The 71,536-nt window shown below is 44.3% G+C and overlaps 3 protein-coding genes across 3 annotated transcripts; 2 read left to right on the top strand and 1 right to left on the bottom strand.

Annotated features, from left to right (window-relative positions):
- Positions 1 to 28,481: 28,481 nt before the first annotated feature.
- LOC306973378 (uncharacterized protein) lies at positions 28,482 to 38,083 on the top strand (the record flags this gene model as incomplete). Its single annotated transcript, XM_079570304.1, has 4 exons — positions 28,482 to 28,626; positions 33,502 to 33,968; positions 34,891 to 35,092; positions 37,756 to 38,083. The coding sequence occupies 4 exons, from the start codon at positions 28,482 to 28,484 to the stop codon at positions 38,073 to 38,075; spliced, it is 1,134 nt and encodes a 377-aa protein (XP_079426430.1). The 3' UTR covers positions 38,076 to 38,083.
- A 4,087-nt stretch (positions 38,084 to 42,170) lies between these two features.
- hepacam2 (HEPACAM family member 2) lies at positions 42,171 to 54,873 on the bottom strand (the record flags this gene model as incomplete). Its single annotated transcript, XM_079570303.1, has 10 exons — positions 54,828 to 54,873; positions 54,733 to 54,761; positions 54,539 to 54,670; positions 51,890 to 52,249; positions 49,475 to 49,762; positions 47,957 to 48,256; positions 44,672 to 44,794; positions 44,539 to 44,592; positions 42,375 to 42,436; positions 42,171 to 42,305 (listed from the first exon to the last, which is right to left on the bottom strand). The coding sequence occupies exons 3-10, from the start codon at positions 54,588 to 54,590 to the stop codon at positions 42,171 to 42,173; spliced, it is 1,374 nt and encodes a 457-aa protein (XP_079426429.1). The 5' UTR covers positions 54,591 to 54,670; positions 54,733 to 54,761; positions 54,828 to 54,873.
- Positions 54,874 to 57,676: 2,803 nt separating this feature from the next.
- fam133b (family with sequence similarity 133 member B) lies at positions 57,677 to 69,006 on the top strand. Its single transcript, XM_079570592.1, has 9 exons — positions 57,677 to 57,799; positions 62,370 to 62,467; positions 62,542 to 62,620; positions 62,692 to 62,796; positions 62,886 to 62,918; positions 64,865 to 64,933; positions 65,024 to 65,098; positions 65,956 to 66,003; positions 68,485 to 69,006. Exons 1-9 carry the CDS (start codon positions 57,776 to 57,778, stop codon positions 68,578 to 68,580), a joined length of 627 nt encoding a protein of 208 aa, XP_079426718.1. The 5' UTR covers positions 57,677 to 57,775; the 3' UTR covers positions 68,581 to 69,006.
- The last annotated feature ends 2,530 nt before the right edge of the window (positions 69,007 to 71,536 follow it).

The raw sequence follows: 71,536 nt of genomic DNA, 5'->3' as shown, positions 1-71,536 counted from the left end.
ACATGTGTGTTAGCTTGTGTGTTAGCGTGTGTGTTAACTTGTGTGTTAGCATGTGTGTTAGCGTGTGTGTTAGTGTGTGTGTTCGCGTGTGTGTTCGCGTGTGTGTTAGCGTGTGTGTTAACATGTGTGTTAGCTTGGGTGTTAGCGTGTGTGTTAGCATGTGTGTTAGCGTGTGTTAGCGTGTGTGTTAGCGTGTGTGTTAGCATTTGTTAGCGTGTGTGTTAGCTTGTGTGTTAGCGTGTGTGTTAGCATTTGTTAGCGTGTGTGTTAGCTTGTGTGTTTGCCATTGATGAAGCTGTGTTGCAGATGTCAACTCCTAATAACTGCATTGTGAAATAACTTAGTTTTTGCTGGGGTATTTTTATTTCTACAACGGTAAAGTTGTACGAGAGGAGAGAGGGGGCGGAGTTAACTGAATCCAAGTCTTTTGTCTTCTGGGTTGGAAGAATACCTCCAGAAAATACTTATATTTCTCACAAAAATAGTGCTCCATAGTGGTAGAGGTACAATATATCATATAAATGCCTAGTTTACTTTGGGATGATACAGATCCTTTCACAGACATATTGGGTAAAGCAAATGATTCCAAAGATGAGATACAAGAAATATAATGCAGGCTTTGTCACATATTTACTCACTATGGAGAGAGTACTGCAGGTACTTTTGGTCAGGGCTGATCATTTATGAGCCTCACCTGTACATGTGTCGGGGTTTAAATGTGCTCTAATCCTGGATTTAAAACCAGAAATGTGCTCTAATCCTGGATTTAAAACCAGATTTTGACACAGACTGAGCCTGAGTTACGGAGGATTTACAGATTGAGGTCACGGCGAGAACAACAGAAAATGCAGACTTTAGACGAAGTAGAACGTGAGATAGTTTTGTAATTATTGATTATGTATAATCCATTGTACATAGTAGTTTATGTCACAGTACTCAGCTTCACTCAGATATAGTCGACTGTACTAGGACTGTGTGCAGGTCACGGGGCAGTAGTGGGTGATCCTATGAGCAAACGGAACATGCTCAACAGTCCAGAAACAATAAGAACATCATGAAGGGTTTAAAAGAATGACAGGAGCTCATCTGCATGTGGTACAGGCGCTCGTCATATCATTAGAATATCATGAAAACTTCTGTTATTCAACTTCAACTGTGAAACTAATACATGATGCAGAGTGACATGTGTGGCCTTTATTTGTTATCATTTTGATTATTATGGCTCAGCTTGTAAAAACCCCACATAAAAAATCTCAGAAAATGTGAATATGTTCAAAATGGACTGTAAGCCATAAGCGTCAAAACTATAACAAACAAAGTCTTGATAACCATAACGTTCACTTATGGTTCACGGAAAACGTCAATGAGCCGCTTCACCTGATACACGACTCGCAGAGTGAAGCACTTCTCGAGAAATGTTGCACTTTAGTCACGTGACCAGTGGTTAGCGAAACCGGCTCTGGCGCGGTGCTTCGAAGGGGTGCGTACCTATGTTCCCCAGGTCCTATGTTCCCCAGGTCCTATGTTCCCCAGGTCCTATGTTCCCCAGGTCCTATGTTACTCCTATGTTCCCCAGGTCCTATGTTACTCCTATGTTCCCCAGGTCCTATGTTCCCCAGGTCCCATGTTCCCCAGGTCCCATGTTCCCCAGGTCCTATGTTCCCCAGGTCCTATGTTCCCCAGGTCCTATGTTCCCCAGGTCCTATGTTCCCCAGGTCCTATGTTCCCCAGGTCCTATGTTACTCCTATGTTCCCCAGGTCCTATGTTACTCCTATGTTCCCCAGATCCTATGTTCCCCAGGTCCCATGTTACTCCTATGTTCCCCAGGTCCTATGTTCCCCAGGTCCCATGTTCCCCAGGTCCCATGTTCCCCAGGTCCCATGTTCCCCAGGTCCTATGTTACTCCTATGTTCCCCAGGTCCTATGTTACTCCTATGTTCCCCAGGTCCTATGTTCCCCAGGTCCCATGTTCCCCAGGTCCCATGTTCCCCAGGTCCTATGTTCCCCAGGTCCTATGTTCCCCAGGTCCTATGTTCCCCAGGTCCTATGTTCCCCGGATTTTTTATTCGTAGGGGAGTTGGTACATCAACCGATCACAAGTCATGAGTAAAACGTCATCAATGTATCAGTCAGCTTAACCCTGCCCCTGCCCTAGCCGCTAACCTTAAGGATAGTGGGCTGGTGCCTAATCTTAATCAATAGTAGTGGGGGAACATAGGTACCGGGGAACATAGGGCTGACCCCCTTCGAAGCATCCAGTCATACAAGCTCCAGAGCACCCAGTTTTACGCCCATCACTGTTTAGTAGTTTCATTCTCATTTCTGATACGAGCCGTTAGCTCTTAGACAATAAAAATAGTTTCCCCTTAAGTATTGACGTCCCACCGGTGACTGTCCATCCGTACCTCGCTGTCCATCGTGTGTTCTACAAGGGGTTTTTGATCTGTGTGAGACAGCCCTGATCCCTGATGACGAGGAGGAAGAAGTTACGTGGAAGTGTCGCTCTCACGGAGCCCACTGACACGGCAACTGAGCCATGTTTTATTTATGAGGCTGAATTATTCAAATGTTTACTGCATCAGTCAGCGTAGGCCCTACTGTACTGTACAGAGACTTGGGTTAGAGCTCGTGTTAGTCTGGATTCAAAGCAGACTAAAGCAGGATGAGTTCAGGCTAAAGCGGGCCAGACCTGGACCAGGACTACCCCTCTGAGCCCGGCCCGTGTCAAACCCCAGCTGCATGAATATTTCATCTGGTGGAATTGTTTGACATGGGAAAGGCTCATATATAATGTATCCCCTGTAAACAGTGATCCACTCCTGGGCCAGGTCCTGGGTTAGTCCGGGTCCAGTCCAGGTTTGGTCCTGGCTCACAGATGGCCAATCCAAGGGGGTTATGTGAGTGTTGGGGGTTTCCGTATACTCCTGTGGACTGTCATTACTTTCTCACCAGGACTGGAGTAAATCCTTGGACCAGGCCCAGGCCGAGAGGGGCCAGGCCAGGCCAGGTGTCCCGGTGTACTGTGCCACTGCCCCAAGTACTCACAAAGTCGGCTCCATGCATGGACTTTTGACCGCAGCATCATGCTAACTGTGGCTAACTTTGTAACTTTGCTCACCTTGTTTTTGAAAGATAGCCACGTCCCATTGGATGATAAAACAAATAAAATATAACAGTATGTGCTGGGAAACAAGTCAGATAATCACTTACAATATGTTTAAAACTTTATGTAAATACTTTGTAAATGTTTTAGCCTTAAAGCAAAAGGCTAACGTTGAATTGATACCAATAAATCGGCTAGAGCTTTATTTACTTCCTTTGTTGTTTTGAATTCTTAACATTATAAAATGGGACAGAAAACAAGCAGACAGGAAGTTACACAACAGTCCATGAAGAGATGTTCTAGAAGCAGTCTGGACTCTCTGAGCCTGTTGTTAAAGGCACACTTCCCGGATTCTCCCTCCACATAAATGATGGTTCTCCTGCATTAACATAGGAGATGTATGGCTGATCCCACAAAATCTAGAAATTTCATATGGCTGCGATGACTTAATATAAATGCAGAACTTGAACTACTACAAGTTCTATTTCGAGATATGCACTGAGTCATGTGACCACAGACAGTCCCACAGAGCACCAGAGTCTACATAAGAAGAAGAAGATCTTTATTTATATAGCGTCTTTCACAGACATAGTCACAAAGCGCTTTACATGAGACAGTTGTACATTCACTCCACACTCGGTGGTGGTAAACTACGTCTGTAGCTTCAGTTTCCCCTGGGGGAGACTGTCAGAGGCGCTTTCGCAACTACACACGTCTGCGCCAACGGACCCTCTGACCACCATACATTCATTCACACATCATTCATCCTGGCCTATTGTGCATGTTTTTAGTGGTAGGGGAAACCGGAGTACCCAGAGGAAACCTACGCAGACACGGGGAGAAAATGCAAACTCCACACAGAAAGGCCCCTGTCCAGGTGGGAATCAAACCCGGACCTTCTAGCTGTGAAGCGAGAGCACTAACCGCTGCGCTACCGTGCCGCCCATAACAGAGATGAGTGGGTTCCATTCAGCCCATAATGATCCTAAGTGGTCTGTGAAATCAACATGGCTGCTCAATCTCCTTCTACAACGCCTGTTCCTTAAAAGGACAAAAAGGTGGAAAGCCACGCCCCCGCGGACCGGCCACGAGCTCCACCTGTCAATCATACACTTAGGATTCAGCTTTTTATTTCTAATATACAAAAACAAACAGTGTGGTTAAAATATGATGCACAGCCCAGCGTGGTCACATGGGCCATAGTGATTTTTAGACAGGCTTTTAAGCCGAACAAAACGACATAAATACATAAGAATCCTGTTTCCAAAGTGTCTTTTGGAGTCGCCCTTGGCCACCAGGGGGAGTGTTGCAGCAATGTCAGCTCCCCGCCATGAGGACCAAGGCGAAAGGCTTTCCTCGCCTGTTGTACAAGATGGACATTAAGAAGTGCGGAACTTTTGAGGATATAATAGAATATATCAGGGAATAGGGATGTTTTCCACGGGTCACGAACAGCACAACTAAAATGGTTGAACTGCTCCCTGAATGATTAAATGAGTAAATCCACATCACAGTCTGAGTTGTAATTGTCGCCTGCATATGGCGGTTTTAGCACATATAGCGCGTTTCCCAGCACTGTTTGGCCGCAGTCCACTCTTTAGCCCGGTCTCACTCGTCGATTATTTCTGGAGCTCCCACGGACAAGCAACACAGTTACATTTCACTGAAGGAACAACTGAACCACAGTTTAACTTTTGTGAGCCGTGATGAAAACGCTTTGGTAACCTGGCAACATAGGGCTAATGTTGTTAGCGCTATGAATCTGGGATCACTCCGGCTTGGATTGTTAGGGAGAGGACGCACTTTTAGAGTGGCATCTGCTGATTGGATCAAGCACATCCATTCACTATTTCATTTTGAAGATGTTCTGTGTGTAGAACATGTTTGCCGTTGCCGCAGCATTGTTGATTAGTATCTATTTGGCCCAAACCACTTTTGGTTTGGTTCTGCACGGTGAAGGCAGAGCAGTTCAAAATAGATTTTGTGTTTAGCTTGCAGGCAAGGTAAGCCATTGCTGGGTTGATTGAATTATTCAGAGGTGCCAAGGCAAACAATAGAGGAAAGGAGCCCCTAAAATACGAACTATTCTAACACCAGCTTTATTTGTGCTAACAGTGGCTAAATGCTATCATCAGCAGAATCTCCTTTTGTAACAGCGGTTTGATGTGAAATATTAAATCTTGTATGACCATTTATCGCAACGGCTGTCCTCTCTCCTCTGGCCAATCAGAGGCCTGCGTCTGTTGATGTCATACTAGCATATGTTCAGCATACTTTGGTCCCAAAACCTGTACCCGGACTGCCAGGTGGAAACAGTGGACTCTCCGGGTCAGCCCTGGCACTGGGCTGGGCAGGAAGTGCCAGTGGCAAAGCGCCATCAACGAACCCACCACCTTTGGATTTCTACGTAGTCCTGTTACCTCCAAACCAGAAGAAGAGCAATGCCACAGAGAGCCCTTTGTCTTTCGATCCACATATGGAGGTGCGATCAACATCAATCACCCGCACACGACTGAAGGGAGAAGAGACAAGACATCCACAACTGTCAAAACAAACAATCCCAATGTGGACTGAGGCTCATTTGTATTTCATTCCCACACTGTTGCATATCCTCCTTTCTCCTGGCGCTGAGCAGAGGAGGCCGGGCTGCACACACCGAGCCGGGGGACTCGGGGAGGAAGGGGGAGTTTCTGTGGGGGTGTCGGGGGGTGGGGGTGGGGGGTTGTTGCTGATGCTGCGGGATGAGGCTGGTTTCCTGGAGACGGTCGCCACGGCAGCAGCAGCAGCAGCAGCAGCAGCGGCGACCTCTGAGCGTCCTTCTGCCGCTGTGCTTCCTGCCACTGTCTCCCGTCAGAGTGTTCCACGCGGAGAACGGCCGGACGAGCCGGAGGCGGGGCCGGCTCTGGACATCAATCTGTGACAAAAGTGACAAACCTGGACAAGAATCACAGTTTAATTCATTCAAACCTTTCTTACATCTTTTTCTCAGGATTTCGTTGATCTTTGTGGCTCATTCTTTGGAAAAGAGCAAGAGCTTAAGTTAGTCTACAGTGTTGGGTAGTAACTGAGTACATGTATTTAGGATACTCATAACACGTTCATTTGAGAGTATTTAGAACACATTCATGAAAACAATGCACATGCGTGTCATATGACCTGATGCTCCTGTGCATTTGCTAAGAGTGTTTTAGAGTTCCTAGTTAGCGGTAAATAAGTTCAGAACAGGCGTACATGTTTCTAGTTATACACAGAATTTATACAAATTATGCAAATCAAAAGTAAAAATACACTGCGTTCCAAATTATTATGCAAATGACATTTTTCTCTGATTTTCTAAACTGTCAACTTAAATGAGAGTCAACATAATGTTCAAGTCTTTAACTGGTAGAGGATCATTTAAATGTGGTTGAAAAAATCTCCCAGTGATAACAGCATTTTTTTCAAAAATAAATATAGTAAAAAACAAATTATTATGCAACTCATCGTTTCAACACATTTTAAAGCTTGTATTTAACTGAAAATGGTCATTTGTTGAATTTGTAGCATTAGGAGGTCATATTTACTGAAATGAAAAGCTATTTTAATCAAAAACATCCTAACAGGTCAAATTATATTTTACTATAGGAGCCCTTGTGTGATAGCAGCTTCAAAATTCTTAAATCCATTAAACTTGTGAGTTTTTGGACAGTTTCTGCTTGGATTTCTTTTCAGGATGTTAGAATAGCCTCCAGGAGCTGCTGTTTGGATGAAAACTGCCTCCCACCCTCATAGATGTTTTTTTTGTTGAGGCTCCAAAGGTTCTCAATAGGGTTGAAGTCAGGAAAGGAGGGGGTCCACATCATGAGTTTCTCTCCTTTTATGCTCATAGCAGCCAGTGATGCAGAGGTTTTCTTTACAGCAGGACATGGTGCGTGGTCATGATGAAGATGATCTTGTTCGGCTCTTCTTTTTGTAGCATAGAAGACAGTGGTCAGTCAGAAACTCCACATATTTTTCAAAGGTCATTTTCACACCTTCAGGGATCCTAAAGGGGCCGACCAGCTCTCTCCCCATGATTCTGGCCCAAAACATGACTCCGCCCCCTCCTTACTGACGTCACAGCCTTGTTGGGACATTGTGGCCATTCACCAACTATCCACTACTCCTTTGATCTGACCATCCAGGGTCACACGGCCTCATCAGTGAACAAGACTGTTTGAAAATGAGTCTTCATGTATTTCTGAGCCGCTGCAGCCGTTTCTGTTCATCAGCTTCAATGAACAGTTTAGGTGAGGCCGGATAGAAGGTTTATGCACAACTGCAGCCTCTGGAGGGTCCTACACCTTGATGTTCGGGAGACTCCAGAGGCACCAGCAGCTTCAAATACCTGTTTGCTGCTTTGTAGCAGCTGTTCTATTCATCTGATGTATTTGTCTGGCAGAAACCGTCCTTATTTTGCTTTTATCTGCACAAACCTGTGTGTGCTCTGAACCAGCCACAAATCTCTTATCAGTATGATGATTATGCTTAATCTTTCATGAAATATAGAAGATTTTCATACCTAGACCAAGGCATTCAACTATTTCACGCTTTTCATCAACAGAAACCCTTTTTCTCTCCCATATTGCTTGAAAACGGGAAAATGTTTAATAATGTGGAACATCCTTTTTCAGTAGTTCTTTCCTTAACTGGGCTTAACCTGAAAACTAATCATCACAGGCGTCTGAGATTGATGTCAGTGATACAATACCATCCATGAGTTTCATTGAAATCTTTTTTTTTTTTTTTACTTTTTTGGCACTGAAATACAATTTGCATAATAATTTGGAACGCAGTGTACTTTGACTGGACAAAGTAATGGTATATGTTTTAAAACAAGTAATCAGCATTCAGTAACTAAATACAATTTAAAAGCACTCTCTACAACAGTGGGGGTTGCGGGACACTGAAGTGAGGGTCGCAAGATGATTTTGAGACGTCATTTCCTACATTTCTGACACTGAATTTGATGCACTTTTTATTGAGTGACATTCAGCTAAATCAAAATACAGTCTCTAAACTGACATCATGAACCCAGATTGTTTACATTTGCACCTTAAATGATTATAAATGCTCATTGCATTTTACAGAAGGGGGTCCCGAGTTAAGTGATTTTGGGGGTCGCGGCCTGGAAAGTTTGGGAACCCCTGCGCTACAACACTCTGTGTCTACTCCATATCTCCAGAGCAAACTGGCAGAGAGTGCATCTGAGTTTGGGATGCAAATAGAGATCCGACATTATGATCCAACAAAACTGAAGGCGCAAACATTTCAAAATGCCCTCTTTAGTCTGTAGATCAGGGCCGGTTTCACAGAATATTGTAACATATCGTTTGAATGGGACAGAGTCATTCATAATTGATAGCCTGATAAACCACACCCACCTTCTTTAAGTTGCTGATTGGCGGCTGAGGCCGAACCAATCACGACCGTCACAGAGAAATGTCAAGGTTACGTCACTCGCTGCACCACTGTGTTGGTAGTTCAGTTAACTTTAACATTAGCCAAAACTAATCATGGATGAAGTCGTCGAGCCGATTTTGCCTCGCGTTCTCCACATGAGTTTATATTCACTTCATATATTGTGACTTGGACTACAGCTAGTAATAACAGCCTAGCATTCATGTTGAAATGATTTTTATAAAGTATAACAATTTGCACATAGTAGTTTCATTTATTGCAAGTATTTTCTGACAGTGTGTTGAATTCTAGTGTGTATGGAGTGTGACGTGACATGCTCTGTCCAGATGGCTCTCCTTTGGGTCCCCATCAACCTAAAACATGCTCAATGGGCTATATGCACAGTGACCCCACGTGATGTCCGCCTGGACAGTAGCATCGCGCTGTCTTTCCTGTCCCTTTTGCAATCAAAATAACCCACACAGATGAAGAGAGAGCTAAAGATTTGGTAAAGGACAGCGAGCAGGTTCCCCAGGCAGAAGATACAAGGACCCAAAAATACTTACAAAAAACATTCATCCCATCTGCAATAATGACCATGAACAAGAGCAGCCTATATTTGTGTGTATTTGCAGTGTGTTTTTAAAAAAAAGATTGATGCCTTTTACACTATGTCAAAGTGAATTTCTGCCTCCATTGGGACGGACAATAAAGATCTCTTTTCTTCACTGGAGGAAACCTACGGTGGATGTTTTTGTCTTGAGGCAAAATTTCAAAAAAAACTAGGGCAAAGTTTTGAACGAGCCTTTACATTTTATATTATCATTATTTAACACTACTAGCCTTTAGCTCGCAAGATAAAAGCTCCTGCCTCACGAGCACTGGCGTTTCCTTCGGGGCAGGATTCACAGCGAACACGATATTTGTGACTGACCACCAGTAACTAACCTTTTGTCAGTCTACCTCTTCCTTTGTTTGGGACCCTGCTAATTTTTGATATACGGGACAGGAAGTACAGCCCCGATCTTACTGTCCTGTCAATGTGGGGACATTGTGCATGTAGCCCATAGGCTAGCCCTACAGTAGGATTGAGGTTCAGGTGTGGCCCACTCCACACAGGGTTATTAACATGGAATCCAAGGTTCAAGTCTCACTACTAGAACCTGAAACTGAAGCTGTGTCTAAAGCTCGACTATAGCCTTCAGTGCATGATGAAGAAACTATAACATTTCACATTTTCCTCCATGTTCGTAATAATCTATACAGTGGCGGTGTTTCAACCAGGGGAAGCACATGACCTAACCTAAACATTGTGCCCTACATGTTGCACACAGACATTGTGCAGACAGGATTTGTGTAGACTGTTGGCTCGCAGCTAAAATAACAATGTTACAATTTAACAATGGAATTAGGCCTAAGCTTTGGGGAAAATGTAGTATTTCTGCATTAGCGACTAAACCAAGTCCAAACAGTAGCTACAACGGGGTTTAATCTGGAACAAAACAACCTGGGACTAAACCAAGATACCTGAGACTAAACCAGAACTAAACCAGGTCCAAACTAGGACTAAACAAAGAACCCAGTCCACATTTGGGCAAACTCTGAGCTGTTTAGCCACTTTGCCCCTGGCAGACACTACACAGCTCAGTGCCTGGTCAACCCGGATGGGCGAGCATTTACACTGCCGAGGCCAGGGCCAAACCGGTCTGACCAGGTATAAGTTTAAGACCGACCTCTGGCTGTGGCCAAAGTGCTGAACCGAGACTAACATGAACGGATGCTGGCCTCTGATTGGCCAATGAGAGAGAGGCCCGCCCTCATTATAAACATGCAGGTCATAATAATAATAATAATAATAATGCATCGGTTTTATAAAGCGCTTTTCTGGACACTCAAAGACGCTTTACATTGCACTATTCATTCACTCCATACTCGGTGGTGGTAAGCCACTGTTGTAGCCACAGCTGCCCTGGGGTAGACTGACGGAAGCGAGGCAACCAGTCTGCGCCATCGGCCCCTCCGACCACCACCACTCACTCACTCACACATTACATTTGCTAGGCTTCCTGGTGTTACCAAACGGTCTCCCATCCAAGTACCGACCAGGCCCTTCCCTGCTTAGCTTCCAAGGTCTGACGGGATCGGGCAGAGCAAAGGTGATATGACCACAATACATATTTAATATTTCACAACATCATACCGCTGTCCTATTAGGGGATTTTGTCGATATTAGCATTTAGCATTAGCATGTTGCTTACCTTCATAGTTTCCTTTTAGCTGCTTCTTTCCTCTAGTATTAGTGTTTGCCTTGGCTCCTCTGAATGATTCCATAGCCCCCACCTGAAGGCAGCATTTGTCCACATTTGTTCTCATCGCAGCTTACAAAACTTTTAATGAGGCAATGTCCACAACAACTGCGGTCGTGTCGTGTAGCAGAACTTTGCCAGGCAAATCATTTCGTTCCCATCAATCATTTGACTACACCCACAAGATCTTGTGAAGGGAACGCATCGTCAGCACAACCGATGGATCTCACAGCTAGATTTGTGCTTGTGAAGCCAGGCATCAACACAATTGATAAAAACATTCAGAGTGATGCAACAAATACCCCTGAAGACCGATCACTCTTCCTCTTTGTATGGAAGAACCAAAATCAAACGACTCTATCCATAGGTCGGGGGAGCAGCTAGGATCCTGTCACATCCAAAAGGAAAACAAACCATTCCAGAAGAAAAGTATTCAGGCTCAGCACATAAATGTTTATCTATTTAAAGAAGAACCTGCCATCACCAGAACATCTTTGTTCCTCGGTTGAAGGCATGAGCATAAATGAACTGTGTCACACTGTCAGATATAGTTTATTCAGCAGCAACAAAATCACATAAACCACACGAAAGAAATCAGCCTGCACCTAAAACAAGAAATGCAATAGAAAGGTAGAAATGGCTGTTTGTTAATAAATCGAGTTGAGGAAAGAGGAAAGAGAGATGATGGAGGCATAAGCATTGTCCCAGCCCTGGCTAAAGTATATGACACTGTCCTGAAAAGAGATGTGGTACGAGCCCAAAGAAGAACAAGCCGGAGCACAAAGGGGTTGGGGTTGTGAAGATCAAATATTCACATTGAGACTCCGCAAAAACCAAACAACATCTGCATGCCGTGTTCATAGACTACCAAAAGGCGTACGATAATGTGAGTAGGAGAAAGCTGTTGGCACAACTGGAAAACCTGGGCTGTGGCAGTAGATTTCTGAGAGCTCTGTGACGGCTTCGTCAGGTGTAATCTCTTTTATTTGATGTTTTTTGTTTCTGTGTTCGCTGCAAATTACTTCAAGTACTTGTTTTCCGATGTACCTCTGTAGCTGTTTCCCCCCAACATCCCTTTACAGCTGTCTTGTCCCTCCATGTTGATTCACATTAGCTAACCCTCACGCCACCAAGCTCCCCATACTGTAAGAACTGCATTACCAAGGACCCCCAAATGTATGCAGAACCACACTACACACACCTCACCACACACTACACACTACACTTCCACACTGGTCTTATCAACATAAAGTTTGTCTTTGTCTAATGTCACGTATTGTATGTATGTAAATGCAAATAAAACATCGTGTCTGGCTGAGCGCTCTGAATGCAGCAGTCATGTTCTCCTCAGAAACATGGTTAACAACAAAGTTGAGAAAAAATTGTCCAGCTACACCACAACTCTCAAACAACGACGAGGAGTCAGACTGCAAACCTGTTATGACCTTAAACATGCAGAAAAACGATCTCCTCAAACTCCAACAGGAGAATGCACCAAATAGTACCATTCACACCATGTACGAAGCCACAAGACAAAAGACTCCAATGGAACGAGAAATAAAAGATCTCACCAACTCTAAGGCAAAAACGTTTACTCAGATCAATCCAGACCTGTCCCGAGTCCTGTCCTGTCTTTGAAGTTAAACAAGGACAGGACAGCTTTCATTCAAAGAAGACTCGGCTCCCACGACCGAATCATTTAAACAGGTACATGGTCAAGGACACTGGACCGAAGAACTTGTCCATGCGGTCTGGACATCCAGAGGGACATCCGTGTAATCTCTGCCCTCTCACAAACATTCAGTTCATCTCTGCTCTGTTCTGTACTCCTGAAGAAACCTGCACATGTTGCTCTGCACTGCAGACAAGTCCTAAAACTGTTGTGCTAATCTGGACTTCTGGACGTATCTACAGTTATTAGTCTATCGTTGTTTTAATGTTTTGTATATTTGAACTTGTTTTTTATGTCAATAAACTAAACTAACTACCTCGTGGAAACACAAGCGTGTCCTGGGTGGATACGCGGGAATGCCAGTACGTAGGTGTACGTACGTGTGCGCGGTAGAGCCGTGTTTAGTGCAAAGACAGCAGCTAAAGCAGGAGCAGCTAACACCACTCTCCACAGAAGTCTCTTATCCACTAAAAGACAATCTTTTAAAGGGACTAGATGGAAGTTGTCATTTTTAACTCACCACTGCCACCTCAGGTCTTAAGTGTAACTGCAGTCTCTATGTGAAGCTCGTGTCTGACGAAGGAAATGGTTGTTACTTTGGTCCAAAACATCAACATTTTGAGGGACAGCAGCAGTTGTGGTGGAAATGTCGGGCTCATTCTGCACATTAGGACAGTGCTAGAGCAAGTGGGGGTGGAAAATACATCATTTAAACATTTTTAAATTCTGTCTAGTCCTTTTAAAGCTCCATTAAACATATCATCCATGACTGAAATAAAGTCCATCCCTGTCATAGTGATCCCAGCAGCTTCAGTTTCCTCATGTAGCTTCACAGTGACAGCCGCTAATGCTAATGCTTATGCTAATGCTGCTCTGACACAGAGCAGGAGCATGAGAAGCTATCAGCCAATCCGTGTTCAGCTGGTGCTGTTACTATATGTGTTTAAGATGCCGTTGCGGCTCGCCTGGATGATCGGCGAGAGTACCCGGCGCAACGGGGGCGGAGAAAAAAGTCTGAAGCCCACCCGACCACTCCATATGCAAAACAATGAGAGCGGCCTCAGATCACGCAGAGTCTCGTTCAGATATCACGTTCATTTAAAGTTTATCCTAAATAAAAGTAATTCACCTCCTGCTCTGTTTCCTTTACTCCAGAGACATCATTCTTCATCAGAGGAAACTTTCCCATTTGTTTGTTTGTACAAGTTTGTGATAAAACACGTCCTTTTAAATCATGAGTTTGTTCTGAAAAGCATCAAACATGAGCTCTATTTTAGGGGGCGATGCATAACTTTAATAGTTTCAGTCATAGTTTATTTGTTCAGATCTAAAGAGGAGAGAGGAGGGGCCGAGGAGCACGTTTCTGATCACACAGACTCGTATCCAATCACCTGAGCGTGAGGACAGGTGGGCGTTTTCCCATCATGCACGGGGCCGTGGAGCCGCTGCAGTTGCCTCTGGAGAGATGCAGCGGCTGATCCAGTCGGCTGCTCTCGTTGGGGTCTCACGATCTTTCCGTGCCCCACGTGCCCGTGACGTCAGAGCCTCTGGAGCAAGTCGGACAGAAATCTAACCGGCACCGAGAGTCTGCAGTCGCTGTAAAACTGGTTCATCTCAAACACACCTAATATCACCCCCTGCTTTGATGCAGAGTTTCGTAGTTAGCACAGTTAGCCAATCAGAGGCTGCTTTCTAAAAGCAGAGCTTCAATGGGGTTTCCCTTGGAGCTTCAGCAGCTCTGACCACACTGAAACACCTGATTAACAATGGAATTTAATACCTACATTTGCTAATTGAACTTTATTTGCCAATTATTTGAGTGAATGTTTGTGGGAAGTTCAGCTTCACTTGTGGATGAGGAGCCATGTAGATGTCCTGACTCACTCACATGGCTTTGACTGAGGTTGTATTGACAGTGAACTTTGACCTGCGTCGAGGAGGATGTCACTTTCCCACCAACTCCGCGCCCTGGACTTCCTGTTTACTTCCTGTGGGAACACGCCCACTTCCTGTGAGAACCAGGACGACCCCTCACCTCTGGAGAACATCAGGGGGACGTGACACCAGCGGGGGTTGAACTGTCCACCTCTGGGTCACATGGCCAGTTCACGGGCTGGAGCTGCAATGAGATTAGGAACCAGTATTTGTTTCACATTTAAACTCTTTGCCTCCCAGCTCTTTTCTCAGACTCACCCCAGCCTGCCCCACACGCTTTATTATAGGGTTATCGGCTACGTTTTCATTTGCAAAGAAACAACAGGCAGAAAATAGAAAATCACACTTTTGTAAAACAGTTCTTTTCGGCGACATTTCAGACCGGTTTGTATTTAACACATCCCAAAAACAACTTCCCACTTCATAATGTATCTATATAAATAAATAAATCAATATACACACATATACTTGTATATTGTTTCTTTTGTTTCTGTTCGTCATGTAGTGCAGGGGTTCCCAAACCTTTTTGCCTGGAACCCCCAAAATTGACACGTAAACAACTCGGGACACCCATTGTATAAAGCAGTGGTTCTCAACCTGGGGGTCGGGACCCCCAAGGGGGTCGCGAGACAAATTTGGGGGGTCGCCAGATCATTTAGATAAAATATACACATTTTCATTGGCGTATAATGTAATGTTTTATTGTAGCATGTGTTTGCTATTTTACCACAGGAACTTGTTTGTAGTTTGATGAATTTTTTTTCAGCCATTTGTTTTTTTTCTTTGGTTTTTCAGAATTATGTATAGGCTAATGTTCCCATTTCTAAAGGTGTGACCCGGCCGGGGGGTCACGAATCCCTTTACCTGTTATAATGGGGGTCGCGGCTCCAAAAGGTTGAGAACCACTGGTATAAAGTTATTGCGTCTTATGCTACTTTAGGGCAGAAAAAACATTGTAAAATCAAGTTCATATGTATTTTAACAGTTTGTTTTAAGTATTTGAATGCATGAACTTCATAAATGATACACTGTTTTACACTTTAATGTCTTAAATCATCACTCAAGGCCTCATGGAGTCTTCGTTTGGCCTCTTCAGCTGTGTGTTTCAGGAGTCGTATTCTTCTTGGGTTTTGTTGGGGGGGGGGCTCTTCCCCCGTCGGGTGTGGAACAGAGTCCCGGCAACATCTTAGATTTACACGCCATATTAGTCGACTAAAACTAGACCAAAACTGAAGAGAATTATCTGACAAAACTAAAATCAAATGACATTTTTGTTGCAGGCTGATATGTTGTGTCCCTCAGCCCTGGTGCAGTGTGTGCTCACCGCCCCCTGCTGCTCACTGCCGGTACTGCAGAGCCTCCTTCACCCGGCAACACCTGAGCCACAGACCAACCCTGGCTCCACAACCATGTCCTTGTGTCCTTGTGCAAGACACCTGACCCTCTCCCAGTGCTGCGGTGCACAGGTGTGTGAGTGTGAGTGTGCTCGGAGCCCAGAGGAAGCAGGATAGTGCTGAATGTGAATGACATTTTTACAAAGGTATCATTAAAACAAAGCCTTTTGGTCAGGGAGAGAGGGATTTTGTATGAAAAAACATGTTTGTCACTTATATAACAACAATGATCACATTGTTTAGTATAAAAGTAAATAAACAGTTGCAGATTTCTTCTTAAACAAACACCGCTTGTTTTGTTCAAAGAAGAAGGATAGAAAGACTTATTGTTTCATTCAGTAAATATTTACAATTCTATAGTTTTTGCTTTGTTGGTGGTCCTGGGTCGAGACGAGCAAATGTACATTAAACATTTCATTTAATTATTTCCTTTTTTTTTTCTAGAGACAACACTGCATGATCTGCAGCTGGTGCGTATGAAAAAAGTAAATATCTTATCTCACTATTTTGTTTCTGTATAAAAATTGTTAATGGGAAACATTAAAGCAGAACTAAGTAACTTGTTTACCTTAATATATCCATAGTCCCTCTGGGACAATACAATACAAGTGTTAATGGGATGCTTGGGGGGGTCTTTCATCCCCCCTGATGCCTACAATTCTATTTAAGCCCCGGGGCCTATGGGTACATTAAGTTGAGTAAATGAGTAAAAAAAAACATGCTACGACACCTGCAGTTGCGCTTATGGCCTCTAGGGGCAAGAGTTACTTAGTACTGCTTAAAAATGTCAAAAATAAGATTTTATGAAACTTTCAAATACACAGGTTTGCCATTCATTCTCAGAACCAACATGATCCCATGGCCAGACATTATATTTTGGTTCATCACAGAAATGAAAGGACAGCTGAAACTGGGAAAACAAAATATTGTTAAAAAGGCCAGTGCATTCATTTCAACTTAAACTGTGAAACATAAATATGATACAGACTCATTTACATGCAAAGTGACAGTGTGTAGCCATTATTTGTTTTATTATTATTATGGCTCACAGCTTGTAAAAACCCCAAATTAAAAATCTCAGAAAATAAGAATATTTTATAAATGAGCTGAAATCCATAATCATCAAAATGATAACAAAGGCTTGACATGTGTGTCTTTGCATGTAATGAGTGTATATCATATATTAGTGTCACAGTTTAAGTTGAATTACAGGAATAAAGTCACTTTTGCATGATACTGTCACCTGTCCACACAGGCCTACAGGAACATCTGGACGTGTCTGTAATGTTTATGTGACTTGTCCTGATGTCTCTGACCTGTCCACACTAAATGTGTCCAAGAGAACTTAGACTTGTCTCTGTACACACCCTGACCAAGGCACAAGCTGACGCGGCCTTTTTCTATTAAACCCCCGACTAAACCAAGCACATTTTCTCCAATTCAGCTTTATCCAATGATGAAACAGGCTGTAAAAATATGACACACAGCAACAGCCCTGTATTAGTTTGAAAGATGTCACTGACACAAAGCCGTATGTGTTAAAGCATTTATTGACACATGTTGACACTGTGTGTCAGTGTTCTTTCTGTTGAAACAGCTTTGTTTGTGTTTTGAGATTCGTAACAGTTCTGTTCCTCTTGAAGACAAAGCAGCAAATCCAGTAATATAACCTGGAAAGTTCCAAAGTGTGGCTTTAAAAACATGCCTGAGGTTTCAACCTCTAAATGTGAGTTAAAGCTGCACTCTCACTTCTGTCCATCGCTCCGGCCCCTCTCTTACTTTTATGTTTACAAACTCTGGAGAAAAGTCATTCCTAAAAGTCTGTACGTGGATCATTTTCCCGCTGCAGAGCTGATGACGTCAGTGATGGTGACTGTATAAAACTGAAATAATGAGACTGAATACATCAAACCACAGGTTGATTCATTAGTCGTGGTCAGAGGAGTTGCTGTGAGCGAGTGAAAAATGACTGAAACGTACATGTATGACTCAGACATGAGGACCTGACTCTGCAGGAGGAGCTTCAGACAGGTCTGGGTGTGACCTTGGGGGGATATAGGTCTATGAGTGGGACAAGTCCAGGGAAAGATGAACCGTTATACTTTGGAAATAAAATGATTTTCATGTAAGAATTTAGATTTGATTTTTACATGATTTGAAACTGCCAGACAAACGCTGGTCAGAAATGAGCCCACTTTGTATGAAACACGAGTGTTTTTCACTGTTCAAAACAAAAAGACAAAGATAGATAAATAGCTCAGGAAGCTTCCCTTAAATAAACATATCTTGTTTTAAATAAACATAATTTGACCTGAGGTCGAGGTAAAGAGCCACAATAAATAACAAACTCCAGGTTCTGGGTCGAGACCATAGATATAATAATTAAAGACCAGTGGGTCCCATTCAGCTCATTCACAGTAATGTCCCGAGTCGTCTGTGAAGTGAACATGGCTGCTCGATCTCCTCCTACAGCCTGTTTCTTAACCGTGCAAAAGGCGGTAAGCCCCGCCCTCGCCCTCCACTGAGCTGATTGACAAGCTCTGGAGCCAATGCACTGAAAAGGCTTCCACTATTTCAGGCTGATGTACAAAAACCAGCGTGGTTAAAAATATGTGACCGACCCCAGCGCTGTCACATGGGTCATAGTGATTTTTAGAAAAAATAAACCTCTTTGGAGCCAGGCTTTAAGCAGTGTTAGGGAAGGTCAAAGTACTCACTGAAACACTGTCTACCAAGTGTCTTTTGGAATCGGACCTGGCCACCAGGGGGCGGTACTACAGCAACGTCAGCTCCATGAGGACCAAAAACAAACGCTTTCCTCGCACAGTGGTCGAGACGAGCAAATTCAAACTAGACATTACACTTAGGACAACATTGTATCGTCTGTGGATGGTGCGTATGAAAAGAAAAACATATTCAGTACTGTAAAAGTAAAAGAACAGCTGCTACAAAGCAGCAGACAGGTATTTGAAGTTGCTGGTGCCTCTGGAGTCTCCCGAACATCAATGTGTAGGACCCTCCAGAGGCTGCAGTTGTGCATAAACCTTCTATCCGGCCTCCCCTAAACTGTTCATTGAAGCTGAAGAACAGAAACGGCTGCAGTGGCTCAGAAATACATGAAGACTCATTTTCAAACAGTCTTGTTCACTGATGAGGCCGTGTAGCCCTGGATGGTCAGATGGATGGAGTAGTGGATGGTTGGTGAATGGCCACAATGTCCCAACAAGGCTGTGACGTCAGTAAAGAGGTGGCGGAGTCATGTTTTGGGCCAGAATCATGAGGAGAGAGCTGGTCGGCCCCTTTAGGCCCTTTGCGGATCACTGAAGGTGTGAAAATGACCTTTGAAAAATATGTGGACTTTCTGACTGACCACTGTCTTCTATGCTACAAAAAGAAGAGCCGTGTTTTCCCGAACAAGATCATCTTCATCATGACAACGCACCATGTCCTGCTGTAAAGAAAACCTCTGCATCACTGGCTGCTATGGGCATAAAAGGAGAGAAACTCATGATGTGGACCCCCTCCTCCCCTGACCTCAACCCTATTGAGAACCTTTGGAGCCTCAACAAAAAAAACATCTCAGGGTGGGAGGCAGTTTTCATCCAAACAGCAGCTCTGGTAGGCTATTCTGACATCCTGCAAAGAAATCCAAGCAGAAACTGTCCAAAAACTCACAAGTTTAATGGATTTAAGAATTTTGAAGCTGCTCAAAGAAGCTCCTATGGTAAAATATAGCTTGACCTCCTAATGCTACAAATTCAACAAATGACCATTTTCAGTTAATTACAAGCTTTAAAATGTATTGAAATGATGAGTTGCATAATAATTTGGAACAGTAGATTTTGAGGTTTTTACTATATATATATTTTTTTTAAATACTGTTATCACTGGGAGATGTTTTCAGTCACATGTAAATGATCCTCTAACAGGTAAAGACTTGAAAATGATGCTGACTCTCATTTGAGTTGACAGTTTAGAAAATCAGAGAAAAATGTCATTTGCATAATAATTTGGAACACGGTGTAATAATGTGTTTCACCTCTTAACCCCCACCGGAAACCAAAAGAATGAAAAGGTTTCGATCAGTTTTGTAGGTCTTAGCTTTCAAATGAAGCGTGACACTGGCCTGTAGGCTGTAAACTTGAGCCGAGAAGCTTTTAGATTTGGGTCAAGCTGAACTGGAGAAAATGTGCTCGGTTAAGATTAAGTAAGAGTTTAAATTGATCACATTTTGCATAAAGCCCTAAGATAACTCGAGCCGCCCCAAAGAACAGCCCCACATTCGGGCTGGGATGTGAGTCTGGGACGTCCTGGCCTTGAGCCTCTCTCTCAGACCTCGTGACCCTGGCTGATCCAAATGCTCTGTGTTTCCGTGACGACAGGACCAGTTCTGTTTCAGCCCAAAGAGAAGGTTCAGGACAAAAGAGTCTGAAAACAAGTGGGAAAAGGGAGTTCTGGTCCCCGTCCCCCCTCCTCTGGTTGGTCTCCTGAGGGCACCGGCGCTGCGCTGCGATTGGCCGGGCCCTCAGGCGGCCTGTCAGCTGACCCTGTAGTCCAGCGAGTGCTCCATGTGGTCCGTCCAGCTCCGAAACGGGTCCAGCAGGATCCGGAAGCATCGGACGATCAGCAGAGCCAGGACCAAGACCAGGACCAGGACCAGGACCAGGCCCGCCCTCTGCTCCAGACCCATGTCGGCTCCCGGACCCGCTCCCGGACCGGGGCCCAGGTCAGGGCCGGGACTCAGCGGAACGTGAGGCGCCGGGGACGAGAAGGTGGAGCTGAAGACCACGTCGGACATCTTGGATTCACCTGAGGAGGACAGGGACAGTCAGGGAACCAGGACTAAACCAGCAAAGAACTTAAAGGTCACTTGAACTGTTCTCCAGACTCTTCACACATCGCTCCTGTTCTGAAGCGCCGTGAGCTATTTTTAGTTGGAACATATTTATAGAAACCTTTTTGGAGCTTGTTCTATTTTCATGTGACTTTGAAGCCGTGGAGATCTTTACAAACATTTGAAGAGCGCTGACGGGGCGGGAAGTAAAAACAATGTCTGGGATGGTGCATCAGAGGTTCTCGACGGGTGGGTCACAAAAATACAGCTTGTGAAACAACGCTGAGGGTCGTATTATAGTCACCGCCAACGATGCAGATTTATTCAGCCTGTATTTGCTCTACATCAGAGACTTTCAATCAATCAGTCGTTTCTTATAGCCCAGTATCCCAACGGGAGCTCCCTCACAGGACTGTACATGTCATGGTCTGCTTTCTGCTCCCTGTTTGGGTTTGTTTTCTTGTGTTTATGTCCTTGGTGTTTTATTTTGACATGTTTTTTTGGTCTTTGTGATTTTCTGTTTGACTTCCCTCTTGTTAATTGCCTGCCCCGCCCTAATGTGTCTCACCTGTGCCCCGTTTCCTCATGTATTTCTGCCCCTGTGTTTCCATTGTTCTTCGTCGGTTCATTGTCTTCAACATGTTCCTGCATTTTGAGCCTTTCTTTCCTCATTTTACTTCAACTCGTGACAGAATGAACTGACCTAACCAGGCCCAAGCGACTGCATACCTCTCGGTTTGGCACCACACGGTCTGTCACCTGTTCCTGTCCCTGACCTGGACCCGCCACTGGACACATTCTCCGTCCCTGCACTTCCTCTTGGCCAGAGGAAGTCTCGACCGCCATCTGTCCCTGCTCCGCGTCAGACATGCTTGCGGCCTCCACTGCTGGATCTCCAGGACCTGCCTCTGCCATCCGTTTTGCCTCTCTGCCCCACGTTACTCGTCTGCTGACTGACGGGCCACGTGGGCGTCCCCCGTCCTGAGACTCTCCGACACGGCGAGGAAAAACTCCAAAACCCATGGAGAGAAAAAGGGAACCTCGGGAGAACCACAGAGACCCTGGGCCGATGGGAGTCCCTCAGCAGACGGGCCAAGATCGCAGAAGCTTGTGGACGAGGTTTGCAAAATGTATGGGAATTAACCGGAGTATATTGGAATTAATACTTCATAGACAGATATAGACTTATGGTTGTAGGCAAACACCAGCGTTTGAAGAGGACAGTGTTTTAGGTTTTTAATTCTTGAAAACTCCTCAAATTTCCGAGCTTGAGTTCCAGTTGAAATTTTGCAGCAAATTCCTGCCCCTTTGCAACCTAAGTCAGGGTTTACTATGGGTCCCAGCAAAATTAATTATTGCATAAAGTATAAAAACACTACACAAAGAGCACACTCCACCCGGACACTGACCTCTCCTCCCTCACTCGCTCCACCCGGACACTGACCTCTCCTCACTCACTCCACCCGGACACTGACCTCTCCTCACTCACTCGCTCCACCCGGACACTGACCTCTCCTCACTCACTCCACCCGGACACTGACCTCTCCTCACTCACTCCACCCGGACACTGACCTCTCCTCACTCCCTCCACCCGGACACTGACCTCTCCTCACTCACTCCACCCGGACACTGACCTCTCCACACTCACTCCACCCGGACACTGACCTCTCCTCACTCACTCACCCGGACACTGACCTCTCCTCACTCACTCACCCGGACACTGACCTCTCCACACTCACACCACCCGGACCCGGCTGCTGCAGCCCCTCCCTCTCAGCCCCTCCCTCTCAGCCCCTCCCTCTCTGCCCCTCCCTCTCTGCCCCTCCCTCTCAGCCCCTCCCTCTCAGCCCCTCCCTCTCAGCCCCTCCCTCTCTGCACTTCGCCTTCGGTGAAACCTACTCATTATCGCCTCATGTTTAGGGAAATCTCATTCATAAGTCACTTTGCATTGCCTTTTATGGTCAAATGGAGGCGGGCAGAGGGCGTGTCCAGAGGGCGTGTCCAGAGGGCGTGGCGTGAGGTCCGCAGCTTTCTGCTCCAGGTGGAATCAGCGAAAGAAAGATTGCGGTCAGGTGTGCGTACCAGCGCATACGCAGGGTTTTATAGATCGGAAACAAACGTTGCGTACAGAATTTTTCTTTCAGAGTCTCACGCACAGTTTGATAAATGAGGCCCCTGGCTGTGGCCCAGCATGCTAAGGACGACAAAATGGCTGTAGTGAATGTCTTGAAATAGGCCTCTGTCTCTTTAAGAACCTCTGAGCCTTTAGACACGCCCCCTCCACACGCTGTCTGTGGCATCAGTGGGGAGGGGGTTCTGCTGAGGAGCAGTGGTCGGTTACTCGGCTGGTGACGAAAGCTCGGAGGCGTCTCCAGGAGGTGGGGGCGTTCCTAGGAGGACTCAGGCAAACCTATCCCTAAAATGGCCGCCATCAGAGTTTTTACAGATTACTCAAAAATACGTGAATGTGCCAAGGCAACACTTCAGGCATGTTTTTAATGAGGGAATGACATAATAACATGATGGAAAGCTTGAAAAAGTCGATTTAGCATAATACTCCCCTTTAATGTTTGCAAATCCGTAGCTTTGTTAAATCAATGTTCCGATCTTTTCCTTGTCAGCCCCAGCTCGGACATGAACACTATGCTTTTAAAAAATCTGTTGAAAAAAGGGTCAATTTCCCAAATATGTAATGAACTGTCAGACATAGTGGGTTGAAAAAGCCCCCCTTTAACTTTTCATAATGTTGCCGTGCTATGGACCACAAACATAAATATAGTGAGTTGAAATTTTATGTGTACCCAGTTTATCTTTCTAACCTAACCCAGCTTTATACTTCTCAATAACTTGATCCCGGACCTGCCTGGTGTGTTCTTGGACTTCATGATGCTTCTGCTCCACAATAGAAGTTCAGAAATCATCAAAGCGAGCCTATACTTTTGAAATCTCACTTTTCAGGTTTTTATTCGTTCAAAATTTACAACATAACTAACATAACAGCTGACTGGACTGGAGTTTTCAAATTGTTGTCTGATGTTAGTGGAACACAGTTACACCCTGACCCTGTGCTCGCACTTTTTGGAGTACTCCCAGTAACGGCTAATCTTAGTAACACGCAGTTTCAGTGCTATCAAGAATACTTGTATTACAAATGTGAGTAAACCTACATTTGTACATGAGCTAATGAAACTAAATTCAATTGAATGAAAAGGGAAGGTCGATACTTTCCATTCAATATGGGATCCGTTTCTGGGGTTCAATGAGTTCAAGCAGGCAAGTGAATGAATATGGAAGAGAGACGACACTGTCCAAACATAAACAAACAGCTTCATCTGCACCGCTGATATAAAAGATCTAAGTAGAACTCACGCCGCGTTCTTATGTACTGCAGTATGTGCAGGTCTGTCAAAGGATGCTGCAGCTTCATGTTTTTTCAGCCTCGTCTGGAGCCGACCCAATTATCAGGTCTGAGTCACATGATCTGAGCTTCGTTAGGAGGTCACCTGACTTTTCTGCTGCACAATCCGAGCCTCGCTCTGAAGCAGACAAGCTGAGGCCACAAGAAATGACCGTCCACAGAGAAGGTCTGTCAGAGTCACAGACCTTTTTCACATTTACATATCCAGCATTTAGATCTGGTCTGGCCCTGGTCTGGCCCTGGTCTGGCCCTGGTCTGGACCTGGTCTGGCCCTGGTCTGCTCCTGGTCTGTCCCTGGTCTGCTCCTGGTCTGGCCCTGGTCTGGCCCTGGTCTGGTCCAGGTCTGGCCCTGGTCTGGTCCCGGCTCACACGGCTGGTACTCACCCAGAGGAGCGGTTTGGTCCTGGTCTGGTCCTGGTCTGGTCCTGGTCTGGCCCTGGTCTGGTCCTGGTCTGGCCCTGGTCTGGTCCAGGTCTGTTCTTGGTCTGGTCCAGGTCTGTTCTTGGTCTGGCCCTGGTCTGGTCCTGGTCTGGCCCTGGTCTGGTCCAGGTCTGTTCTTGGTCTGGCCCTGGTCTGGCCCTGGTCTGGCCCTGGTCTTGGCCCTGGTCTGGCCCTGGTCTGTTCTTGGTCTGGCCCTGGTCTGGCCCTGGTCTGGCCCTGGTCTTGGCCCTGGTCTGGCCCTGGTCTGTTCTTGGTCTGGCCCTGGTCTGGCCCTGGTCTGGCCCTGGTCTGGCCCTGGTCTGGCCCTGGTCTGGTCCTGGTCTGGCCCTGGTCTGGTCCAGGTCTGGTCCAGGTCTGGCCCTGTCCTGGTCTGGTCCTGGTCTGGTCCTGGTCTGGTCCTGGTTTGGTCCTGGTCTGGCCCTGGTCTGGCCCTGGTCTGGCCCTGGTCTGGCCCTGGTCTGCTCCTGGTTTGGCCCTGGTCTGGTCCTGGTCTGGCCCTGGTCTGGCCCTGGTCTGGCCCTGGTCTGGCCCTGGTCTGGCCCTGGTCTGGTCCCGGCTCACCGGGCTGGTACTCACCCAGAGGAGCGGTTTGGTCCTGAGGCTGAGCAGATGAAGGTCTGTGGAGAAGAGGAGTGTTGTGGTGCTGCTCGGTGCTGAAGCTGCGTCGCTGTGGAAACCCGTCTCCATGGCAACGTCCCGGGTTTCTGCTCTGATTGGTCCAGACTGAACAAACCTGTTTGTAAAAGGTGGATATTGATTTAACCCTTATAACACCCAAGCACATTCTGGTGCTTTTGGACTTTTGTTTTTTGCAGAACTCCTACATTTTTAAAGCCAGTTGGGTGAAACTTCCTCAGGGGGGGCATGTTTATGTTTTGGTGATCTAAAATATTTTGTCATTTGGATTTTTACCCCATTGTAAACACTCATGAATAAAATACTCACGTTAAGGGAGCTTCCACACAAACATGTGCTTGAAACCTTAGAGAGCTATAACTCCATGAAGGAACAATATTTCTTTTCACTTTTTTTTTTGTAAAGGTCTGACTCTCTTCTTTGCATACATATAAAATAACATAACATAATATAAAAACATTATAATAACTTTCATAATGTTTCATTGCCAACTTTCTGACCCAAAGTTGCTACAGCGCATGCTCCAAAAACAAACAAAATTATATATTTTTAACATTTCAAACCCAAAATGGGAAATTTCTGGTCTGGCTGATGTGGCCTGATGTCTGTGTGAAATGACCCGAAGGATTTGTTTCTAAGTTGAAATTTGTTTATGTAGCGGCAATTTTAGTATAACATGTTGCATTGTGGGAGCTTCCACACAAAAATGTGCTTTTCACTTTAGAGAGCTATAAAAAAATGAAGGAACAATATTTTTTTTAACTTTTTGGTTTTAATTTGGAGGTTGACCTCTCCTCTTGTCATACATATAAAAATAATCAAACTTTTAAAATATTAGAACCCTTTCATAGCCAACTTTCTGTCGCAAAGTCACTAAAATGGATTTCCATGGAGGTTGTCATGGTTGTAAACAGGTTCATGCAGATTCTATGGAGAAGAAAAAGATTTTGAGGTCTGAAAATCCATTTTTAATGCTTATAATATTGCACATAAAACCATAGGACTTATATTTGATTAAATTGTAGTTTCTCAGGGAAAATGTGATACACATTCCCCCTGCTAATTTCAAACCCTTATGGTAATACAGCTCACGAAACAATGGCTGTAACACAACTATCCCTTACATACAACGAATGACACTTTCTGGATTTTCATACTTTAACAGAATGTCTAGACAGTGGAAAAGAAAGACTGACAGAGGTGCCTTCAAATGCATGCACAAAGCATCTGATGAGGTCAGACAGACGGGCAAGTCAGATCAGTTGTGAAGGCACATAGATCTGCTATATAACACTGAGCAGATCCTTCAGAACACTGCAGAACACTGCAGAACACTGCAGAACACAGAACACAGCAGAAGCTGAGAGACCAGGTCCAGTATCATCCCAGTGTAGTCACTGAAGCATCAACAGATCAAGTTTTCTCTGAGATGCAGGAGGAAGTGTTGACTATTGACTCAGGCAGCAGGCCTGTATGATGGACTGACTGCACCTGAGGTAAGAATAACAGGTTGGAGAAAGAGAGACAATTGTTCTGCATTGTTCTTTTATTTTATTTTAATTTAATTTTGATTTCTCTTTTTGAAGCATATCACACGGAGTGCTTCTTTTGTTTAACTGTTACAAGTTAAACTTACTCCATAATGTGGTCCCACCTACCCTGTGATATTCTTGCATAGGTTTGAATTGGTGCCAACTGTGGTAAACAAATGTGGGTCCTTTGCATGAAAAATTGAAAACTCTAGCTCCAAAATTCTGTGAGTTACAGGTGCGTAACATTTGCTCTAAAGATGAGCCACTTTGTGATCTTGCCACTCCAGATCACAACTCCAGACCGCGGAGTCACTCCAGACCGACTCCGCGGTCAGGAGTGGGGGAGTGGGGGAGTGGGGGAGTGGGGGAGTGGGGGAGTGGGGGGTGAACATGTGCATTTGTTTTGTTTCGCGTTCACGCCACAGCGGATGCTGCAGCGCTTTCTCTCTCAAGACGTGAACATTGTTTAGCTCACGATGCTGTAATAAAGTTTTTAGTTTGACCTGGGAGAGCCTATCATGCTTAAAGCTACACCGCGTAGAATTTTACCCCAAAAATAAAATTGAAATACAAGCTTTATTTTATGACAGATATTTTCAGCATTGAAAAGTACCTCAAACAAACATATGATTTTGCTGTGAGCGGCTCAGCTTTTCTTAGGGGTGACATAACTTAACCGGGAGTGGGTACGTCTCCAGCTCATTTCCATGGAGATGTCGTCTAAAGTCAGCAGAATTTGAGATTTAAACAGGTTAGGTTCCCATCCAAATCCATTCTTTCATTTCTCACTGCAGTAATAGCATGTACTGTGTGGAGCTGGTCATTAGGAGCATGTTTTGTACTGATGGCAACAGTATAGTCCAAAATGTTACGTAGTGTACCTTTTAAGGAAGAACACAAGGCAGCACAATGTCAGCTAGGAAATGACTGTCAGCGGTGCAGTCACCTCCTCTTGTGACCCCCGCTCACAAGCACACAGCTCCGCCATTCGGAAAACAATTTGCCAGGAGCCTGCGCCCCTCCGTGCGCCACCACAAGATCTGGCCCCTGGTCCTCCCTACGTTCTAACCTCTTACCACCCCCGCCTAAACCGAGCGCATTTTCTCCAGTTCGGCTTTACCCAATTCTAAAAGCTTCCCAACTGAGAGCAACAGTGTAACGCCTCATTTGAAAGCTAAGACCTACAAAAGTAATTCTCACTTTTTTGTCACGTTGTCTCGTATTTTTTTCCTTGTGTTTTCGTCGACGTTTTGTCACTCTTTTTTTGTTTTTTGTCACCTTTTTGTGGCTTTTCCCGTTGCTTTTTCATAACATTTTTGTCACTTTAAAAAAAAAAAAAAAATTTCAAGAAGCTTTTTAGATTTGGGTAAAGCCAAACTGGAGAAATGACTCTGTTCGTGTGTTCTGTTTCTTTTTTCGACAGCGACCACAGACTGCCCTTCCCTTCCTGAACAGAAGATGGCGCCGCTGCTCCGCTCGAACCCGACTCACGCTCCGGAAGTGCGCTTACACTCCAGCACCGGAAACGCTCATTTTCTCCAACTTCACTGTTTTTAAGGCGAACCCCGGCGCTCTCCTCGTCTGTCCGCCCGCAGCCCGGACAGCAGCACACGCCTCCTCCCCTCCGCCGACACTGGAACTTTATTTACCCCCAGTTTAGCCTCGCTCCCCCCTGAGGCTAACCCTCCTTGCTAGCGCGGATAGGTCCTCGTCTGTTTGCGGAGCGAGAAGCGAGAAGAAGCGGCCGCTCGTCGGTGTGAAATGTGCATAATGCGGTCAAAGCTTCGGGAGATGGTTCGGGTGAGGCTGGATGCGGCGGCGGAGGAGATCTTCGAGCTCTTCGAGAGGATTCTGGAGGAATACGAAGAGGAACTGCGGCGAGCCCGGGAGAAGACGCGGAGAGCCGAGTCTGTGGCCAACACGGAACAGCCAGCAGGTCCGAGGCTTCTTCTTCTTCTTCCTCTTCTAACTTCACAATCTACAAAACAACTTGTGGGAGAATCTGAAAATGTCCTTTCTGTGTCTGTGGTTCTTTTTTAAGTCCGGATTTGCACTGGTCTCGACACGGTTGCTTTTTTAGTCTGGATTTTCTGGCTATATTTAGTTGTGGTGTGTTTTTTTTTTTTTTTTTTAGACCTTGTTTGATCCAGTGTTAACCCTGTTTAGTCCCATTGTTGTCCTGGTACAGCTTAACCTCTTACCCCCCGCCTTAACCGAGTCTATTTTCGACAAAAAGGGGACAAAAACGAGGATGAAAACGCAATAAAAATGACAAAAAAAGCGACAATATACACACAAAAAAAGGCGACAAAAAAGTGATGAAAAAGCCACAGAAGAGCGACAAAAAGGTGATGAAAATGTGATTAAAAAAAAAAAAAAAAAAGTCCCGAAAATCCGAAATTGTAGGTCTTAGCTTTCAAATGGCCTAATCCGTGACCTCCAGCCGAGAAACTTTTAGATTTGGTTAGAACCGAACCAGAGAAAACGTGCTCGGTTCTGGTGGAGGATGAGAGGTTCATAATGGAGTCCCTGTCCTGGTTTTTCTTCTGTTGTTGCAGGTTCGCTCACAAGACCTCATTTCGCCTTGAGTTCTGATCAGATTTCGACCTGGATTACGCCCTTTTCACCCTGCTCGTCCCGGGTCAGACCTGGTTTTACCCGCTTGTCTGTTTGTGGCCTGGTCGGTTTCACTGTTCTTTCTTTGTTTTTCTTTATATTGTTTTTTTTTTTTGGGCCCGAAGGCTCTATCAGACAGGATACCGTGACACTGTCAGCCCAGACCGCTTTCTTCCTCGTTTTGTCAACTTGGTTTAGTTCTGCTTATTTCCTGGTTTAGACTTGTCTTGGTTTTGTCCTGATTTAGCTCTTGTTTTGTCGTAGTTTGACCCTTGTTTAATCCCTGTTTTGTTCTGGTTCAGTTTGGCTCCTTGTTCTGATTTGGGCCTTGCTTTATCCTTGTTCAGTCCCTGGTTTGGCCTGATTGGGCTCTTGTTTTATCCTGCTTTAGACCCTGTTTTGGCCTGATTTGGTCTTGTTTTGTCCTGGTTTGGCCCCTTGTCTTTGCTTTGTCCTGCTTTGGGTCTTGTTTTGTCCTGGTTTAGTCCTAAATTGGCTCTTGTTTTGTTCTGATTTAGTCCCTGTTTTATCTTTGTTCAGTCCCCTGCTTTGGCCCTTGTTTTGTCCTGCTTTAGTCCCTGTTTAGTCCCTGTTTTATCCTTGTCCAGTGCCTGGTTTGGTCCTTGTTTTGTTCTGGTTCAGTCCCCGTTTTGAACTGATTGGGCTCTTGTTTTGTCCTGCTTTAGTCCCTGTTTTGTCCTGGTTTGGCCCCTTGTCTTTTCTTTGTCCTGCTTTGGGTCTTGTTTTGTCCTGGTTTAGTCCTAAGTTGGCTCTTGTTTTGTTCTGATTTAGTCCCTGTTTAGTCCTGGTTTGGCCCCTTGTTTAATCCTTGTTCAGTCCCTGGTTTGGGCCTCGTTTTGTTCAGGTTCAGTTCCCGTTTTGAATTGCGCTGTTGTTTTGTCCTGCTTTGGCCCCTTGTCTTTGTTTTGTCCTGATTTGGGTCTTGTTTTGTCCTGGTTTAGTCCTAAGTTGGCTCTTGTTTTGTCCTGATTCAGTCCCCGTTTTATCCTTGTTCAGTCCCTGGTTTGGCCCTTGTTTTGTCCTGCTTTAGTCCCCGTTTAATCCTGGTTTGGCCCCTTGTTTTATCCTTGTTCAGTCCCTGGTTTGGCCCTTGTTTTGTCCTGCTTTAGTCCCTGTTTAATCCTGGTTTGGCCCCTTGTTTTATCCTTGTTCAGTCCCTGGTTTGGCCCTTGTTTTGTCCTGCTTTAGTCCCCGTTCAGTCCTGGTTTGGCCCCTTGTTTTATCCTTGTTCAGTCCCTGGTTTGGCCATTGTTTTGTCCTGCTTTAGTCCCCGTTCAGTCCTGGTTTGGCCCCTTGTTTTATCCTTGTTCAGTCCCTGGTTTGGTCCTTGTTTTGTCCTGCTTTAGTCCCTGTTCAGTCCTGGTTTGGCCCCTTGTTTTATCCTTGTTCAGTCCCTGGTTTGGCCCTTGTTTTGTCCTGCTTTAGTCCCCGTTTAATCCTGGTTTGGCCCCTTTGTTTTATCCTTGTTCAGTCCCTGGTTTGGTCCTTGTTTTGTCCTGCTTTAGTCCCCGTTCAGTCCTGGTTTGGCCCCTTGTTTTATCCTTGTTCAGTCCCTGGTTTGGCCATTGTTTTGTCCTGCTTTAGTCCCCGTTCAGTCCTGGTTTGGCCCCTTGTTTTATCCTTGTTCAGTCCCTGGTTTGGTCCTTGTTTTGTCCTGCTTTAGTCCCTGTTCAGTCCTGGTTTGGCCCCTTGTTTTATCCTTGTTCAGTCCCTGGTTTGGCCCTTGTTTTGTCCTGCTTTAGTCCCCGTTTAATCCTGGTTTGGCCCCTTTGTTTTATCCTTGTTCAGTCCCTGGTTTGGGCCTTGTTTTGTTCTGGTTCAGTCCCCGTTTTGTCCTGGTTTGGCCCTTGTTTTGTCCTGCTTTAGTCCCTGTTTAATCCTGGTTTGGCCCCTTGTTTTATCCTTGTTCAGTCCCTGGTTTGGCCCTTGTTTTGTCCTGCTTTAGTCCCCGTTTAATCCTGGTTTGGCCCCTTGTTTTATCCTTGTTCAGTCCCTGGTTTGGGCCTTGTTTTGTTCTGGTTCAGTCCCCGTTTTGTCCTGATTTGGCTCTTGTTTTGTCGTAGTTTGACCCTTGTTTTTCCCTTGTTTAATCCCTGTTTTGTTCTGGTTCAGTTTGGCCCCTTGTTCTATTTTGTCCTGGTTTGGCCCTCGTTTTGTTCTGGTTCAGTCACTGTTTTGTCCTGATTTGACTGTTGTTTGGTCCTTTTGTCCTGGTTTGGGCCTTGTTTTATCCTTGTTCAGTCACTGTTTTATCCTTGTTCAGTCCCTGGTTCCGCTACTGTTTTGTCCTGAGTTGGCTCTTGTTTGGTCCTTGTTTTGTCCTGATTTAGCTCTTGTTTTGTCCTGCTTTATCCCCTCTCCTTTCTCTGGGCTCCGTTCTTATTCCCATCGCTGGCTCTGGTCTAATTTTAGTTTAGTGGAGAGTCCTGGTTTAGTCAAAGTTTGGTTGCGTTCCCATTTAGCTCTCTGGCTTGACCCGGTCCAGCCTCGGACTCAAACCGGGGTCAGAAGCCGGGCAGCGTCATGTTTTACTAATGTCTAATTTAGTATTTGAGTTCCGTCCACTTGTTGTCCCGGTTGTCCAGTTTCCTCGACTCACTGTTTTTTAAAAAGGTCAATAACTGTCTGGGACGGACGCGAGTTGAGCGGCTGCTGGAAGAATGTTGTTTAGTCTGTAGGTTTTGCGGCTCGCCAAATTAAAAACTAAAAATGGTCCAGTCCAAATATAGTCTGCTTTGAACCAGCTCCAGGGAGAGACGGAGAGAGTGAGAGGGGGGCGGGGAGCGTCCTATTTTAGGTAATCCCCGACTTAAACCCGCGGAGCAAACAGGACTAAAACCAGGGCTAACCCAGGATTAAAGCCGGTCTGAACTGGAACAGGGATAAGCACGCACTAGACCAGGATCAGGACCAAGTCTAGACCTGAAACAGACGTCTGTCCGGGGTCTGCGGTGAAAAGCAATTAAGAAAAAGTTACATCCAGGCCAGTTCAAAACATTTTACTTTTCAATGGGGGTGGGGGTTTAACTCTGGGCCAGTTTGGGAGGTTCGGTCCCCGGCCTACCCCAATGTTGAAGTGTTGAAATGTTGAATTCTGTTTATTAAGTAACATGGACCTTTTGAAATGTGCTTTTTTAATTATTGTTATAGACTATTGTTTTCTTGAGCCTCTACTCTTGTTTGAATTGTTGGCAGTGACACGGCGACTGTGATGTGTTTGTGAAATGTTCAGGTTTACTACAAATGATACGACTACAATAAAGTTTTCTGAATCAAAGCTAGTTTGCCTCCCCTGGGTTTATGGGTTTTGAAAATACAGTAGACAGCTTCTTACTGACCTGAGGAGGAATTATTGAACTTTTTGGAGAAATTCGTGAGTGTGAACCAATCAGGAGCTCTCCTGATCCTATGCTGCAGATGTAAACAATGGAGGATTAGCTTCATGTGTTGTGAACAGGAGCTACAGCAGCTCTGGGACTTGTACAGAGACATACAGCTGTGTTTCTTTTACTTAAACACCCAGCCAGGGTTCAAAGCAGCAACAAGAAACCGTATTTCAGTGGCTGGATCTGCGCTGGGAATGTGTTTGGGCCTTGATATGCCTGTGGCATTCCCAAAGCTAATGCTACGAGCTAAAGCTCTGATCCATGTGAAAACGAGAAAAATGCACGAAGAAAGTCAATGAAGCCCCATCTACATAAAGCAACCGTTTAACCATGATCACACACTGAGCCGGGCTGGTTGATTTTGAAGTTTATCACTCACATTTCATCTACAACGGGTCGTAGTCGAGCGGTTGTCTCCCGGAGCTAGCTGCTTAGCAGCAAACAGCTAGCTCGCATTGAGTCCATAAGTGATTTCAAAGGTTCCTCAGCAGTGCAATAGCAAATCAAAGCATCAAGCGCTGTTTCTCCTCTGTAAATTGGCGGTCATGTGAGGCTTTGAGCGACAGCAGTTGCAGAGCTGTGAGGTGGGTCGGGTCGGCAAACTGAGACTAGTTTTTTCGGGTAGGGTTTAATTTACATGGGGTCGGGTTGGGGCCCTGCATCTCTAGCACCATCTCCAACTCCCACCAGGCTTTGCTCAGACCATCAGAGAGCTGCTGGGCCTGGCTAAAGAAGCATGAGGCTCTGAAACCAGACTAGAGCACTAATGTCTGTCCTGTCTCCTGCAGTGGTCCACCCGCCTTGTCTGTCCAAAATTCATCCCGACGCCTCCAAACCAGTGGACCTCGTGATCAAACAGGAGCCGGATGAAAGTGGCGAGGAAATCGAGCAGATCACAGTGCCAGGTCTGCTCTTAAAGAGCGACATCGCGGAGGAGCCAGCAGAGGCACTCTCCCCACATCCAGCCAGCGATTCACACGACGCTCCCGAGGCCATCGACCTGACCGCGGCTGAGGCTGAGGCTGAGGGCGGGGCCAGGAAGAAGCCGCACGCTTGTCCCATCTGTGGAAAGTGCTACAGCTGGAAGTCCCACCTGGAGATCCACCTCCGAGTGCACACCGGGGAGAAACCCTTCGGCTGCACCGTCTGCGGCAAACGATTCACCAAAAAGATGTACCTGGTCATCCACCTGCGGCGCCACACGGGCGAGAAGCCGTACAGCTGCTCCATCTGCCAGGACCGCTTCATCTCAAAGGTACCAGTCTGTTTTCACAATCACATCTTTCTGGATTCCTGTGCTTTGTCGTTTTCACCGTGTTTACTGGATGATCCACACATTTCCCTCAGGATCACCATTTTTGAAGGTCATTTTGGCAATGTCAGTTTTTTTAATTCACTTTAAAGTAACACACTTCTCACCCTAAGGCCTGAAAAGTGGCCTCTTTTAATGGCCATAAATCACTATTTCACATCTTTCCTACTTCATAAACTTCTGCTTGACAGAAATGAGTGCATTTTATGTAAAAATGACAATTTCACCAACTTAACTGCAAGATATGGTGTTTTTAAAAGTAAATCTGATTCAAAAATATGAATTGACAGCACTCCTTTGATTTAGTAAATATTAAGGGGGGTTTGTTGTGACATTTTTATGATCAACAAAATATGTTCCATTCAAATTTAAACACAAATCAAATGTTATTAGTTGGGCTGGGTTCTACTTTTGTCACAATCCGCTACGTATCCGATACTCAATGGCTGATCTGATGTGTATTGCGATACAGTAAGTAATTAGGATAGTATTATGTTTGCCTTAAAATGTGCTAAAAGTCATATGTCCAAAGCTCATAAAACAAATGCTATTTATTGTTCAGATGCAATGACACAAAATGTAACAAGTGCTGTAACTGTTACTAAAAACAAAACCTCCAAACACAACTTTTGAAACTATCTACCGATATTGCAGCATAAAGTGTTGCGATCCGATATTCAAGAGCCCATATTTTGTCCCAGCCCTAGTAATTTGTGTCAAAACAACAATAAATCTGCACCAAAAAGGAACTAAATTGCAGCTGTCCTTTTGAACATAAGTCCTCTTCTGTTTTGGGATGTATCTGGATGTCTTGTAGTCTCTCCTCTCAGGAACAGTGCACTAACCCGCCCCCTGTGTGCTTCAGGACAGTGTGATGAAGCACATGACGGTCGTCCACCCGAACCTGTGCGGGGCCAGGAACCGGCCCAAACACTGCTGCTCCGAGTGCGGGAAGGGCTTCACGTCGCGCTCCCACCTGGAGATGCACCTGCGGGTCCACACCGGAGAGAAGCCCTTTCAGTGCCCCGAGTGCGGGAAGAGGTTCACCCAGAAGGCCACCATGCTCGGTAACTACTGCCTATCAGTATGTAGCGAAAGGCCAGTCCTGTCTGGAGCGAGCCTGGCCAGTAAGCCACTCCCTCCCGCTCTTTGTTTCTGTTCCAAAGCAGGGCCGTCTGGAATTCTGCTATCAGCCATTCCAGTGTCCAAACAGTTTGTATCGCAATCACAGAGCACGAGAAAGTCCCTTTTCTGTTGGGTCATCTTAAAGGGACAGAGTTTAAAAATGTTAAAATTAAGTATTCTCCTCCCCCTACATGTTCCAACTATGTCCTAATGTGTAGAATGAGCTCAGACCTCATGCACAAGCTTTATATAGAAGCTGCAGTTACTCATTTGACCTGAGGTGGCAGTAGTGAGTATAAAATGGCTATATAACTTGCATCTGGTCCCTTTTAAAGGCTGAGGGGCGGCCACAAAAACCTCTTAACCCTCACCTAAACCAAGCACATTATCTCCAGTTGGCTTCACCCAAATCTCAAAACTTAAAAAAATATATAGTATACCGTAAATTCTCTAATACTGGCCTGTATTCCATTAGCGGCCGGGTCTCTGACAGAGGCCGGGTTCACGGCTGGCGGAGGCAAATTAAAGCCGGTCTCTAAAACAGGCCGGGCCTTTTATTAGAAACTATCGCTGTAGAAATATTTCCCATGTTAGGAATTTGTCTCATACTGGTGTAAATGAAAACTCACGTGCAGGAAGTAACAAACTGAACCCGGGCTGAGGGGGGGGGCTGCGGAGGAGCTGATCCCAGCGTAACTTTGACACAGATTTAGCTACTTTTCAAACCTCCTGTGACTATGTTTGGAAACAGGGAAAGCAACAAATGTTGTGTGACCCTCTAGGGTTTTAATAAAGTCACCATCGCGTCTTCAAAGCACGTCCAGCTGCTCCGTGTGCAGGTCAGTCCCACGCCTCAAAATAACTCCTCCCATCAGCGCGAGCGTCTCATCTTCTCTCGGGTCAGTCTCATGATCGATCACAAACACAAACGCTCCGTCTAAACTCGCCTTTTACACGAGATAACAACAAATAATCCGGTCCGCGGTAAAAAGGAAACAGAAACCTGCAGTGACATTAATGTCAAAGCTCCGCTAACAGCAACAAAACACTTCCTGTTGTCCCGACAAAATAGGCGTCAATGTTCCAGCCGCTGGGAGAGTTTGAAATGTTAATAAATGAACCTAATATTTTTGGTGCAAATGGACACAAATCTCATTTTTCTTCATTTTCCTGGTCGTCCGTTTTGCTCAAATAGAAATAAAGGCCTGTCTCTAATTGTGGCCTGGTTCCAATAAAGGCCTGGTCCTATATTAGAGCATTTACGGTATACATATACAACATAACATATAGTCATATAGCAACAAAAATGAGCCAAGAGAGAGGATGAAAACGCAACAGAAGAGCGACAATAACTTATCAGCAAAGTGACAAAAATGCCACAAAAGAGCAACATAAAAGCAATAAAAAGAAATGTTAAAGTTTGCAACAACATGCAAGGAAAAAGATTAGTTTAGACGAGTTTTGTAGGTCTTAGCTTTCAAATGAGGCATTGCACTGGCCTGTAGGCTGTAACCTTTTAGATGTGGCTAAAGCTGAGCTGGAGAAAATGTGCTCAGTTAAGGCGGGGGGTAAGAGGTTAATAGGATTTCCTTCATCTTCTGAAAGTATCTTTGTCTCACGTTGTACATTGAAACAGCCTTTGTTCATTCGTGTCAAGTCTTGTGGTCTGCGATTCAACACTTGTAGCACAACAAAGACATATCGCCATATATCATAAAGCAGTATTTTGTCCTTGGACTATGAGCAACTCAAACTCTTATAGCTACATGATGATTCTTTTATCTTTTACCCTCTTTTCTCCAGTCGGGCTTCATGGATCGTTCTCCTCGTGTTCTGCCGTCACTCAGCACTGTTTTGTCTCATTTCTGGCACTCCTTTGTGGCAGTTCTGACGCCTATTTTGTTGTTCTTTTGTCACTTTTGTGTTGGTCTTTTGTTGCATCTTTGTGGCTTTTTCGTTGCTCTTCATCACATTTTTTTTGTTCACTTTTGTGTCACTTTCTAGTTGCGTGTTGCGGCTTTTGTGTCACTTTTCTATGACGTTTTTGTCGCTCTTTTGTTGCATTTTGATGCTCATTTTCGTCTTGTTTTTGTCCCAGTTTTGACACTTTTGGGTTTTTTTTTTAAGACTCTTTTAGATTTGGGTGAAGCCAAACTGGAGAAAATGTGCCGGGTTCAGGTGGAGGTTAAGAGGTTAAATCAGAGGTTTTCCCTTTACAAGTAATAGTTAAATATTATACAGTTAAAGGCTACACACTACAGATGCTGATGTATTATCTTATGTTCGGTGAGCGAGAGAAGAAAAAAACAACAACAAAAAACCTTCATCTACAATTTGTCCTGAATTAAAATGGAATATCTCATTAATTAAAATGGAATATCTCATCTTAATAATCATTTTAAATATAATTCAAAATGGCCAGCACAATTGAGCTGTGAGATTTCGCCCCATGCTTTCGTTTCAACCAACATAGGGGGGGTTTTCTGTTTACATCTATAGAAAATGTGGTCCTCAAACTGCAGGAAATAGTGTTTAGGAGATCTTGTGTCCTTGGTGTGAACATGTCGAGAAGCACTGGCCTTAACCTTTGACCCTTACCTTCCAGGTCACATGACGAGGCACACGGGGGAGCGGCCTTTCAGCTGTCCGGTCTGTCAGAAGAGCTTCAGGCAGAAGAACCACGTCCAGAAGCACATGAACATCCACCTGCGGCAGCTCAGCCAGGAGCAGCTGCAGGGCATGGAGCAGCTGCAGGGTGCGGGCCAGCTGCAGGGTGCGGGCCAGCTGCACGGGCCGGGCCAGATGCACGGGCCGGGCCAGCCCATGTTCCTGTACCCGCGTCAGGAGTACAACAACAATGCTGAGCTCAGGGACCAGAGCCGGGAGTACGCCCCCGCCGTGCACATGTTCAACTACAGCACGTAGAGCACGTAGAGCTCCCACAGCTCTGGCCCGTTCAGGAGGAACATCTGCCCCGTTCAGGAGGAACATCTGCCCACTGCAGTGAGACGCCTCCAGCAGAGGCTCTCCCTCTTTACAATGTCACGGATCCATTCACGAACGCTGACATGTTTGGGATCCACACGATGCACGGAATCCCCCCGACAAGCCCCTGTAATCCAAATACGCTCATATCCTTTGCAGAAGACAGAATAGAAGGAAAGAAAGAGGCGTTTTCATCGTCACTTCAGTTGCCCCAACAGACTCTAAACTTACCAATCTGGGACTTAACATTTGCAATGTTTTGTCAGAAGATTTGTTCATTATCCTGCCTGATTTATTGAACTTTGAACCTGAAAAACTAAATTATTCAGGTCCCTTTGAACAAATCTAATATGTGCATTATGTCAGTCTTTATGCAAAAATATATATAATAAGTAGAGGTCAACCAATATATCGGATCACTGCACAATGCAGCATGCTAATGCTAAAGTAGCATGCTAATGCTAATGGCAGCTAATCATAGCTGGGAAGTAATAAAATGAATAATGTTTTCACAGCATTAAAAATGTGACCCAGTGGCCTGTGGGTGGCCTCTACTTTCTACTACTGAATTTTTCCCTTTTCCATCTGCAGCTTATTCAGTCTTTGTCCTTCTTCCTCAAAAAGGCCAGCCCACACGCTGATACATGGTACGTCACACGGAGATTTCCCTCCAGCTCCTCTGTGTTTGTACAGTTCTGACTCCATCAAACTCTCCTGTCCTGATGTCTGTGCACGGGGAGGAAGTGCGCCCCCTGCTGGCCTTTGGTAAAGCTGTGTTTTAATACTGGATCAAGACTAAAGCAGTGAACTCCTTGGACACATTGCTGGACGTTTAATGCTCGTTTTCTGTGTTTTGTCGAATTTGAAACTTTGACACAAAACACGTTATACTGTAGAAGTTAGAAGTTTGTTTTTGTTCCTCTATTTTGATCGAGCAAAAGAATGATGTTAACACTTCTGAACCAGTTTAGCTTTACCCAAATCTAAAAGCTTCTCGAGTAAAGTGTCAAAATAGTAACAAAAATGAGACGAAATTGCAACAAAAGAGTAACAAAAGCGAGACCACAAAGCAACCAAAGAGTAACAGGAAAGTGACAAAAGAAGCAATGAAAAAGTGACAATAATGTGACAAAAAAAAAGCGATGACAAGGTGACAAAGAAAAGCAACGAATATGCAACAAAAAAGCCACAAAAGAGTAACAGGAAAGAAATGTCAAGAAAGTGATGACGAGGCGGCAACGGCGCAAGCAAAAAGATCCATTAGGATGTGTTTTGTAGGTCTTCTCTTTTAAATGAGGCGTTACACTGGCCTATAGGCTGTAACCTTTGAGATTTGGATAAAGCTGAACTGGAGAAAATGCACTCAGTGATGGTTTTTTTTTTTTTTTGTTGGGCGGTGGACACTGACCTCTGACACTTTGGTCTGGGTCTGAAGACGACTAGAGCATGTAGCACACAGACTAAAGCTCTACATGTAGCTCTTCTATTCTGGTTCAGCTCTGCTCATGTAAATAGGACTGTGTTTCTATTTTGGTTGAGTCACTACCAGCTTTTCTATGTTCATCTTAACATTAGGCATACATTTAGCTACGACTGAGCTTCTAAACATCAAATCATGCCTTTTGAATACACACTTTAAGTTTAAAGGGATTTTTCACATAGGGCCTCATTTCCTAGTTCTCCAGAGTGTTGCTGGTACCTTGAGATATTTTTTTTTTTTTGTAATTCATGCAGTTCTTATATTTGAAGAGTTAGATGGCGCTAGGCTAGTGCTAGGCTAGCGCATTTCTACGGTATCAGCTAGCCTGCATTAAAAACAGTGTGACCCGCTCCACAGAGCACCTGAGGCAAATCACTTATAACACCAGACTAACCATGTAAATGCATTTTAATGATGCAGCTTAATCAACAGAAATGCTGCAAAGGTTTTAAACGCCCGTTCTTTGTGTCACGTTTTTGTAAATGAGAAACTGTTACAATTTCTTCCGCTTTTCTCCTGAGACTGATTTGAAGCATCGCGGATCGTTTTCTTCTGTTTTGAAATGTATGAAAACTACAGTCTCATCAATAGCAGCTGTATTTGTAGTTACAATGTTTAAACGACAGAAAATCAACCTTTTTGAAGGTCTTATCTTTCAAATGAGGCGAACAACATAAATGCATAAAGGAAGAGAGACAAGGAAGAACAAAGTGTTTCATAATAGTGGCTTACATTTGGATCTAGCTGTACAACCCAGTGTTTCTCAACGCACTACACTAGTCATTTATTTACGCCGTCCTCAGTGGTGGAAAGTTACCAGGGTTTCTTTAAGAGCCTAAACCTTTATTTAGGTTTGGAGCCACAGTGCCAGCTCTGCCTCACAATGAATGTGACTTTTTGAGGTTTTAATTGTGTGGGATTATTAAGATTGCAATAAAAAGTACCATCTCTGGTGATGTGTGCCGAATAAAACCAGAAGTCTGAGGGCCGCACTGGTGTAGACTGAACTTAGACCGTCAACCTGCACCATCGAACCACCACCAACCACATTCACACACATGAAAAGATGGATGAAGCGTCTTTCCCCAAGGAAGTAGTAGGACTAATCTACATGAAAAATGACTCCAAAATAATAATAATGATAATTTAGTTCTACCTCCAAAACTGTCACGTTTTAGTCATAAGTTTAAAGTAATAGTTTTGCTGACTAAAATGTGACTAAAACTAAATTAAAAGTTGATTATCAGACTGTAGTATGACCAAAATATCATATGTTCGTCGGCTACTGTGTGACTAAATACAGTGCCTCTCGAAAGTATTCACACACCTTGAACTTGTGCACATTTTGTCATGTTTACAACCCTAAACATAAAGATTTTATTTTGATTTTTTTACTGAACGTTCACACACAAGTAACAGACTTGTCACAACTCTGTCATAACCTCCCCCGTTCACTGAATGGTTGAAACTCAACCAATGTAACGCGGCCACTGAGATCAGACGCAGACGTACATGCAGTAAATGATAGTTGGAGTTTGTGGATGGCTCAGGCCGGGCTAACGCTGAACTCACTGGCTCCTTTAGCATCATTATCTCTCCTGGATCCTGGATCGTGTTGCTTTGTTGTTGTTTCTCACCCTTGGGTTTTGTTTCGGGTGTTTTCACACTGGCTGATTTCAGGGCTGCAAGGTTTATTGATAGTGCATTGCAAATCGATCAATGCCCTGTGCCCTTTAACTGCCCTTCTCACGACCACAGTTTTTTTTCCTCCCAAAAAAGATCTATTTTTTACTATATTTTATTTCATATTTGCCCTACTAAGCCAATATGTGCTGTAGACGACAGTTTTAACTTCAAACCGCGCTTCCTTCCTTCCCCCTCTGGAGCCACGGCGCTGATGTGTCAGATGAAGATGTCAGCACCGCATGTGGAGACCGTCCGGAGAGACATTTAGCAAACTGTTGGAGCTGAGATCCGTGTACATGTGCAGACTGTCCAAGTCCAAGTTGTTCTAACGATCCCTTTAGTTTCAGCTTCCTTTAAATCAGTTTTCAGATGAATGTATTAAAGATTCTTTCAGGCGACTCAGCAGCTCATGATGTGTTTCTGTTTTTCACTTTTGAAAACAGCTCCAAGAGCGATTTTAAAGAAAAAAGTTTATAATTCAACGTGCTCCATTTTTATTGACTCCCAATGATTATACAGACAATAAAAAAGCTCAAGATTACATTTGTGGCTTTCACAGAATAGTGCATGAATAAAAAAATACATTACATACATTAAATAAAACATGTGACCTTTAATAATATTTTCGTGTCTTGTGCAGGTGCAATAGTTTGTCAAAGTCAACTTTCACAAAAAATTCAATTCAAAATTTGAAACAGATGTTTGATGTTTTACTCTGTGTGTAAGTACAAATAACTGTATTTCACTTTTTTATGACATGCAACTGTGACTAAACTGAAAAGATGAATCTGAAGCTGGAAAGGCCGGGAAAATATAATCTGGTGAAGTCACTCAAAACTGAAGTCTCGTGGTTTTGCAAAACATCTTCATCAAAGTTCAGCGTTGAGCGGTTGAAACCCTCCCACAGGCTGAGGGCTGACTCCGGGTGTGGGCTCTGGGACGTGCCGGATGACTTCGTAGATGGTGGAGTGCAGGTCCTGGTGAGGGACAGACCTGGAGGAGAACTGTGGGACCAGAGGGAGCGTTAAAGTCAGCGCTGGTTTAGGTCAGACATGAAAGAGAGGAGACAGTACCTGAGCCGACTGTGGGGCCAGAAACTCATAAACGCCAAAGTCTTCGGCCGCGTCTTCATGACCTGCACAATCACAATCACATGAACACCAAACACTATGAACCTGACCAGCTCCATCACTGTGTGGTTCTTCTACAGAGGGACTATAGAGAGCATCCTGACCAGCTCCATCACTGTGTGGTTCTTCTACAGAGGGACTATAGAGAGCATCCTGACCAGCTCCATCACTGTGAGGTTCTTCTACAGAGGGACTATAGAGAGCATCCTGACCAGCTCCATCACTGTGAGGTTCTTCTACAGAGGGACTATAGAGAGCATCCTGACCAGCTCCATCACTGTGTGGTTCTTCTACAGGGGGACTATAGAGAACATCCTGACCAGCTCCATCACTGTGTGGTTCTTCTACAGAGGGACTATAGAGGAGCATCCTGACCAGCTCCATCACTGTGAGGTTCTTCTACAGAGGGACTATAGAGAGCATCCTGACCAGCTCCATCACTGTGAGGTTCTTCTACAGAGGGACTATAGAGAACATCCTGACCAGCTCCATCACTGTGTGGTTCTTCTACAGAGGGACTATAGAGAGCATCCTGACCAGCTCCATCACTGTGTGGTTCTTCTACAGAGGGACTATAGAGAGCATCCTGACCAGCTCCATCACTGTGGTTCTTCTACAGAGGGACTATAGAGAGCATCCTGACCGGCTCCATCACTGTGTGGTTCTTCTACAGAGGGACTATAGAGAGCATCCTGACCGGCTCCATCACTGTGTGGTTCTTCTACAGAGGGACTATAGAGAGCATCCTGATCGGCTCCATCACTGTGTGGTTCTTCTACAGAGGGACTATAGAGGAGCATCCTGACCAGCTCCATCACTGTGAGGTTCTTCTACAGAGGGACTATAGAGAGCATCCTGACCAGCTCCATCACTGTGAGGTTCTTCTACAGAGGGACTATAGAGAACATCCTGACCAGCTCCATCACTGTGTGGTTCTTCTACAGAGGGACTATAGAGAGCATCCTGACCAGCTCCATCACTGTGTGGTTCTTCTACAGAGGGACTATAGAGAGCATCCTGACCAGCTCCATCACTGTGGTTCTTCTACAGAGGGACTATAGAGAGCATCCTGACCGGCTCCATCACTGTGTGGTTCTTCTACAGAGGGACTATAGAGAGCATCCTGACCGGCTCCATCACTGTGTGGTTCTTCTACAGAGGGACTATAGAGAGCATCCTGATCGGCTCCATCACTGTGTGGTTCTTCTACAGAGGGACTATAGAGAGCATCCTGACCATCACTGTGTGGTTCCTCTACAGAGGGACTATAGAGAGCATCCTGACCGGCTCCATCACTGTGTGGTTCTTCTACAGAGGGACTATAGAGAGCATCCTGACCAGCTCCATCACTGTGTGGTTCTTCTACAGAGGGACTATAGAGAGCATCCTGATCGGCTCCATCACTGTGTGGTTCTTCTACAGAGGGACTATAGAGAGCATCCTGACCAGCTCCATCACTGTGTGGTTCCTCTACAGAGGGACTATAGAGAGCATCCTGACCAGCTCCATCACTGTGTGGTTCCTCTACAGAGGGACTATAGAGAGCATCCTGACCGGCTCCATCACTGTGTGGTTCTTCTACAGAGGGACTATAGAGAGCATCCTGATCGGCTCCATCACTGTGTGGTTCTTCTACAGAGGGACTATAGAGAGCATCCTGACCATCACTGTGTGGTTCCTCTACAGAGGGACTATAGAGAGCATCCTGACCGGCTCCATCACTGTGTGGTTCTTCTACAGAGGGACTATAGAGAGCATCCTGACCAGCTCCATCACTGTGAGGTTCTTCTACAGAGGGACTATAGAGAGCATCCTGACCAGCTCCACGAACTTCAGGGCCACTTCAGGGGTGTAATTACGTTTCCTCACAGTTTTTGCCGAGGACTTTCACTGTTTCAAACCGGTGACATTAAAAACATGCAGTAATGGTCAGAGACAGGGTTTGACATTATTTCCAGACAAAAAGGCTTGCTGTGGATGTTCTTTAAGGATGAGCGGAAATATGAGACAATATCTGTCCCACGTTTGACACCTCAAATACAGGACGTCCCACACAGATCAGGGTCGGTCTGCAGCTGTTTGAATGTAACATAAGACCTATTATTACCTGAACAATGCGGGCTGTTTGGCCCAGTAGGCCTGTTGTGAAGGTCTGTCACCGCTGTAGAAGAGAGAGGGATTTGTTAGTCCAGTGAACACTGTGCGAGGAAAGCGATGACAATAAAACGGTAAAAGCAGACCTCTGGGATGGAAGCGTTTCCACAGCAGCAGGAGCAGCCCACAGGCCAAGGCGAGCAGAGAGAGCACGGTCAGCACGGTCAGAGGGGAGGACGGCCTGCTGTCCTGAGCCTGTCTGTCCCGCCCTGTCGACGACACACCAGCGGTCACTCACCAGTGAGGACAGAGAGTCTAAACTGTGTATCAGAGCAGCATCACTGAGGAGGCTCTGCACACACTACACATGGTAGATGCATTTGGTGTTATCTCTTTGATGCCTTTACTTAGTCTTTAGAGTGGAAGAAGGACTAGGGCAGAATGGAGCAGCATTGTGACTGCAGTGGTTCACAGCCTCCCCTTGTAGTCAAGCCACATCTCCCAGTTTAAAACCGACGCCCCCACAACTGTATCAAAACATTAAGACAGTCATTCCCACAGTCCCCTCGTCAGTCCCCCTTATACTGTGTGAATCATTTACTCTATTTAAAGGTATTGGCCATTATTTTACCGCCAAAATGACATCTTAAATGAGCACATCTGTAAGTTTTAAAGCAGTACATTTGAACAAATGCGTAAGACATTTCCTTTCAAAAACCCAATTGCATCAATCAATGGATACCTTATAGACTTTGCAGTGCCTCTGAGGCCCCCCCAGGGAGCCCCAGACCACACTTTGGGAACCACTGCATTAGGATAAAGAAAAACATAAAGTAACGTACAGATTTATTTCAAACAAATAAACTGTTTTCTTTCTCTTAACGTCATATTTGCTGATTTTTAACTATTTATCCATCCATCCATTTTTTTTCCACTTTTCCGTTGCCGGGTCGTGGAAGTTGGAGCTGCCCAAATCTCATTGCACCAGCCCCTTATGGCTCCTCCTGCAGGTGGTGGGTCCACGGGAGGACGGCCTCACGATTAACCAGGCCTGTTGGTCTCTCATAAGGGGCTTCTGAACCGCTCTTTGTCTGACCCGTCACCTAGGACCAGTTTGCCATGGGAGACCCTACCAGGGGCACGAAGCCCCCAAAACAGAGCTCCTAAGATCATTCGGGCGCTCAAACCCCTCCAGCACATTAAGGTGGCGGTTCCAGGAGGGGTTAACTATTTAATTTGGTTAAAATAATGAAAATAATGATAATGCATTGGTTTTATACAGCGCTTTTCTGGACACTCAACGCTTTATATTGCATTATTCATAATCCATACTCAGTGATTGCCACAGCTGCCCTGGGGTAGACTGACAAAAGTGAGGCTACCAGTCTGCACCATCGGCCCCTCCCTCACTACATTAATCTGAGCCGATGCAGACTGGTACTTCAAATTGGAAGCTACACTGAGCCTATTGGTATCAGAACAACCCTACTTTATAATCAATTACAAAGACACAGGACAGAAGCACTGCCTGAGCACCAGTGCAGCTGTGTTGTCTTTCCTAAATGCATAGAGAGGGCGGCGCGAGGTGAGACCCTGCTACCTGCTATACCTGCTACCTGCTATACCTGCTACCTGCTATACCTGTTACCTGCTATACCTGCTACCTGCTATACCTGCTACCTGCTATACCTGCTACCTGCTATACCTGCTGCCTGCTACACCTGCTACCTGCTATACCTGCTACCTGCTATACCTGCTACCTGCTACACCTGCGACCTGCTATACCTGCTACCTGCTATACCTGCTACCTGCTATACCTGCTACCTGCTATACCTGCTACCTGCTATACCTGCTACCTGCTATACCTGCTACCTGCTATACCTGTTACCTGCTATACCTGCTACCTGCTACCTGCTATACCTGCTACCTGTTATACCTGCTACCTGCTATACCTGCTACCTGCTATACCTGCGACCTGCTATACCTGCTATACCTGCTACCTGCTATACCCACCTACTTAGACAATGTCCCACATTTTCAATAAAGTTAAGTCAGATTCAAATTATTCAGCCGTGTTTACACATTTTCAACGTGTAAAGAGTCAATACTAAAGGATTTGTCCCACAATGACGGCTTTAAACATCACAGAAAAGCACTGCAGGTGTTCAGAGTCAGCATTTCATCTAAAAGTCTGGATCTTTTGTGCCTGAATTCACTTTAAAATATATATATACAAATGGTCCAAAGCACATTCAGCTGCATGTTTTGATGAAACTCTCAGTATTTACTTCCGTGCCCGTTTCACACGATCATTTTGTCCAATTTGTCAAACATCCAAGTTTGACTCCGTTCCTCAGTTTCCTCCAACAGATTTAAGGCAGTGAAAACCCAACCAAGTCCACTTGTAGTTTTTAGTTTTACGCATGAGGATTGTTTTCAGAAAACATTCACGAGAAGACTTGATAAAAAGTACTGTGGATTGATCAAATCTTTTAACCTCTCCTTAACGGAGCACATTTTCTCCAGTTCAGCTTTACCCAAATCTAAAAGCTTCTCGACTGGAGTTTACAGCCTATAGCAATGCCTCATTTGAAAGCTAAGACCAACAAAACAGATTATTTTTTTGTCACTTTGTCGCCGCCTTCCTGTCACATTTCTTAAGCATTTTTGTTGTGCTTTCGTCACATTTTTGTCTCATTTTTGTCTCATTTTTGTCTCTTTTTTGTCTCATTTTTGTCTCTTTTTTGTCTCATTTTTGTCTCATTTTGTCTCATTTTGTCTCATTTTGTCTCATTTTTGTCTCATTTTTGTCTCATTTTTGTCCCATTTTGTCTCATTTTTGTCTCATTTTTGACTCATGTTTGTCTCATTTTGTCTCATTTTGTCTCATTTTGTCTCATTTTTGTTTGTTTGTTTGTTTGTTTGTTTGTTTGTTTGTTTGTTTGTTTGTTTGTTTGTTTACTTTATTGTCCCCGTAGGGAAATTCGTTCTCTGCATTTAACCCATCCTTCGATGCCGCTGGGGCAACCCGTAAGGAGCAGTGGTCGACGGCAGTGCCGCGCCCGGGGACCTATCTCCATGATGTGGCGACAGGCTTTCTCATTTTTGTCTCATTTTTGTCTCATTTGTGTCTCATTTTTGTCTCATTTTGTCTCATTTTTGTCTCATTTTTGTCTCATTTTTGTCTCATTTTTGTCGTGTTTTCATAGTTTTTATTGGTCAGGTTTTTGTCGTTTTTTGTTACCTTTTTGGTTGTGCTTTTGTCACTTTTTTAATTGTGTTATTGTTGCTTTTCCAGCACATTTTTTGTCACTTTTTTTGTTGCGTTTTCATCCTCATTTTGGTCGCTATTTTCCCCAAAGCGTTTAGATTTGAATAAAGCCAAACTGAAGACTCTGCGCTGGGATAAGGAATGGATGCACTTTGGTCACCTGCCCCGCTGGCCACCATCACCAGGGTGAAGTGCGCCTCCTGCTGCTTGTGCGTGACGTTGTTGAAGGCGCGGCACAGGTACTCCTCGGCCTGGGCCAGCCGGTGGGGGGGCAGCTGTAGTCTGGGGCCCTCGGCGATCACCTGGGAGCCGTTGTGGCTCGTGGAGATCCACATGCAGGTGTTGGGCGGGTTCGAGTCAGCCTGGCACTCAAAGAGAGCCAGCTGTCCCGGGCCGATGGTGAACACCTGACCCGTGCGCGGGCCAAGGGCCGAGCGCACCGCCAGGTCGTAGGGGCCGTCTGACGGAAACACATGAGGGCACAAGTTTGGGTCAGTGGAAACAAAGATACTGTTACATCCTGTCAAAGGCTTTGGTTATGATCTACCATCAGTATTTGGAATGTTTTCCTCTCCTGGGACACAGACTGGTCATGTTTATGAACTATTTACTCAATTAATCTTACATTCCCTACTTTAAAATACATCATTAAAGGGAGATACTGTAGGAATGTTATTTTATATTATATAAGTTTCAGCTTTTATTTTGGTCACCCCTATAGGGAAATAAGCTTTCCCTATAGGGGTTAGGGTTAGTTAGTAAAATGCGTAATGTTCACAACAAGCTTTTAATCGCACTGATTCAATGTTTCTCCAATTCATTTAAAGTGCATATGACACATTAGACACTATCTTTCTATCTATATATCTATATATCTATATATATATATATATATATATATATATATATATATATATATATATATATATATATACCAAAGAAAAGAAAAGAAACCGGTCCCAGTTTTCATTAGTTTGGCATGTTTTGTGCTGTTTATAGTTTCACTTCCTTATTAGACACAGCTACTGTGTCTTTATGTTGTAGTAGAGATGGTTATGTTGCTCCAAATTCAGATCAATAAATGATTCCAGAATGTGTGTTTTTACTCCTGTCTCCTCCCACTTCACGCCGCTCTGAACAGCTGACACGCGCTGCTGCTAATTCCCAACGCTTTATACGTTTACGTGCTGGACACACGTGGGAGCCAATCAGAGTGTCCGCGACAGCTGCACCTGCCGCTGAAGAGCAAGAACACAAGTGCAGAACACAAGCGCTGTGATTGGTTGATCCTTTCGCAAAACAAGGAAACACACAACAAACTCCTTCAGTCTCCCTCTTTGACGTTACTTTTCATCAACATATTGTTTAGCACTTTTGTGTTTTAACTTTTTATGTTATTAAATAAAAAATAAAAAATAGACATAACAACATGTAAGGCAAAGGAGTTACACGGAAGTTAGAACCATTCTGCGGATTCAAGCGTCTCGTCTCATTGGTCAGACGAGGGATTCTCATTAGAGTCTGAGATCAGTAAAGGGAGGGACTTTAGAAAAATATGGTTTAACATTACTTATATTACGTAAAATTGCAGGTCAACTATATACAATAACATCTGTAAAACATTCAAACTTACGGACTGTCACTTTAAGTCAGTTGAGCATAACATTGTCCGACTCACAGTAGACACTGAGCTGAGCGGCCGCGCTGCTCCGGCTGCTGCTGACCGGGTTAGTGACCACACAGTGGTACAGGCCGCGGTCCTGCCTCCTCACCGGGCTCAGCACCAGGCTGGAGTTGTCTGGGGACAGCTGGTGTCGTGTGGACGGGACCACCCTGACACCGTCCTTCAGCCAGAGGAAGCTGACCCGCGTCCCTCTGGGCGCCCAGCACCTCCACGTCACGTTGACCTGGTCCTCCACCACCACGTGCCCCGGACTCCTCTCCACGACTGGGGTGGACACCGGCTCTGCCACCAGGGGGAGACACGAGCAGTTAGGCCCTAGTACTGCTCAGGAGTCACTGAGCTTTAAGCAGCACTGAGGACACAGGCAGGGGTTAAGACAGCCAAGACCTGGAGCTGAGAGAGCCAGATGTTTCCTGTAGGGCCCAATATCGACATCGATATCAATACCGATACCGATATGATGTGGGTTGGCCGATAGCTGATGTAAAGGCCGACATTTCAAGATGTATTTTTTAAATCTTACAAATAGCTTATAGTTAAACAGATATTAGTAAAGGTTCAAGGGGTCGACTGATTTTTCATAGACCGATGTTTGTGTTTGTGTTTGTGTTTGTGTTTGTGTTTGTGATTGTGTTTGTGTTTGTGTTTGTGTTTGTGATGCTTCATCATTATTTTGTTCACTGTTCCAGAGATATGTATATGTAAAATACCCAAACATCGGTCGGGCCCTTTAGTTTCCTGCAAATTGAACTTTGTCATAGGATCTGGCAACTCAAAGTCTGGGACACATTCTGCTCAGGGTCTAAAGAGAAAAACCCTTTCACTCGGGGTTAGGCTCATTTGCCTGGTGAAAGACTGACTACACTGGGCTACAAACAAACACTTTATGTGTGGAACTTTGTAACTGATTTAGAACATTTTTGCAACGCGGAATCTGAACATTTCTGTATCAGGTCAGGTTGGATTTTCCAATCTCTGTTTTCCATGAGGCTCATGATGTTGACTTTCTGTTAAAACTGACCCTAACCAGCCCCAACCAGGAGGCCGCTTTACACTACAGTTTTCTGACATTCCACATTTCTAAGAAATGAACTCACATAATAAAAGTCCTTATATATACAGTGGGAACCATACGTTTACATACACTTTATAAAGAGACACATTTGCATTATTTTTCTCACTGTCAGACATGAAACCAGAATTAACTTTGACTGTTTTAAATCAATTAGAATTTTAGAAAATATTTCTATTTGCTAAATGTCACAAGAATGAGAGATAGATTTTTTTTTAGCTAATGTCTTTGTTACTTTTTACAAAGCCAAACATTTAAATACATTTCATTAATATTTGGTAGCATTGCCTTTAAACTGTTTAACTTCCTTCCTCAAGCTCCTCACAATAGTTGGAGGAGTTTTGGTCCATTCCTCCAAACAGAACTGGTGTAACTGAGTCACATTTGTAGCCGCCTTGTGTGCCTATGCCTTTTCAGCTCTGCCCATACATTTCAACTGGACTGAGATCAGGACTTTGTGATGACCACTTCCAAACACTGACTTTGTTTTCCTTGACCAGTTTGTCAGTTTGCTTTGGGTCATTGTCCATTTGGAAGATCCATCTGCGCCCAAGCTTGTCTTGAGATGTTTCTCCAATATTTCCACATAGAGTTCTTTTTTCATGATGTCATATTTTGTGAAGTCCCTCCCGCAGCAAAACAGCCCCGCAGCATGATGCTGCCCCCCCCGCATTTAACAATTGGGACGGTGTTCTCAGGCTTTTCAAAAACGTTGCTAGAATATTGTATCTCTCGCAAATAGAAATAACTTTAAAATTGTAATTGACCTAAAAAAGTAAAAGTTAGTTCTGGTTTCATATCAATTCTGTTTTTTTATAAAGCGTATGTAAACATGGTTCCCACTGTACCTTTCATTAATCGCTTGTTTGTGAGCACTGCTGCCTTGTGCCAAAATATCTGCACAAATGCAAATGATGTTCAAACCAGCTCTAGCCTCTCCCTGATTGTGGACAGGCAGATGCCAAGACTAAGACTTTATAAAGACAATACGCTTCGGCAGCATTTAGGGGTGAAGAATTGACCTGTTGAGCAAAACCAATGAGATTTTTGGATCAGCTCATGAAAAGTGTCCTAAATCAGCTCAACATATTGTACATCATGTAGGAACTATTTTCATAATTTTCAAGAAAACATAAAAACATAATGTTATAATTTCTCAAACACATTGTCTAGTTCGATTCAGCATCATCTGTAAGGTTTCTGTAACAATAAGTTTGTCATGAGTAAAACCAAAGGGTTGTGTTCACGACAATGTTGTGTTTTAAAACAGAGGTGGTGGTAACTATGGTAACTGGACCTTTTGCTCTCACAAATGCATCAAAAGTGCAAATACCAACCGTCCACCGTGACCTGCACGGTCCTCTCCACCGTCTGCACCCCCCCCGTCCGGTTGTGGAACTCCAGGTTGACCTTGAGCTGATAGAAGCCCTCGTCTGCCTGGCTCAGGTTGTGGATTTGCAGAGACAGAGGCTGGATGAAGCGCAGGCGGCGACGGTGCAGCAGGTCAGTGATGGTGGACTCTTTGGTGAAGCTGACCAGTGTGGTCTTACTGCCCCTGCTGGTGGTCGGCGTGTGGGACCAAGTGCCCTGGAGCTCCACCTGCTCCAAGGGGAAGAGCGTGCTCACTGACAGGAGAACAGACTGGCCTTTGGCCCGGGCCAGCAGCACAGACGGGCTGTGGATGTAGCAGCACCCCTCTGTGAAAAGGAGAGAGTCAAACAGTCACTGCCTTTACCTACAAACATAAAGGGTCTGTACCTGCTTTTGTGAATTCCAGGGTCAAATCCATGTGCAACGATGTTTTAATGCATTACAGTTCTGTAGCCCCTTTCCACATGCTCAAAGTCGCTTTACAGTTTTGTGCATTATTCATTCACACCATAGCCACAGCTGCCCTGGGGTAGACGTACGGGAGGCTGCTGATCTGAGCTCTGATCACCAACCACTCACTCACTATTCACCCAAAGGCGGTCTGGTCAGCTGGTGATATATGTTTGTGGACATAAAGCAGAGAGAGAGTTTATTGGAGGTAGAAAATCACTACTGTATATAAATGTTTATATTTATTTGAAAAAATCTGATATTCCTAAACTCCTGGTTCTGTGTGTGACAGTTTAGTTGTGTGTTTTTTTAATGCAATGTGACCTTTTGATGATTGCACCTCCACTTTTTGGACTTGGAGCCAAAGTGTCCCATGTAGCATCAGCCTCTTTTTCTCTCTCTCTCTCTCATGTTTCTCTTCCTCTCTCCCCTCTCCTCTCTCTCCCTTCTCTTCCTCTCTCCACTCTCTCTCTCTCTCTCTCTCCCTCACTCTCCCTTTCTCTCATTTCCTTATCTTCCTCTCTCCCTCTCTCCCCTTCTCTCTCTCTCCCTCTCTCTTTTCCTCTCTCCCCTCTCTCTCTTCTGTTTCTCTCTCCCTCTCTCCCCTCTCCTCTCTCTCCCTTCTCTCCCTCTCTCCCCTCTCTCTCTTCTGTTTATCTCTCCCTCTCTCTCCCCTCTCTCTCTTCTGTTCCTCTCTCCCTCTCTCTCCCCTCTTCTCTCTCTCCCTTCTCTTCCTCTCTCCCCTCTCTCTCTTCTGTTTATCTCTCCCTCTCTCTCCCCTCTCTCTCTTCTGTTTCTCTCTCCCTCTCTCTCCCCTCTCCTCTCTCTCCCTTCTCTCCCTCTCTCCCCTCTCTCTCTTCTGTTCCTCTCTCCCTCTCTCTCCCCTCTTCTCTCTCTCCCTTCTCTTCCTCTCTCCCCTCTCTCTCTTTTGTTTTTCTCTCCTCTCTCTCCCTCTCTCATCCCCTTCTCTTCCTCTCTTCCCTCTCTGCCCCCTCCTCTCTCTCTCCTCTCTCTCTCTCTCTCTCTCTCTCCCATCTCCTTCTCTTCCTCTCTCCCCTCTCTCCCTGCTCTCCCCCCCTCCTCCCTCTCTCAGTAGTTTGCACATACAGTAGTTTGATGTGGCCGTGATCTGAATTGGAGGCAGGGGCTGTGAGCCGCAGTCTGGTGACAGCCTCAGCATTTTACACACTATAGCTCTACAGGCTGCACTGGTTCATCTGCTCATGCATCAATAGTCCTGCTAATGCCCTTCTGCAGTGGGACGAATGGCACACAGCCTTGATCAGATTAAACTGTCTACACGCCACTTTACTGATCTGAGAAGTCCAGAAATCTGGTCATGACCCGATTGTCGGCCTGCATGTAAACGTAGCCACTGTCGGGGCGTGTTGGCGTGTGCTGCGTGTGGCCGCCCCGCTGCCCCGTGTTGTCCCAAACACCTCGGCCTCTGTTTGTGCCGATAACATCACAACAGCCTCACAACAGTCCCGTGTTTGGATATTCAACACAGCCCTGCATGCGCCACACCCACCTGACCGCAGCTGACCGTTGTTCACCACGAAGAAGCTACTTTTTTTTTATAAAAAGCTTGTAACCATGTCGTATTATATCCCCATCAGAGACAGACCTGCACTGGGGTCTGACTGGAATGTAGAATAATATCATCAAACACATGATAAACCTATTCTTAACCTTACCAATGCATTCTTCATATCACAGTTCTTTGCACGAAACTTCAATTAATTACAAAATAAATACAATATTGCAACAGTGTGTCAGGACATGTCAGTGTTAATGAGACGTCTTTTTATCGATCATGAACTGGCAGCTCGTCTTTCTTGTTTACATTCCCCCGCGACGCATTAGTTATATACAAGTTTCCTCTTCCTTCTTACAGTGCTGACACAAATAATCACTTATAATATCCTGCAAAGGCCACACAGCGGTCCCTTTTTAGCATCGATGTACTAACACAATATATTTCAAGAGGGCAAAAGGGTTTAACCCGGATTTTAATATGAAAAAAGATAAACAATATAAACCCATTTTTAACCCCAGTGACTGAAAAAGTTTTGAAAATCCATAAATATCTTGGTCACCTGGTCAAACACATGTAATGTACTGTAGGTCAAAGCAAATACAGAGATGATGGAAGGATTGATTACCTGTGGACATGAGGAGGAGGAAGACCAGGGCGACTCTCTGCTGCGACTCCATCACACAGTCCTCCGAGCTGCGCCCACCCAGAGCCACCCAGAGGACCTGCTGTGCCCACCCAGAGCCACCCAGAGGACCTGCTGTACCTGTGCCCACCCAGAGGACCTGCTGTACCTGTGCCCACCCAGAGGACCTGCTGTACCTGTGCCCACCCTGAGCCACCTAGAGGACCTGCTGTGCCTGTGCCCACCCAGAGGACCTGCTGTACCTGTGCCCACCCAGAGCCACCTAGAGGACCTGTTGTGTCCACCCAGAGCCACCCAGAGGACCTGCTGTGCCTGTGCCCACCCAGAGGACCTGCTGTGCCCACCCTGAGTCACCCAGAGAGCCTGCTGCTGTGCCTGTGCCCACCCTGAGTCACCCAGAGAGCCTGCTGTTGCTCTGAGCCACAGACTGCAGAAACATTTGCCTTGCAAATCAGCGGCTGCAGACTCCTCCCCTCGGCACAGGTCTCCAGGAACAAACAGGCCGTATCAGGCTGCACACGGCAACAATGGAATGTTTCTATGTGGAGACACTGGCATCAGTGTTTGTTAACCTCTGAACCCCCACCTGAACTGAGCACATTTTCTCCAGTTTGGCATGACCCAAATCTAAAAGCTTCTTAAAAGAAATGGTCAAAATTGCGATGAAAACACAACCAAAAAGTGACAAAAACGTATGGGAAAAACAACAATAACACAATTTTAAAAAAGCGAAAAAACTGCAAAAAAGCAACAAAAAAAGCAATGAAAAAACTAAAAAAACGCTACAAAAATCACACTGGTATGCCAACACCGGTCAGGAAGCTTTTAAGATTCAGGTAAAGCTGAACAGGACAAAATGCGCTGAGTTAAGGCGGGGGTTAAGAGGTTAAAGGTATATTTCCTGCCATTTTGGGGGAAAAGCCTACATACTTTTTGGCACTGTGCCCACTTAACATACTGCCAAACACGACAAACAGTTGCTCTAATGTCCTTTAAGTACTTTCACTGTGAAGGCTCACATTAAAGAGACAGTATGTAAGTTTGCAAAATGAGGAAAGAGAGACAGGAATATCAAATGTAAACGATCAAGCTCCCGCCTGAGTGGACCTGACAGGCCGGTTATATGGTTGTGTTTGCAGGCCCAGGAGGTCAAAAATGTGCAATCTATTATGACATTTGCACTTACAGACTATCACTTTAAAGAGAGGGAATGCACGATTGTTTTATAAATTATAACAATAATACAATGTCTACAGCCTGGAGATGTTTTCAAGAAGAATGGTCCAAAATACCTTCTGCCTGAATCCTGACACGAAGGGGAGGCTGTTATTTCTGCAAAGGAGTTAATTTTGCTTTTGTGGTGCCTACATTTATGCACATGCCTAATTTGGTTTGAATTATTCTTGCACACTTTCCATAAATCATATAAACTTTATTCACTTCTCAAATATCGCCTTGCTCATCTCCTACGTGATATATTTGACTGAAATTTCTTATCCTGTCTGGATAAGATGATTTATAAAGGAAAATCCTGAACATTTACAGGGGTGCCCAAACCTTTGAAGAAGAAGAAGAAGAAGAAGATCTTTATATATATAGCGCCTTTCACAGACATATAGTCACAAAGCGCTTTACATGAGACATGAGACATTCACTCCACACTCAGTGGTGGTAACTACGATTGTAGCTTCAGTTTCCCCTGGGGGAGACTGTCAGAGGCGCTTTCGCGACTACACACGTCTGCGCCAACGGACCCTCTGACCACCACCATACATTCACTCACACACATCATTCATCCTGGCCTATTGTGCATGTTTTTAGTGGTAGGGGAAACCGGAGTACCCGGAGGAAACCTACGCAGACACGGGGAGAACATGCAAACTCCACACAGAAAGACCCCGTCCAGGTGGGAATCGAACCCGGACCTTCTAGCTGTGAAGCGAGAGCACTAAGAAGAAGAAGAAGAAGAAGAAGAAGAAGAAGAAGAAGAAGAAGAAGAAGAAGAAGAAGAAGAAAAAGCAGTAGAAGTAGAAGAAGAAGAAGAAGACTGGAGGAGAAGAAGAAGAAGAAGGAGAAGAAGAAGAAGAAGAAGAAGAAGATGAAGAAGGAGAAGGAGAAGAAGAAGAAGAAGAAGAAGAAAAAGCGTAAAAAGACGAAAAATAAAAATGACAATAAAATAAAAAGAAGAAGAAAAAGAAGAAAAGAAGAAAATGAAAAGGAAAAAGAAGGAGAAGGAGAAGAAGAAGAAGAAAAAGGAGAAGAAGAAAAGAAGAAGAAGAAAAAGAAGTAGAAGAAGAGGAAGAAAAAGAAGTAGAAGTAGAAGAAGAAGAAGAAGAAGAAGAAAAGAAGAAGAAAATGAAAAAGAAGAAAAAGCGGAAAAAGAAGAAAAGTAAAAATGACAATAAAATAAAATAAAAAGAAGAAGAAAAAAAGAAGAAAAGGAAAAGGAAAAAGAAGAAGAAAATGAAAAGGAAAAAGAAGAAGAAGAAAAAGAAATAGAAGTAGAAAAAGAAGTAGAAGTAGAAGAAGAAGAACAAGAAGAAGGAGAAGAAGAAAAAGGAGAAGAAGAAAAAGAAGAAGAAAAGAAGAAGAAAAGGCAAAAGAATAAAAAGAAGAAGAAGAAGAAGAAGAAGAAGAAGAAGAAGAAAAGAAGAAAATGAAAAAGAAGAAAAAGCGGAAAAAGACGAAAAATAAAAATGACAATAAAATAAAAAGAAGAAAAAGAAGAAAAGAAGAAAATGAAAAGGAAAAAGAAGAAGGAGAAGAAGGAGAAGAAGAAGAAGAAGAAGGAGAAGAAGAAGAAAAGAAGAAGAAGAAGAAGAAAAAGAAGTAGAAGAAGAAGAAGAAGAAGAAGGAGAAGAAGAAGAAGAAGAAGAAGAAGGAGAAGAAGAAAAGAAGAAGAAGAAGAAAAAGAAGTAGAAGAAGAAGAGGAAGAAAAAGAAGTAGAAGTAGAAGAAGAAGAAGAAGAAGAAGAAGAAGAAGAAGAAGAAGAAGAAAAGAAAAAGAAGAAAAAGAAAAAGAAGAGGAAGAAGAAAAAGAAAAAGAAAAGAAGAAAATGTTATTGTCACTCCGTTAATGACCGGAGGGGGGCGGCACAGAGCCAGGCGGATCACAGGGAGGGGGCTGCAGCTGGAGAAGCCTCGGTTAGCCGCTAACAGGCTAACTTTGAAGACAACACGACACCCTGTCCCGCGTCACCTGGCGAGGATCACACTGACGATGGGGAAGCGAGACAATCGAGTGGTGAGTGACCTCAGCCTGTTCTGACCACAGCAAGGACTGCGCTAGGGGTTTGGTTAGCATTAGCATTAGCATTAGCATAGCTAGCCTCCCCACAGCTGAGCACTACGGCTGTTCCAAAACAGCCTCATTGTGCTGTCAGATCGAGGGGCCTCAGAGGCGTTATTGTGATGATCCGTGTCTTGGCCCACATGGAGATGTTACGAGCTGAACAAGGCCAGTGTCCCGGGACGGGCGGAGTGTTTACATGTGAGGCTCTCCTCAGACAGCAGGATGATGGACCAGTCTGGATTGCGGATAATGCTCTCCAACACAGTCCTGATTACTGTTCGTGCATCCGCAAGTAGGACGCTTGTGACGCAGCTCTCATAGTTCTTAGCTTTCAATTGATGAATTGACAGTTCTGCCTGGTGGATCCTGAAAAAACGCATAAAAGAAACTTACCCAGCTCATAAAAACGGTAGAAGTGTCTTTTGTGGAATACACATGCATTATCATTTTGTTTTATGGTCCAAGATTTGACACCCAGCACTGGCTGACATGCACCAGCCTAGGCCTGTTCACATAGTCAGACCTGTGCTTGTGTCTCATCTGCAGCAGACAGGTACATTATGCAGAAAACTAAATATGTGTGCACTTTGTAGTGACCCAGCGGAATATGAGTGGTCAGTATTGGTCTTTTGCTTTTCACCACAGTGGTCTCTAGGACGCTCAAGGATCTACTGTTTGAGAGGTTTCTACTGACGGAGCCTCTCACCAGAAACCCTACAAAACAATTGATCCTGGAGCCAAGTGTTGCCAGGTCTGTGCAGCCAAAACCGAAACCGCCCCTACCTCCCTCCCTCCCTTATGGAAAAAGCAGCTTACAGAGCCTTGGATTTGCCTTCGAGACAGTGATTTTGATCAAAAATAAGATAGAAATAGACAATTTGACATTGATTACAGCAAGGCAAAACAGTGTTTTTCACCCGCGGAATGGCTTTGAAAACCGCCCAATTCCGCGGACCTGGCAACCCTGCTGGAGCCCTGCAGAGACCGTTCAATCAGTCACTACAAGGTCAAATACACTGCAACTTTTTTAGGCTTAAAAAGTGTACCTTTTGAAAAGCCGCTAAGAGCGCCCCCTACAGACATTACCTTGTGCTTTTTCCCAGTTCTGAGCAGCTGAAGGCAGAAATATGACAACTAAAGTCATCAAGACCCCCCCCCACTCATTTGTTCATCTCATTTGTTGATTCCATTTTATTTTTCCATTTAAAAACAAGGTCACTTATTCCTAACCATAGAGGAGATCGATCTTTAACATAGGTCTTTTGTATCCCTATATTAGGGGGTGCAATACTGGTATTGCCAAAATCACTTAAAGGAACAGGCCACTGTCTTTACATACTGAGATATGTTCTTACCTTAGCTTTGACGAGTTCTTTAGGACCTGTCTGATCTTCCCCCGTGCCTTGAGTCACGTAATAATACCAGGAGTAGTTCGAAATCCGCGCAGTAATCTTCACTTTACTGTGCGGATGCCAAATTACTCCTGGTATTATTACGCCTTACAATATAGTTCCCCCTTTTATCCGCTTAGAAAATCCACATTGTTTAATTTTGTGTAATTATACTTTGTAGTGGAACACTTCACGTAACCATATTTAAATAGGGAAAACGTGGAAGAGCTTGGTAGCTTCTATCTTGACCTGTTTTGGAGCTATAGAGGAGAGAGGGAGAGGCTAAATGCTAACGCCGTCTGCGCTGTGTTTACGTGACTGAAGATCAGACAGGTCCTAAAGAACTCGTCAAAGCTAAGGTAAGAACATATCTCAGTATGTCAAAACGGTGGCCTATTCCGTTAACCTCTGAGGGCATTTTCTCCAATTCGGCTTTACCCAAACCGAAAAGCTTCTTGACTGGAGAGTTGACACAAGACCTACAAAGCTGGTATAAACTTTTCTTTATCATGTTGTCGCCGCGCTTGTGTCATGATTTTTCATCACTTCTTCTCAGTCGTGTTATTGTTGCTTCTCCGGCACATATTTTGTCTGATTTTTCCCGTGTTTTTATCATGTCATATTCCTCGCTTTTGTTGCTTTGGTTTAGGGCCGAAGCAACTTATCGATGAATCGACAACTAATCGATTATTGATATAGTCGACAACTATTTTAGTCGTTTAATCGTTTTCTGGTTCACACAGACTCAAACAGAGCAAAAATGACATGAAAATGCAGTATTGTTGATGGAAACCTACTTTGTGTTTCATAGTAAGTGTATGTTGTGTTTTGTACATTGTCAATTTCATGAACATCTGTCTGTGTCTCATCCCATCAGAAGCAGAATTCACGCTAAGAGCCTCCAACAAGCATTTACTTTAAGTTTACTCCATCACATCCTCAAGCGGCGCCACTTTAGCGTTGTGTGATGGAAAAAAATGTGAAAAATCCAATAATCGATTAATCGTCAACATAGGGCTGCTCGATTATTGAAAAAATAATAATCACGATTATTTTTGTCATAATTGAAATCACGATTATTCAAACGATTATTTGTTGCCTTTAAAAAAAATCCATCAAAAAAGTGACAAAAATCCATCAAAAAAGTGACAAAAATCCATCAAAAAAGTGTCAAAAATTCATCAAAAAAATACAAAAATCCATCAAAAAAATGACAAAAATCCAGCAAAAAATTACAAAAATCCAGCAAAAAAGTGACAAAAATCAATCAAAAAAGTGACAAAAATCCAGCAAAAAAATGACAAAAATCCATCAAAAAAATACAAAAATCCATAAAAAAAAAGACAAAAATCCAGCAAAAAAATACAAAAATCCATTAAAAAAAGTAACAAAAATCCAGCAAAAAAAATGACAAAAATCCAGCAAAAAAAGTGACAGAAATCCAGCAGAAAAAAGATAAGTGACAAAAATCCCAAAATTAAAAATTTGGAAAAAAAAATGTAAAAAAAAAAAATTTGAAAAAAAAATAAAAAAATTGAAAAAATAAATATATAATCGATTTTTTGCGATTATGCTAATTTTGTAATCGTTTACTGTTGTAATCGAAATCGTAATCGAATTTCGATTAATTGCACAGCCCTACGTCAACATATTCGATCGATGAATCAATGACAAAATAATCGTTAGTTGCAGCTCTTTGGTTGCTTTCTTTGTCATGTTTTCATTGCTTTTTTCTTGGTGGTCACGTTTATGTCACTGCCTCGTCTGACAGATCCACACACCAGCCTGGATAGAACTCCTACGGCACATCCATTTTGCGTTAAACATCAACAGGAAAGACTGTGGCGGCTTCATCGTCTCCCATAAACTCAAAACAAGCTCCAGAATAGATCGGCCTTTCAAATGATACCGTCGTGTTTTATAAATATTCAAAAGTAACGACGCAGCTCAAACGGGACTGCTTCAAGTCAGCGTTGGCGGAGCTTTTGAGGGTTGTGCAATTTTGGAAAGATGAACTATTTGTGAGTCGGTTGCGTTAACATTTGAGGAAATAGTGAAATATCAAGGGCTTTCTTAGTGAACCAGAGCACCACAAGTGGCCTCGGCGTCAGGGAAGTCATGTGAGCGGACAGCCCACATGGAAATAACATATGACATGTGAAATACAGACTAAACAAACATGAAAGTTATTAAAGGCATCACGTTGCATTTTTATGCCAAAGCATTATACCAAGAACAGAAGGTCCGTCTAAAGATTGACAGTGTTTTATGACCAGGAGTTTATGTGCAGCCTTTGAAACACTAAGAAGTCACGTCCTCGTTCAGGACAGCCTGGAGGATTCTTTGTCCTGCTTTTGGCACAGTTAACCCGTCTCTACACCCCCACCTGGATCCAGCACATTTTCTCCAGTTTGACCTTACCCAAATCTAAAAGCTTCTTGAAAAAAAATAGCGACAAAAACGGGGATGAAAACGCAACAAAGGGTCGATGAAAACGTGACGAAACGGTGGCAAAAATGTGTGACGAAAACGCAAAAAAGAGCAACGCCAAAGTGAGACAAAGTAATGAAAATGTGGCAAAAATGTGATGAAAACCCAACAGAAAAGTGAAAAAAAAGTGACGACAACGTGAGGAAAAGGATCCATTTAGAAGAGTTTTGTAGGTCTTAGCTTTCAAATGAACTGGAGAAAAGCACTTGGTTAAGAGGTTAAAAAGTAAATGTCTTTTTCAGCAGAAGACTAAAACTAAATTAAAACATCCATCCATTTTCTTCCACTTTTCTGTTGCCGGGTCAGAAAGCCGAACAATAATGTGTGGAAGATCTGCAGATTTACAATATCGGGTTCATCTCCAATGTCAGGGAATGTGAGGAAAATGGGGGATAATCTGGGGAAATGGTGGAAATTGGGAGAAATTGTGGCCAAAATAAGCAACAAGTGTGTAAAAAAACAACAACAAAAAGAAACAGGGAAACAAATTGGGGCAAAAACGGGGTAAACAGTGGACAAAGAAATTGGGGGCGTAAAGGTACTAAGACCTTTAAGTGGTTGTGAAACTCCCGCACTGACCCGACTGAAGAGGCCTCACTCACATCCTCTGAACTGTCCTCCATGTCTCTGCTCTGCCACAGGCTTACATTAACCCCATCGCAGCGGCCCGGGCCAGGGGTCCCGCACAGAGCTCCGGGCCCAGCATACAGGACTACCTGAGCAGACCACGGCCCACATGGTGAGGTTCCCCACTCCCCCGCCCCAGTATCAGCCTCTGCCTTTGTGCCCACGGCTCATGTTCTGTCCTTTCAGGGAGGAACTAAAGGAGCAGCTGGACAAAAAGAAGAAAGGCTCCCGGGCCTTGGCAGATTTTGAAGACAAGATGAATGAGGTTTGAGTTCAACGCTGGGCTTGTTGTTACTGATTATGAATGTACATTTATATTTTTACTCGTGGTTCCAGCGATGGAAGAAAGAACTGGCAAAGAACAGGGAGAAGATACTTGGTGAGAAGGACAACGATAAGGATAAGAAAGGCTCGGATCAAAGGGACAAAGAGAAGCGAGAGGTAGGTCCATATGCAGACCCACGGCTCTGTGCTCCCTCCACTGAGACTTCAGCTGGCTCCTTGTTCATAATGTTCATCTCTGCTTTTAGAAGAAGAAGAAGGAGAAGCGGCGGAGCAGCAGGGTGAGAGCCAGTTCACAGCGCCCCATGCAACACGTCGGCTCTTATACTGCTTTGGTAGTTCATACAAACGAGTGGAGAGTTCAGTAAAGGACTGTCATGTCTATAAGCCGCTACTTTCTCCCCACGCTGTGAACCCTGCGGCCTATACAACGATGCGGCGCACAGAGAGAAAAATCCTGTATTTTCATTTGTTCATCTGCACTTGGTGACAACGTGGACACCTGCGGCTTATTCGCCTTATTCCGCCCCGCCCACTTTTGCTTCTTTTTGCTTTGTCTCGGCACTTCCGTTGTCCTGACACTTCCGGTCGAGAGCGAAGCCCGTTCATTTAAACGGAGAACGAGGGAAAATATTCTCCCCTCAAATCTGATGTTTAGTCGATTGATTTGTGTAAAATGTCCAATGTTCATTTGCACCGACATGTCAACACTGCAGCGTTTCTCAGCGCGGCCGGAAAACGCCTTTGTTTTCATGTAGTGAGTGATTTTATCTGGGCTTCTCCTGTCCCATGGTAACTGATAGTGGAAAAGGGGCGGGCACAATTCATGGCGGCGCCCACGGGAACATCCGGAATAAGGTGAATAGACAAGTGCAGCCGATGTACAGGTAAAACTCGGTTATTCAACTTAAACTGTGAAACTAATAGACTCATTACATGCAAAGTGACATAATGTAGCCTTTATTTGTGATCATTTTGATAATTATGGCTAAAAATATTTTGAAAATGGTAAGCCATAATCATCAGCATTATCACAGGCTTGACATATGTCACTTTGCATGTAATGAGTTTAGATCATATATTAGTTTCACATTTTAAAGGGGTTAGATGCAAGTTGGCCATTTTATACTCACTACTGCCACCTCAGGTCATACGTGTAACTGCAGGTTCTATATTAAAGGGGGGGTATTATGCAAAATGGACTTTTTCAAGCTTTACATCATGTTATTCTGTCATTCCCTCTTTAAAAACATGGCTGAAGTGTTGCCTTGGCACATTCACGTATTTTTGAGTAATCTGTAAAAACTCTGATGGCGGCCATTTTAGGGATAGGTTTGCCTGAGTCCTCCTAGGAACGCCCCCACCTCCTGGAGACGCCTCCGAGCTTTCGTCACCAGCCGAGTAACCAACCACTGCTCCTCAGCAGAACCCCCTCCCCACTGATGCCACAGACAGCGTGTCGAGGGGGCGTGTCGGAAAGGCTCAGAGGTTCTTAAAGAGACAGAGGCCTATTTCAAGACATTTACTACAGCCATTTTGAGAGAGACATTTTATACAAGGCAGTTATTCTAATTTACTGCATTTACAGACCAACAGAAGGTTTGTCATCATTGTAGTGTGCTATAGACTGGTGCTGTGTGACTGAAAAAAGCAGAATACCCCCTCTTTAAGCTCATGCATGACGGCAATTCAGACCCTTAGTAACACCTTTTCGAGTGACAGTGCAGGATTTTAGAGGCAGTTGAGGGGAATAGGTCGGGGCTCATTCTATTTTCCTCCCCCTACATGTTCCAGCCATGTCCTAATGTGTAGAATGAGCCCAGACCTGTTCACCACAACTGCCTCTGAAATCACTCAAAAAGTTGTTACTTCGGGTCTGAAGTGCCGTCATGCACAAGCTTAATATAGAAGCTGCAGTTACACGTATGACCTGAGGACATGTTTAGTGCATGCCCAACCCTTGCATGTAGATCACAAATCCCTACAGCCGCGCAGCCTTTAATTTCCTCTAAATAGTTTCATTTTGAATCAATAATAAGAACCCAACTAAACGGCCTCCTCTAGCGGCCAGTATAGAGATCTCTGGGTGGATCTCCGGTGCTGAGTGGTTTAGTGTACGACTGGTGTTGATATCCATCTGTAGTAGTCTCCTCAGCGTGGTGGAGGTGTCGGTCTGTTGACGTCATGCTCACATCTGACAAGTCCTGCTTTTGTTGTTGTGTTCAAGCGCTCCCCATCCTCCTCCTCGTCGCCTTCTGATTCCTTCAGCAGTTCATCGTCCGAGTCTGAAGAGCAGGTGTGTCTTTAGACGACATGAGTATATTTCCCCGAAGTTTTTTTTTTTTTTTTTTTTTAAAGAATTCAACATTTTATAATATTTTTAAAGGAGGAAAAACCTGTGAAAAGGAAGAGGAAAAGAAAAAGGCTTTCTTCAGAAGAGGACTCTGGTGCTGACAGTAAGGTAAGCTCTAGTCTAGGCTCGTGTGTGTCTTATGGACCTCTCCTGGACCAAGGAGGTCAGGCCAAAAGTTCAATACGACAAACATTTTCCTGAAGAATCCCGCTCGCTCCCAAAGAGAAGGTTATGATGTTGTAACAGACAACGAAACCAAAACCTCATTCCGTCTCTGATTGTGACCAAAGTGGATCGTCCTCGCCCTGTTGTTTATTGAGCGATGCAAGATAGAAGTAGAATCTAAATTACGGCCATTTATTTTTGGGGGCGGTCCCTCCTGTTTCACTTTAACACGGGCCAAAACTAAAAATCGGGTACCCCAGCTTTAATAATGGATTTATTCATGCTGGAGTTGGCCTCAGTATATTTTCACGGCAGGTGGACATAAAGTGCCCGTGTTGTTAAAGTGATAGTCTGTAGGATTGCAAAGTGAGCGTGAAATTTGAACGTAAACAGTAAAAATCCTACCCTCCTAACCTTTCCAGATTGGACCAGAAAGCGAGAACAAACTTTCAAAAGAGTAAATCAAGCTCCCTCCCCCTCCCCTCCTGATTGGACCTGACAGGCCGCCTCACAGGGGAGCTCATGTCATTGGTCAAAGTCACAGCCCGTGGATTCTGCTGAGTGTCTGAGATCAGCCAAGGGAGAGACTTCAGAAAAAACATTGTTTAGGCCAGATTTCAGACCCAGGCGCTCAATCACACGCAGTCCGTTACATTTGTAAAACATTTAAACTTACAGACTATCACTTTAAATACTGATGGTCAGAGCGCAGTTATCAAAGCACATTGACCTGAAGGAAATATCAGATGTTTGTGTGTCACCGTCACGCTGTGGTTCACGAGAGCACTCCGTTTTCACAGGCTGAATCCAAGAAGAAGAAAAGTAGTGACCAAAGTGACAAAATCTCGGTAAGTTCCTCATTCCTAATCACAGCCGCCTCTTCTGTATCGTCAGGACATATGGGGAAAGTGTTCAGCGCTGCTTAGTGACCAAGCTTTGAGCAGATGCAGCTAAAAATGTCTCATCCGGACAGACAAGACTGACTTTCTGTTGTGTGTTCAGTCGACTGGACCATTATCTTGATCAACTTGATGATTTCACACATTGAGGGAATGAAATCTCACTGAGATTAGGTGAAAAACGTTATTTCGACACTACTGTAGTTCTGTTAACATGGCGCAACATTTCACCGAGCAGCTGAGCAGGATGATTTTGCGGATTTGAAATTTGGCGGATGTGGGATGTGAAAGTACAGTTGAATATTGAGAAATGTTTGCACCACTGCGAAATGGCGGTGGCTTTAACTGTTTACTCCTTTAACCCTCAAGATATCCCCACTACTACTACTGTTTGAGAGGGAGTCACCAGAGGAACCGATATCTGGGTGGATTAGGCCTCTAGATAAAGGTCAAACCAGGACAAACCAGGCCAGAAAAGGACTAAGATCATCCTAAACTGGATTAGATTTTATTAAAGAAAAACAACTAAATTGTAAAGCATGTCTAAATAAAAATAAAACACCTAACCTGAATGAATTATTGAAGCTTAAATGAAACGAGCTGCAGAGGTGGGAGTAAGGCTCTAAATGCAAGTCTGGAGTCAAGTCCAAGTCGTGAAGGTCCAAGTCCCAAGCAAGTCCAAGTCAATCGGTCATGGTGTCAAGTCAAGTCTTTCTTTAGCCGGCAAGTCACCTCAAGTCAGCGTTAAGCCTAATTCTTCTTTCAAACTGTGTTTAATCCACAGTGATTAAACACAGTTTAATCACTGTGGATTAAACTGAAAGTGCACATTGTCGTTGTGTCCTTGGGCAAGACACTTCACCCACATTGCCCCCAGTGTCTGCGCACATTGGTGTATGAATGAGAGTATGAATGGGTGAGTGGATCCTTGCTGTAAAGCGCTTTGAGTGCCTAATGTAGGTGGAAAAGCGCTATATAAGTTGAGACCATTTACCATTTACCAAAATATTAAGTGCTTTCTCAAGATTTAGCGATGTTGAAAATTTAGGCTAAAATCAAACTTATTAAAATTGAATGGATTTGGATTTAAAGCAGTACTAAGTAACTCTTCCCCCGAGAGGCCATAAGCGCAACTGCAGGTGTAGTAGCAAGTTATGATTTTTTAACTTATTAATTGTCTTGGAGAGTAAATACGACGCTGACAGGAAAGGCGAAGGGAGAGAGGGATATTGTACATCCAATTATACAATGGAATTTTTTTTTTTCACTCAAACCTGGCTGTAAATACTGTTTAAAGTGAGGTTAGCCCGCAGTTAGCTTTGCCCGTTAGCATGTTAGCTTCTTCTTCGTGATTCCACTAGTGTGTATTGGTGGCTCCGGAGAGATGAAAGACCCTCCAATCATCCCATAAACACTTGCATTACCCCCACAGGGACTACGAAAAGGATTTATTAAGGTAAACACGTTACTTAGTGCTGCTTTGAAGTCTAATTAATATTCAAATCACTACAAAAAATTTAAATATATATATTTTAAATGCCCCAGTCCATGTACAAAATTACTGGGACAGCATTTTAAGGAAGGGGCCTACTTAAAAAAATAATAATACGGAGTCTTTTAAACATGACCTGCTTTTCCCTGCAGTCTGAAAGATAAATATTAAAAAAAAATTTTAGTTAGTTTCTGGCAGTTTTTCTGTCAGTGGTTCCCCTGTAGCGCCCCAGCCCCTGTATACTCGGATTCGCCCCTGCTCAAAGTAGATTCCGCACAGTCCGGCTGTCACTGGGCTCTGTGTGGATGCAGAAAATAACCTCCAAATGCTGTAAACAGTCGAGAAAACGCCTTAAAACACCGAAACCCCCCCAGATTTCTGTCATGATCCAGCTCTTACGCATCGTCGTTCTGGAGGCTCCTGTCTGCGCCGGAGCTTCAGCCCATTGTTTCAAACGTTTTCTGTCCTTAACACATTCTCACTGTAGAAAACTTTTATTGGATCCAAAGAAACGCGTCGTATTTCCTCCTGCCTTTTCACGCTGGTTAGACTCGCTCCGTCTGAAGCCGAAAAAGCATATTAAACGCTCGAGTCTCCCACCTCTGATGAGCAGTGATCAAAATGTAAATGACACATGAGCACCTGAAGAGGCCCATATACCACAGTTTGAGACCCAATGGGGGTGTTTTCTTACCGACGACCGATTGTTGACCGTAAGGGCTCCAGCAGTAACACTTAAGATTCCAGTTCCATGTGTAGGTACAGGGAACAGGAATTAGGAACTTCAGGGCTGTAATCTATGTCTGGTGTGAAGAAAGTTTCATGTAACGTTAGCATCTTATTAGCTTACTGTTGTAGCATTAGCCGTTTTGTTTACATACGAGTTCATTCAGCTGGACGCTCTTGAGGCCGTAAGTCATCATTCTTCCCTCTTTCAGAGTACGTCCAAGAAGAAGAAGAAGAAGAAGCACCGGAAACAGCGTGGGAAAAAGCGCGCCAAGGCCACGTCTCAGTCGGACTCTGAGCTGGAGTAGAGACGCCGGGCCGCTGGACACACTGCTGCTACCGGTCAGGCTGGTTTTACGGGACATGTTTTGAATTCCAAAGCAGCCATCCCACCCACAACAAAAAGACACATGAAACACTTTTAGATCTAGGGCTAGATTGTCGTGCCTGTCTCCTGCATGACACCCCGTCGTCCTGCCTCGTGTGGAAGCTGCTCAGCAAGAAACAAAGGACTTGAACAATTACGTTTTCTTTTAGCTTCAGTTCTCGTGTCACGGGACAGAGTTGTGTTTGTGCTTGAGTGAATTCAAGGGGTATTATGCAAACTAGACTTTTTAGAGCTTTCTACCATGATACAATGTTGATCTCTTATCAAACCATAGCTGGACTTGTGTTTCGAGTCAATCATTAATCTTTGAAAACTGTTCCAAGTGCCATGGCGCCTGCTTTGTTTTTTCCCCTATTCGTTGTTCCTTCATTTACACCAAGCTCCTCGAACCACAGCTTTACCCCTCCTTTACAGAGCAGCAAGAGGCAAAAACATCCACATGAGCTCTGCTGCTACAAAGCAACAGTCTGTTGTTCCAACGGTAAAATCCAACCGGCCGCCTGAGGCAGCAGAGTTTACCGTCTCTTCGTCAGGGCGAAGTGATTGGAAATAGGTTAAGTCTCCTGCAGAACTGCAGTAAAGGCCAGGCTGAGGAATAAACCAGGGCTTGGGGATGGCACTGCTCACAAAATACACATGGTATGACTAATGAATATTTTCTAAACAGAGGCGCTCCTCATTTGTTCATTTGCAAAATACTCATGTACCGTGGGCTTATTGTTTTTTTTTTACATGTAAGGCCTATTTAGAGCTGCACTGTTTGTAAAAGGCGAGAGGGTGTTTTATTATGAGAGACAAATATCATGTTTCCTGACTCCACACCAGTTCGATGACATGAGGTGTGGACAGTTGGGCTTGTTAAGACACTAAAGGTGACGACACAGCCCAGTGCCTTTTCCACTGCTGAGGCCAGGTACATACAGGCGTGTGGGACACGTGTGCCATGTGGAAAGGTGTCGTAAGGGCCAGATCTTCTGCCTGGCATAAGGACAGCATTGCTCCAAACACGACAGTCCTCCGGCCTGTGCACAGCTGTTGCACTATGTGACTGCGCCTCTAGAGGGAGTCGCTTATACAAACAAGAGGTCGACTGAGACGTGGTTTATTACAAACAGCACAGAGTTCTGCTCTCCTACAGTATGGCGGCCTCACATCTCTTCCTCATTTACATCACGCTGCCTCCATGTTCTTCCTGTAGCATTCTAGGCTTTTCTAAGCTCTATCAGGTCAAACTAAACACTTTGTTTATCCCACCATTGCCGAAACATGATCCAAACAAAAGCACGTGTTCACCAACTCTCCCTCCCTTTCCCGGCCTCGGAAAGAGTCCGGTTGGAGGAAAAGGGTTGTTCTATCTAACATCACCACTGGCCACGGGAGTCTGTCCAGCCCACTCAGTGCCACAGGTCTGGAGCTGCAGGATCTCACATCGCGCCCTCCTCGGTGGAAAAGGTTACGCCGTAGTCTGCGTGTTGAAACACAAGGTGGGCCCTAAGCCTTTTCTCTCGCTGAGAATGTGTTTAAGCCGCTTTAGCCACGACGCAGTCAACAAGAGGCCATCATTGATGTGCTCTCATCTGTGTTTTTCTGCCAAATATCATTTGTTTACAAAATTAGACAATGATGACTAAAACTAGGACTGTGTCTAGTAATTTTCTATGACTTAAAAAAAGAACAGCTAAATCAAAATGAGAAGTGACTAAGACATGTGGCAGTTTGAATACTGATGTGACTTTCATTTTGTGAATCTCTGGTTAAATGTATTATTCCACTATTGGACGCACGCTTTGCAGTAAAAGTTGTGTGAATTGGGCTGTCCCAGACCACTGAGGCTCAGATGACCTCAGCACACGAGCAAATGTCCACTTATCGTTCAATAAATGACAGATAAACTTTACATGTTTGGGCTCAATATTTATCGTCTGAACATTTATTTGCATTTCTTCCCCATTTTTCTATTGTAATGCTTTATTTTTCATCCTGAGTAGGTTATGTTTCATTGTATTTCATGTTTATAGTTTAGAGTATAGTAGTATAGTTATAGTTTACTTTAGAGTTTGTTTCTGTAGAATTAAAAGGTTCTTCATTATCGTTTATCGCAATATTTTTGTGGCTTAATATATCGAACTTAGAATTCTGTTATTGTGACAGGCCTACTGGACACAGGGGTAGATGCACATGTACTACTACTACTACTACGTCTACCATAGGGACCTCCTCTTTGTGAAGGATGACCTTGGACAGACTTCTCCTTAATGCTCAGTTAAACTTTTTGACATGGGTTTATTTATTTGTTGGGCTGCATTCTCTCGGTGACCACCATGTGCTGGAGGAACAGTTTGAAACAACTGTTCTCTTTTGGCGTAGTTATATCGCAAAGTACTTCTAGCTTCTCATAATATTCTGAAGTGTCTGTACTTTTTCTTGTGTGAAACATATTTTCTCTTTCCACTGTGAGTCAGTCTGTAACAAAAGCTTCACGCCGCAGATTAAACCAAATTACATAGACGTGAATACAAACTTCAAATCTAAACTTACATGTAGTTTTAACTTGATTATTTATGAAAACATTGTGAAATATTCTGTGGATATAGAGTCTTTGCAGGGCATTGATAAGTAGTAAAAGTTATTTGATTAATTGTGCCAAAATGAAGCCCTTCAAGGTGCGCTATGCAACATTTTAGTCATTACATTTGACCTTGTAATGTCTTGGTGGCGTTATGGGTGCAGCATGGCGCTATCGTTTCCCTCACAGTGGCCTCTATGACGCTCCAGGATCAAATGTTTGTAGGGGTTTGTACCAGAAACGGACCAGAAACCCCAAAACAATTGATTCTGGAGCGTCATAGAGGCCACTGCCAGGGAAAGCGAAGGCG

Source organism: Gobius niger (genome assembly GCF_951799975.1).
Source record: "Gobius niger genome assembly, chromosome: 14".
In the NCBI taxonomy this organism is placed as follows: domain Eukaryota; kingdom Metazoa; phylum Chordata; class Actinopteri; order Gobiiformes; family Gobiidae; genus Gobius; species Gobius niger.
This window is presented reverse-complemented; position numbering and strand designations above follow the sequence as displayed.

Bases quoted from the DNA above. Each gene is read 5' to 3' on its own strand.
- fam133b (XM_079570592.1), top strand. From the start codon at position 57,776: ATGGGGAAGCGAGACAATCGAGTG. The intron at 57,800-62,369 runs GTGAGTGACCTC...GCTCTGCCACAG, and splicing joins GGAAGCGAGACAATCGAGTG to GCTTACATTAACCCCATCGC. The intron at 66,004-68,484 runs GTAAGTTCCTCA...TCCCTCTTTCAG, and splicing joins ACCAAAGTGACAAAATCTCG to AGTACGTCCAAGAAGAAGAA.